General features: G+C 36.3%; 12 protein-coding genes and 1 pseudogene across 15 annotated transcripts in view; 7 read left to right on the top strand and 6 right to left on the bottom strand.

The window, feature by feature from the left end:
• Nucleotides 1-319, top strand: part of LOC105156660 (vignain) — a 1,812-nt gene extending 1,493 nt beyond the window's left edge. The window contains exon 4 of the mRNA XM_011072862.3: nt 1-319. This exon is cut by the window's left edge and continues 125 nt beyond it. Coding sequence (XP_011071164.1) covers nt 1-130 — 130 coding nt within the window. The 3' untranslated portion in view covers nt 131-319.
• A 298-nt stretch (nt 320-617) lies between these two features.
• On the bottom strand, nt 618-6,248 carry LOC105156662 (oxysterol-binding protein-related protein 1D). The gene is made up of 8 exons (XM_088877070.1): nt 5,312-6,248; nt 4,784-5,140; nt 4,433-4,520; nt 3,826-4,304; nt 2,744-2,899; nt 2,259-2,567; nt 1,287-1,631; nt 618-1,092 (listed from the first exon to the last, which is right to left on the bottom strand). The coding sequence occupies exons 1-8, from the start codon at nt 5,828-5,830 to the stop codon at nt 919-921; spliced, it is 2,427 nt and encodes an 808-aa protein (XP_088733196.1). The 5' UTR covers nt 5,831-6,248; the 3' UTR covers nt 618-918.
• A 3,225-nt stretch (nt 6,249-9,473) lies between these two features.
• On the top strand, nt 9,474-14,130 carry DIS1 (Actin-like ATPase superfamily protein). Its single transcript, XM_011072864.3, has 9 exons — nt 9,474-9,997; nt 10,169-10,634; nt 11,381-11,527; nt 12,113-12,205; nt 12,456-12,575; nt 12,961-13,071; nt 13,185-13,310; nt 13,378-13,476; nt 13,660-14,130. Exons 1-9 carry the CDS (start codon nt 9,948-9,950, stop codon nt 13,738-13,740), a joined length of 1,293 nt encoding a protein of 430 aa, XP_011071166.1. The 5' UTR covers nt 9,474-9,947; the 3' UTR covers nt 13,741-14,130.
• An 894-nt stretch (nt 14,131-15,024) lies between these two features.
• LOC105156664 (RNA-binding (RRM/RBD/RNP motifs) family protein) lies at nt 15,025-19,323 on the top strand. Of its 3 annotated transcripts, XR_847368.2 has the most exons (3): nt 15,026-15,219; nt 15,877-17,979; nt 18,893-19,323. XR_847368.2 is itself a non-coding variant. In XM_088877436.1 (2 exons), exon 2 carries the CDS (start codon nt 15,910-15,912, stop codon nt 17,839-17,841), a length of 1,932 nt encoding a protein of 643 aa, XP_088733562.1. In that variant the 5' UTR covers nt 15,025-15,254; nt 15,877-15,909; the 3' UTR covers nt 17,842-18,197. The 3 variants fall into 3 exon arrangements, 2 of the variants coding, with proteins under 2 accessions (XP_088733562.1, XP_011071167.1); XM_088877436.1 differs by lacking the exon at nt 18,893-19,323 and having other exon boundaries at nt 15,025-15,254; nt 15,877-18,197; XM_011072865.2 differs by lacking the exon at nt 18,893-19,323 and having other exon boundaries at nt 15,877-18,197.
• A 1,235-nt stretch (nt 19,324-20,558) lies between these two features.
• On the top strand, nt 20,559-25,415 carry LOC105156665 (T-complex protein 1 subunit epsilon). Its single transcript, XM_011072868.3, has 9 exons — nt 20,559-20,946; nt 21,703-22,021; nt 22,786-23,134; nt 23,540-23,672; nt 23,752-23,804; nt 23,974-24,076; nt 24,526-24,692; nt 24,770-24,883; nt 25,032-25,415. The coding sequence occupies exons 1-9, from the start codon at nt 20,748-20,750 to the stop codon at nt 25,200-25,202; spliced, it is 1,608 nt and encodes a 535-aa protein (XP_011071170.1). The 5' UTR covers nt 20,559-20,747; the 3' UTR covers nt 25,203-25,415.
• An 853-nt stretch (nt 25,416-26,268) lies between these two features.
• LOC105156666 (Regulator of chromosome condensation (RCC1) family protein) lies at nt 26,269-30,100 on the bottom strand. Its single transcript, XM_011072870.3, has 7 exons — nt 29,779-30,100; nt 28,859-28,896; nt 28,457-28,734; nt 28,012-28,361; nt 27,503-27,904; nt 26,884-27,271; nt 26,269-26,768 (listed from the first exon to the last, which is right to left on the bottom strand). The coding sequence occupies exons 3-7, from the start codon at nt 28,676-28,678 to the stop codon at nt 26,526-26,528; spliced, it is 1,605 nt and encodes a 534-aa protein (XP_011071172.1). The 5' UTR covers nt 28,679-28,734; nt 28,859-28,896; nt 29,779-30,100; the 3' UTR covers nt 26,269-26,525.
• A 4,224-nt stretch (nt 30,101-34,324) lies between these two features.
• Nucleotides 34,325-35,150, top strand: LOC105156667 (photosystem II reaction center proteins PsbY, chloroplastic). The gene has a single exon (XM_011072871.3). It carries the CDS (start codon nt 34,473-34,475, stop codon nt 35,064-35,066), a length of 594 nt encoding a protein of 197 aa, XP_011071173.1. The 5' UTR covers nt 34,325-34,472; the 3' UTR covers nt 35,067-35,150.
• LOC105156668 (uncharacterized) lies at nt 34,428-40,765 on the bottom strand. The gene is made up of 6 exons (XM_011072872.3): nt 40,563-40,765; nt 40,030-40,097; nt 39,111-39,957; nt 36,837-38,990; nt 36,196-36,250; nt 34,428-35,877 (listed from the first exon to the last, which is right to left on the bottom strand). Exons 1-6 carry the CDS (start codon nt 40,702-40,704, stop codon nt 35,742-35,744), a joined length of 3,402 nt encoding a protein of 1,133 aa, XP_011071174.2. The 5' UTR covers nt 40,705-40,765; the 3' UTR covers nt 34,428-35,741.
• A 581-nt stretch (nt 40,766-41,346) lies between these two features.
• On the bottom strand, nt 41,347-46,092 carry RGS1 (REGULATOR OF G-PROTEIN SIGNALING 1). 2 transcript variants are annotated; one of them, XM_011072873.3, is made up of 11 exons: nt 45,895-46,092; nt 45,142-45,262; nt 44,993-45,056; nt 44,793-44,877; nt 44,201-44,274; nt 43,841-44,032; nt 42,939-43,027; nt 42,539-42,777; nt 42,299-42,423; nt 42,063-42,184; nt 41,347-41,936 (listed from the first exon to the last, which is right to left on the bottom strand). In XM_011072873.3, the coding sequence occupies exons 1-11, from the start codon at nt 45,969-45,971 to the stop codon at nt 41,730-41,732; spliced, it is 1,395 nt and encodes a 464-aa protein (XP_011071175.1). In that variant the 5' UTR covers nt 45,972-46,092; the 3' UTR covers nt 41,347-41,729. The 2 variants fall into 2 exon arrangements, with proteins under 2 accessions (XP_011071175.1, XP_088732108.1); XM_088875982.1 differs by having other exon boundaries at nt 45,142-45,249; nt 45,895-46,085.
• Nucleotides 46,093-49,815: 3,723 nt separating this feature from the next.
• On the top strand, nt 49,816-54,535 carry LOC105156670 (two-component response regulator ORR26). Its single transcript, XM_011072876.3, has 5 exons — nt 49,816-50,219; nt 52,067-52,219; nt 52,337-52,720; nt 52,824-52,900; nt 53,283-54,535. Exons 1-5 carry the CDS (start codon nt 50,090-50,092, stop codon nt 54,300-54,302), a joined length of 1,764 nt encoding a protein of 587 aa, XP_011071178.1. The 5' UTR covers nt 49,816-50,089; the 3' UTR covers nt 54,303-54,535.
• A 934-nt stretch (nt 54,536-55,469) lies between these two features.
• LOC105156671 (small heat shock protein, chloroplastic) lies at nt 55,470-56,529 on the bottom strand. Its single transcript, XM_011072877.3, has 2 exons — nt 56,104-56,529; nt 55,470-56,016 (listed from the first exon to the last, which is right to left on the bottom strand). Exons 1-2 carry the CDS (start codon nt 56,348-56,350, stop codon nt 55,544-55,546), a joined length of 720 nt encoding a protein of 239 aa, XP_011071179.1. The 5' UTR covers nt 56,351-56,529; the 3' UTR covers nt 55,470-55,543.
• Nucleotides 56,530-56,863: 334 nt separating this feature from the next.
• Nucleotides 56,864-58,406, bottom strand: LOC105156672 (transcription factor MYB20). Its single transcript, XM_011072878.3, has 3 exons — nt 57,712-58,406; nt 57,467-57,596; nt 56,864-57,366 (listed from the first exon to the last, which is right to left on the bottom strand). Exons 1-3 carry the CDS (start codon nt 57,842-57,844, stop codon nt 56,946-56,948), a joined length of 684 nt encoding a protein of 227 aa, XP_011071180.1. The 5' UTR covers nt 57,845-58,406; the 3' UTR covers nt 56,864-56,945.
• A 3,633-nt stretch (nt 58,407-62,039) lies between these two features.
• Nucleotides 62,040-63,563, top strand: LOC105156673 (stemmadenine O-acetyltransferase pseudogene; annotated as a pseudogene).
• Nucleotides 63,564-67,646: the final 4,083 nt, after the last annotated feature.

Consider the following 67,646-nt stretch of genomic DNA (forward strand, 5'->3'; position numbering starts at 1 on the left):
ACAGGGCTACATTAGGCTGCAGCGTGGTATCGATGCAGTAGAGGGGCTGTGTGGCATAGCCATGCAGGCTTCATATCCGGTAAAGCTATCATCAGACAATCCTAAGCCACCACCAAAAGACGAGCTCTGAGTTGGGCAAAGTATTTGGTCTGCACCGAAGTCTAGCTAGATGCATGATATATGCCAAGAGCTATGTAGTATTAAGTATTTGCTCCTTTTATTCCCAGGTTAGTTAGAAGAATAAACTGTTATGAGTATTGTGGATGAGATGGAAGTCTCTGTAATCCATAGTTTTTCTTATTCATTGGTTTTTACTTTCCTCCTTTGGTTACTCAACTCGTTGGTATCAAACATCAAACCATGTAAGGCAAAGAAAAATAAATAAACAAATAAGTTGGAATGTCCATAAAAGTGACTGAAAATGATGAAGATAAAAACATGAATTAGGAGAGAAATGTTGGCTTATCTTCACACGACTGTAACCAATGGGAGGATGAGATGAATGTACTCCCCACTGAGGCAAATTACAACCTAAACTAAAGTCTCAAATAAACGAACGGCAGCAACCGCAACAAGACATATAATTTGCCTTGAAAGTAAAACAAAGACCCAACATATGATGTTGCTATGCATCTTTCTCAAAAGTATCAACGTCTCAGACATTAGCTGCTCATCAGCATGGTTTAACTAACTTTGCAATGGGAAAAACATCACCTTAAGTGATTGTCACAAAACTTTTTAGGGATAATAACATATTAATAGGATAACCAAGGGTATATTCTTAATCAATAGGACATACAAGATCTGGAATCTTCTCCCGGTTTTCTGTGGTCTTCCCTTGGAAAAATTGCACTTTTTAGCCTTCGTAAAAACAGTAGAATTGACTGAACTATGGAAGCTGCTCAGCGGAGAAGCAGCTCACTCTTCTGCTGCACAAACAGGGAAGTCGCAGGGCTGTCTGAATATATCAGGGATTTCATCCCAGTTTTGTTTCTCTCTTGCCTCCCAGTATCCACCCATGTAACGATAACAACCGTCCTCGTCCTTCTGGAACCATCTTGGTTTCCAGCCTCTGTCTTGCAGCTTCCTTGCCTGCAATATTTAACTCTTAGATTAAAAAAAAAAAAAAGAAGCTGGATATTTCAATGACAAAGCAAAGGCCAAAATTACTTGACCAGAAAAAAGAAGGATTTGCTACATACACCAAACAACTATTCAAAGAGAAAGGATAAGGCACTTGTCCAATCATGTTAGTACAGAACAGTCTGATGTTTACAAATATGCACCTGTCTCTGCAATTGTTCAAGTCTTAGCTTCTCTGCATTTGCAAGCTCATATTCTCCATTCTCCAAATGCCTTTGATCCGGTCTCAACCTCGAGTCTGTTGGTGGAAGCTTCTTTTGTAACTCTGGAGTCAGTTCATTTAGAGATATAGCAAATGGCGTGAGATTATATCTTGTCTTGGCAACAGATTTATCTCTTTCCCACAGCAAAACAGCTTCTGTCATTGGATCATATCCATTTGGTTTTGTAGTTGGATCTCCCATCACATAATACATAGCTTCATCCCACTTCCCAAGCAAAACTGCCATCTTCTTTCCAGTTCTATTGTCTTGCACAAATCCATGAACCTATGTTTGACACAATAACATAGAGATCAACTTAATGTAAACAAGGAGAGACAAAATTTAACTAGCAACATCTTATAGGTAACCCTTTGTAGCCAAAAATGATTGCAAATCCACAGGCTAGAGGAATGCTGTTAAACATCAACAATGTTAGGTTGGAGAGAAATGGGGGATTGGGAACTCATTTCCCTCCTGGTCTAATGGACTTCTGCAGAAAAGACACAAGACAAGTCAAGGGAAAATGACTTTAGTGGGGCTTGGTTGACCTTGAGGCATGGACTTGTGGCCTTTTAATTTGGTTTTGGGCATACAATGTATAGCTATTACACTCAGGGCACGTGTTTAATGCCACGGATGAGCTTTTGTCCATGTAGCCCGGGCCATTTGCTGGTTGCTCAAGTACCACTTTGATTCCATAAGAACTAATATGCAATGCTCCCACAAATATGGTTTAAGGGTTTAGCCCACAAATACAACTCAACATAAAAATAATTTATCTTTCTTCATAGAAAACATATGTTGCATTACTTTTCCCCCCTAGTCGCAAAAGTGCAGTGCGAAGGGGTGGGGTTAAACTGGAAAATTGGCTTAAAAAAATTTACATTTTTATTTGGAGAATATAAAATTCACCTGATGCGGGTTTCTGTCTATGATAGACTGCTCTTTGAACTTGATCTTGCAAGAGTAAGTACCACTACCTTTGATACGCATGGTGCCATAATGGTCACAATAGATTTTACCAATTATGATGTTGTATATAGAAGTAGTGACCTTGCTCCACTGAAATGTCTCACCATCTTCAAACTGCAGTGTAAGAACCCCCACGGGATCAAGCTGGATGGATCGACCCCAGAACTTGCCTTTGAGGTTAGAATCTGCCCAAAATTTCCATCCCCTGCCCTCACAATGACAGGCAACGATCATTGGATGATGACTAACCTGAAACACAAAAAGAAGCTGATATTCACCCAACACTTACTAAAAGTTAAGACTGCATTTGTATCTAAGTAACAAAACAGAAAACAAGCTTCCCCTATTTATTACCACAACTTGACTATAGAACAGCAGAAAATGGGCATGCAAATCACTAGAAAGATCATAAGATGGAAAAGAACCTTCTCTGAGAAGAATCTTAAACCCTTATCTGGATAGTCAGCCTCATATGTTTCCCCGAGTAGAGGATTGAAGGGTTTGCATTGCCGGCCTTCTGTTGATGCATAACCAGAGACTGCAAAAGCTGCTACATTTAGAATTCTCATCAAATCATTTCCCTACAAAAGGCAAATTAGAATTTTCAATTGTAACTCAACTAACTACAATTCTAATTCACCAATCCAAGGTGAATAAACTATCAACTGCAATAACTATCTCATGCCAGGACCAAGTAATATATGATTGTCGATAGAAACTGATAATAGAGAAAGGGAACAGGCTGCAGATATGAGAGAAGGGGTCTTCACCTCAAAGCTGGATTGTGAAATATTTGAACTATAACTTTAGTTCTCAAAAGAAATCAATATAAAAGGCTATAGCTTAAGATAGTTGACAGACTTTATTAAGGAGCCTTCAGGTAACCTGGTATTGCTTTAGTGTATTTACTCTTCTCTCAAATGTCTTCCAGCTGATCAAAATAATTCAATAGTTTCTGGATAAGTGAGAACTCAATAGTCCAGAAAATTTAGAAACCAGAACAGACCTCATCATATTTAGTGTAATTATTGATTACGTCCCTCTCCTTTAGAATTATCTCTCCTCCAAGCTTGTAATGTTTTCATGCTATCTCTTCCAAGTTTAAAATTTGTAAGTTTCCACCCAGTCCGAAACCCTAGAGGAATGGGGTGTCGAGTAAACATTGCAAACTAGGAGATGAGGTTTTTATAATTTCGAAAGAGAGGGATATAATATATAATCACATTAACTCTCAGCGAAGATACTTTAAACCCTTTTGACTTAGAAACTAGCATGCTCCATAGCCAACTTATTTGTCCTGCCCAATCACCTAGTTGCCAATGAGCTGGATCTCATACTAATGACAACAAAATCATTTCAGTGTAAAAAAAAAGTGCAGTTCCACTCAAACAGCACCTCACAATCAAATTTCTAGCCCAATAAGTCAACCACCTGAATTATATGTAGTCAGTAAATCAACATTTAAGAAACTCTTTACCGCAAATGTAATAGCAGATGAGAAGCTGACCTGTTTTCCCCATTCCAATGCTCGGTCGACAAGATAAGAGTACTCCAAGTCTTCAAAGCATTTCTGTAGCGAGGACAGAGGCTCATTGAAGTAAACAGGAAGGCAAACACCTGACAAGTCCTTTCCAATGTTATCCTTAATAATTGACCATAACCCAACAGGCTTGTCTTTCTCCTTTGGTTCTGGTAAATTATCCCTTCTTTTGATATATGGAAATTCAATTGCCTTTATTTCCATCCCAACATCTGCCAAATGACCAGAGAAAGAAGATCTTTTTTCACTTGTCCAGGGGCTACAAGTGTATACAGGATTGTCTCTACTTCGGTAGGAAGCACTTCTTAGAGTCTCCGCAGACAAAAAGTCATTTGTGTCGAAAAATATCCCATCATCTTCATCTGTTTCAACATCTACTCCATACCTACTTTCATTATCTGCATCTGAATCGCTTGCACTGCCCTCTGACATGACAGAATAGAAATCTGCAACAGCATAAATAACAAAATTTAGCCAATTAATAATTGTATGTAAAAACATTACTAAATGGGTATGAAAATCTAATAGTTCTTATGAACTCAACAAAACAATGTAAGAAGAACACTGAACTAACCACTGAACCTTCTATTTGCTTGTCCACAGCATGAATCTCGTGCCTTTGTTTCATCAACTACAGTTGTTTCCAGCTCAATTTTCTCTGTCTGCAGTAGAAATTAGTTTCACAATCCTTAAATGGTCTAGGAGCCATCGTTGAGGGAAAGAGTGCATGCAGATACGTGGGATGTGAACTACAAAGCGCTACTGAGTGCATGTTCAGACAAATTAAAATTGATCATCAAAGTCTAGGAGGTGCATCAATCACATGCAGATCATAGTAATCTCTTAAGCTTAGTAACAAATACTTGAAGGATAATCCCTTCTATCTGAACAAAATGCCTTCAGAAGCAAAGGGTGAAGTATGAACCTCCAGTCTTCTTAATGTGTCCAGGAGCAAGATGTGTTTGAGCTGAAGAGTCTTCAAGTGATTCTGCATCAAAGCAACTTCACCTAGCATTATAGACTCACAATCTTTAACTACAATTTCACTAATGCCTTCCTGCATTAACCGTGATCGCAGCTTCTCCGTTGAAACAACAAATTCTTCAGAAGGTGCCAACTCATTGCTTGTCAATAATCTAGGGAATTTATCTTTAGCAACCAGGAGGGCCTCAATCCATGAAGCTCTGTCCTCTTTGGATTGGCAATGCAAGTGGAGAGTTTTCGTTCCTGTGAATATGGATAGCCTTTTGTCATCCGACTTGCTGGCGCGGAGAGAAGAGACCTGTGAAATATATTGTTTGGTGTTCAATGCCTATTCCCCCTTCATAATAGGACCCCCCCCCCCCCCATGTATGAATTAATCAAAGCTAAATCTTGAATAAGGCATACTAAGTAACAAAATGATTAACTATATAAATCCAATTTTTAATCCAACCAAAGGAACTCAACTAACCTTCAAGTGTATCTCCCCAAACGGCTTCCACTGCTTCCCCGACCCGAACCCATTTCCCCTAAAACCATTTCTACTCCCATTACCAGTACTGCCTTTCCTCATATACTTCCAACTATCCTCCCCAATCACCCTCACACCCTTCTCCCTGCAAGAGAAGACAATTTTATCCGGTCCATGCACCTTGTAATACGAGAGAACCCCATCTTCCAACACAAACCACCTCTCCCTCCAGCCCTTCCCATAATTCACCCATTTGTACAAAATCCCAACCACACTCTTTACTTCATCACTCTCCACGCATTTCTCCGCTTGCAAATCACCTCCTCCACCACCGCCCTTGGTCGACAAACTACTCCTAGAGTTAAAACTCACCGGCCTGAGAATCACATTTTTATCATTACTCTCAGCAACATTACCACAATCCTTGTCGAACTCAAGCTCTTGACTTAGTGTTTGTGGCTTCACCACAGCTCGATCTTTCTCCGCTGACACCGGAGCAATGCAGCAGAGCGGATTCATTCTTTGTTCAGCGACAGCGCAAGAATCAGCTCAGCGATCTCGAAATACACGGAGATCCTACCCGATCGGAGATCGACTGGGCGAGAATTCTCAAAATATCACATATACGATTTACAGTAGAGTGAGAAAAAGAGAACATATACAGAGGCACAAAGTGAAAAAATGCTAGCATATATGATGCATAACTATATACAAAGATCAGGTATAGATACAGAACAATGTGCGTATAAGTAAATGAAGAGTTGCAGATCCATTAATGGAGTGGTGTCAGTAGGGGGTGGGGGTGGGGGGGCGTAGGTTAAGCAGAGAGAGAAGCACATAAATGCATGGGTTTGGGGTTCAGTAAGGCATAATGATTGCGGGGACAGCTAACTTGCGCGGTGGTGGTGCGATTGCAAAGGTAGTGCTTGGAATTTTGCTGTGGGGGGTGGGGGTGGAGAGGTGTCCGTTGGGTGGGAAGGGGGAAAATGGTGTCTGGTAATTATGAAATGGGGAGATGAAAATACATAATTGGGCTTGCTGGTCGGTGAGCATTTTCGATTTTGTGAAAGTTGAGTGGTGAATGGGAGGGGTGTTTTGGGAAGCTCAAAAATTGATTTGGTCTCAATTATTGATAATTATTGATTTAGCATTGGATACTCTTACTCCAAGTTTAACAACCAAATTGAATATGATCATTAGGATTTCCACTAAATTAATTTCTCTACCTCAATTTCTTCCCACCAAGTGTCAATCCCCATCTCATTACTTCTTCTTTTACCCAAAGTTTGTTAATTTCAGTAAATTATTAGGGATCTAGGTACTATTCCAATTTCAGATTTTCAATCATATTATGTAATTGCTATCCTTAGAAGTTTAGATTTTTATAATCCTAAATTTAAAACCTAAGGAAATAGCTTCACTCCTTCATTTGTAAATGGTCTATAAATTGGATCCACAATCTGACCCCTTTGCCACCATCCCTAGGAGCCCCAATGTTATAATCTAAATAAATATTTATTAAAAAATTATATAATATTTTGAATAATATATGTATATATTTTTATTTCAAACAAAAAAACCAACCCCCTACCCACCACCCACCTGCAAAACCCCCCACCCCTAAACCAACCACTGCCCATCCCCTTCCCCCCTCGCCCCCTCCACACCACCGCCATCCTCCCACTCCCTCTTCCCTTCCCATTGGCACCACCACCGCCTTCCCTCTCCCCTTCCCCCTCACCAACGCCTCCCTAAGCCCTCCCCTCCCCCATCGCCGCATCCTCCTCCCTTTCTCCCTCCGAACCCCTCCCCCTCCTCATCTTCCGCGTCCCGCTTCTTTCTCCGCACTGCCTCCACTGTCGGTCCCTCCCCCATCCCCGCTGCCCTACCCCTCTTCTACCCACACGTCGATGTTCTCTCTCTCTATATATGTATAATATAATTATATTTTATATATATATTAATTTATATTGTTTAAATTTATATATTTATTTAATATTAACCGTGCATTGAAATAAATCAAAATTTAAGCCATAGACTTACTAGTTCAATTTGGATCTTAAATTCAATTAGATCAAATGATTATTAAAAAAGGCTAAAAATATAATTTTCATAATTAAAAATTAAAGAAAAGATGCGTGAATTCTATGAACTCGCTTGAAGGGTGTAATTGCTCTATTTTTTCTTTTTATAAGAAGATAATTTACTATTTTTTATAAAAAATTAATTTACCCGTTTCATATAATATAACGGGTAATTTGCATTTACCCAAAAGTTTTTGTAATCTGTTGAAGTCTCCAGACATAACAGGTGCCAATGAAGGCCAACTGTGAATAATTAGAATTATCCAATGGGCCGACTTCTTGGAGTTGGATTCAGGGGAATGAGGTATAATTTGAAGTAGATAGATTCAGCAATAATATATTTAAAAACCAAAATCGCAATTATCCCGACAGAACAAAGTCTATTGATAGGGAGGTAGATAAAAAGGGAAGAGGCGCAAAAGAAAGTCTTCAGTACTTGCATTCAGAAGTTTAGTTTAAAATGGTAAATATTATTAAGTCCGTAAACGTAGAAGGATAATTGAGTATTAAACATTAGTGGAATGGAGTTGGCTGCGCATTTAATTCAAACTGGTGAAGCAATGCAATTATGGAACAAAAGCAGTCATAGGAAAGGACATAGCTATCTATAGACATGTTGGTCGTAGTTTCTGATTCAAAACTAAGGTGGCTCAATAAATTATTCGTGCTGCTACTTTAATTTGTGAAACCAATATATTGTCAGGAGATTTTAGTATGGCTTACATTCTGATAGGGATATAATGATGGACCATAAATCAGGTAGGATTGATTATGATTTAAATTAAAAATATTTTATTGTCGCGATGAAAGTTTATAAACTACTAATATATGATGAATGATTCAAAGTCGGTCTGGTATATTTGTGGAGTTGTGACTACTCTGTTGATGAATTAATATACCGAGCAATAGTGATGATTTATAAGATGTTTGATTTTATTTTAAAAATAAAAATCTAAAGTATTTGGGTGAAATGACATTATTGATGAAAATAAGGCCCTGTCAGTAGGCTTACTCATGGGACACTGGGGAGGATGTCTTAAAAATCTCCAACTGACTTTTCTTATATCATCGAGACCAACCAAATTAATAAGTTACTAACTGCATCATCTACTTTTCAGATTAACTGGGCAATGACTTTTCAAATCTTAATAACCCTTCAAAGTTAAGTCCAAATCAAGTTTGGATAATTCCGTCAGCTAGCTGACATCCGGAGGTTTCTATTGATATGCAACTTGCCCCAACCAGCTCCCAAAGTTTGCTCTAAGTTCTTCTATAAATATAGGTCATATTACAAAAAACAGATAAGTTATTCACACTCACTACACTTTAACTTTTGGCAAATATCTAGGATATCCGTTTATTTCTCATTTTATGCACTCCACAAACTCAACTCAACTTCTATTTTTATGTTCACACACTCCATCTTAATCATTTCACCATTATTAGTATGTTATCTCAAGTATTTTTTTTTACTTCAAGATTTCAGTTACTGATTTAAGTATCGAATTGCTAAACTCATTTTACAGATTAGTCCTTATGTGATATTAAAAATCTTTCGATATTGCAGTGCTACTTGACTCAAGTACGTATCAATTTTACAACATTTCAAACATATATTAAAAAATTTATCATACCAAAAAATCCTCTTAATCCATAAATTTAACAATTATGGTATCACATGCAAAGTACATATTAATCAATTATAGTACCATAATTTAGTTTGATATGCATCGTGACGGGTCAAGACTCGTTTAGTTCAATCATTTATAATTAGACGATTATGAATTCGATTATTTTTATCTTTATTAGGAAGAAAAAATATATCAGAATGAGATTTTATTATGGAATGATACTCTAATTAATAATTATAATTCAATCTAAATATATATTTTCTTAAAAAATTGCTGTCTGATCTAATCTATCTATATCTCCGCTGTAATTTCTTTCTTTTATTTTTTTCAAAGTAAATGTGGGGCGAGATATGTGTGTGTGTGTGTGTGCATGAGAAAGTTTGACTCATACAAGAAATAAAAATGAGAAGACCACATTTATTATCAAGGGCAGAAGATCTGCTTTCTCCCGTTCGCTTTATGTCACCTCACATCAGATCCAATTCCAAACTCCCAAGTCGTCCGTAGAGGTAGAGCCGACCAACCACTGTATTTTATTCCCCTTCCCCACTCCGCCCAACACACACACAAAAGAACAATTCAACCCCAACACAACACAAACCGTTGCCTTGTTTCATTGCTTAGTTTAGACTTTAGAAAAAGAAAAGAAGCCCCTGAGCTGAAATCGTCGCAATCAATTCATACACACTGCGAGGGACTTGCTGATGATTTCATGACTTAAACGATGAGATGGACGGGTTAAGAAGCTTACCCATCTACGCTTCTTTCTTCTCTACTTTTGTTTGCAAGTACACCAACCCGGCGTTGATAAGTCAGACTCAGTCTCACCAAACGCCGTCGTTTGTTTTTCACCGACCATGATCACCGTTTTCCTTGGAACCTTTAAAAAATCTCAGCTCCAGATTGTCTTCTTTCTAGCTAATGGACCCTGCCACCGCTCGTCCTGCTGTAGTCATTGATAATGGCACTGGGTACTTGGTTGAAATTTCCGATTCTTATTTGTATCGCTTTCTATTTGATGAAATGCTTCAATGAATAAGCTTTGTTGATTTCTCTAAGCTTTCCTCATGGGCTTGCTTACTTTCAGATGGGTTTTGCCGAAGTTGATTCTTTTTTCTCGTCCTTGGTTTGTTTAATTTCAGGTACACGAAAATGGGTTTTGCCGGAAATGTAGAGCCCTGTTTTATAGTTCCAACAGTAGTTGCAGTAAATGAGTCATTTGTTAACCAGCCTCGACCAAGGTCTACGAAGGGTAGCAATTGGCTGGCGCAGCATAGCGCAGGAGTCATGGCGGATCTAGATTTCTGTATAGGAGAAGAGGCCTTGGCTAGATCTAAATCTAGCAGCACTTACAATTTGAGCTATCCCATTAAGCATGGCCAGGTGGAGAATTGGGATGCAATGGAGAGGTTCTGGCAGCAATGTATATTTAATTATTTACGTTGTGATCCAGAGGATCACTACTTTCTGTTGACAGAGAGCCCATTGACTGCTCCAGAGAGCAGGGAGTATACTGGCGAGATCATGTTTGAGACATTTAATGTTCCAGGGCTCTATATTGCGGTGCAGCCTGTGCTCGCTTTGGCTGCTGGATATACGACATCGAAGGTTGGTCTTCTGCTAGGCAGTTTTAGAGTATGAACTTTTTTTGTTGTCTCTTTCCTGACATCTTGAAATGGTCATAAGGAATTCTTAGTATCTAATGTTTCAAGAATTGAGTCATCGTGCTGAAACTTATAATTTGCATTCAAATGGTTATAGATACGAATGAGTCTTGAAATTCTATTACTTGGCATGAATTTGCACGAATATTTGGTTCATTTGGTGTATTGAATGATTGCTAATTGAATAATTCTTTGAATTGTGTGAACCTGTAGCAACACACTTGTGGCATATCAACTGAATATCTTGATTTCAGTTATTGAAAAGTCCCTGATCAATTTACTGGCTGAACCTTTGGTCTGGGAGCCGAGGTCTTTTCTCTCGTACAATCATGGCATGGCAAAATGCTTAGATTGAATAATTTATGAATTATCTACACGGAACCATTGCTTTAGGTTTCATATCAATGGATGATAACTAGAGATGATTTTTGGTACGTTGGTTGTTAACTGATCAAGTATGACCAAAAGTAATCATTAAATTAGGAAGATTGGTATTCTTATTTCATACTGAATTGACATATTGAACCGACCATCTATTCTGGAGCTTGAGATGTACTACTGATTAAGGGCATTGCTGACTGCACTGATAGAAGAAGATTAACATCAGAGATAATAATCTAATTTATACCACAGATAGCAGAAATGCTTGATCAATTATTGTTTTCCTTACACGTCAACACTTTTTCTTAGTGTGAGATGACAGGAGTTGTAGTGGACGTGGGTGATGGGGCTACTCATGTTGTGCCTGTTGCAGATGGTTATGTTATTGGGAGCAGCATTAAGTCAATTCCAATTTCAGGGAAAGATGTCACTCGGTTCATCCAGCAGCTCATGAGAGTACGATCCTTTAATATTCTGTATTTGGTAGTAGAATTGGTCTATCCTGGAGAAGAGGAAATAGATATTCATTCTTAGCCCCTGCTTGATGCAGATATTGTATCTTACTGTATCAACTCACATTTTCCAGAATTCTAATTGTTACTTCGTTTCGGTTCTATCTTACCTCTATATGAATGATGATGAAGTGGTTTCATCAGTGTTAATGAGTTTCTCTGGCTCTAAGATGGCAGAAACACATCCTAATAATAAATCACACAAATGTATTCAGAATTTTCTTTTAACCTTTTAGCTACCTATATTTTATGTCTTATAGTAGCTTTCTTGAAATCATATAAATGCCCCATATTTCCTTGTTGACTTGGAGAGTTTATGTTTTCCAAATTAAATTATTGAAGATTGTCTTGTGGAACATAGAGGAATGTATCGTTTAGTTGATTAAAATAGAATAGTCATTGTTTTTGTGGTGAAAGTGTTGCTTACAGAAATTAGTATAAGATGAAGTGCTGGTCACTGAATGAAATCTTAATTATTTGGCAATGTCCTACTTTTATTTTTTTTATTATTCCTATTTTGTTCATGTAGGAAAGAGGAGAGCATGTTCCACCTGAGGATTCCTTTGAAGTAGCCCGGAAAGTAAAGGAAATGTATTGCTATACTTGTTCCGACATTGTCAAGGTATGGCCTTAAGATGCTGGTTTCAGAACCGGGAATCTATCCCCTCAAGGTTAAGTTAGGTGCTTGGTCTCGGGTATTTGCAATTTCTTTGAACACACAAAAGAAAGCAGATACATGCACTTAAATGTGGTTCAGTATATTTATTAGAAAAGAAAAGAACATATTTTTCCTCTTTCCTAATATTTTGCTGTTTACATCTCAAGAATATGATAAGTTTGTTTCTGACTAGTCCATGTTTTGACAAGTTCAGGAGTTCAACAAGCATGACAAAGAGCCAGCAAAATACATTAAGCAGTGGAGAGGTACTAAGCCAAAGACGGGGGCCCCATATTCTTGCGATGTAGGCTATGAACGGTTCCTTGGCCCTGAGGTTTGCTTTTAATCACTGTTTTTTAGCTTTCTTCACCGAGCAGCATAGGCTACATTTTCTCATTTCTCGAAAATTTGCCGAAAAATATCCTTATCATTTCTCCGAAAATTCTATTTGAAACCATTGGTTGATCTTTTGTCATTGTTTTTACATTTGCTCATCATTAGTTCAATGCAGTTTGGCCGAGTCAAAATTTTAGCTTGGTTCTGCATGTTTTAGTAGTCTAAAAGAAGGAAACAGACCTATTGAAGTTTGTCGTAGCATGTTTACTCTTCCATATTTCTAATCAATAGCGTGCCAAATTAGCAAATAAATATAAGAATTCTATATGATCTGATGAGATGATTAAATAATTTGGATGGTGCACTATGCTTTTCCCTTGCAGGTCTTCTTCAACCCTGAAATTTACAGTAGCGATTTTTCAACCCCTTTGCCCGATGTCATTGATAAATGTATTCAGTCTGCACCAATAGATACAAGAAGAGCCTTGTATAAGGTGAGGTGAATTAGATGATTAACAGAGACCTGTTTTTTTTTTTACTGGTGCGTCCCTGTTTTGAATTTCGGTGCCGAGAATTTTAAGCATAAAACTCATTTGATCTAATACAGAATGTCGTATTATCTGGAGGATCAACCATGTTCAAAGACTTCCACAGAAGGTTGCAGAGGGATCTAAAAAAGATTGTTGATGCTCGAGTGCTAGCATCTGATGCTAGGCTTGGGGGACAACAAAAGGTTGACCTATTAGTCTATTTTGTTACTTCCATTGTCATGATAAGTTACAAATTAATTTTTTCTCCAGGCACAGCCTGTGGAAGTAAATGTTGTCAGCCATCCTATCCAAAGATATGCGGTTTGGTTTGGAGGTTCAGTACTTGCATCCACTCCTGAGTTTTTCACGGTAAGCTCTATATTGTATCTCAAAGTTTAGCGGCACTTTTATTAGAATTGCCGCATATGGCTGGCATCCTCTGCATATGCTGTCACCCGTTTCAATACTTGACATGCGCTGTATCTTGTTTATTATAGAATTCATTGAAGATACTGTGAAAGTCTGACCGTATCTATGTTTCACCCCACGCAGGCTTGCCATACAAAAGCAGAATATGAGGAATGTGGAGCGAGCATATGCCGCACAAACCCAGTGTTTAAGGGAATGTACTGAGACAAAAACCAGCAAAATTGGTGGTTACAAAGGCAATTTTCAGCCCAGTCAGAATGGGAACTTAACGATACAGACAACATCCCCTTGTGTTTTTCATGTATGTCACCGGTTAGATTGCAGTAGGCAATGTACAATAGGTTCTTGTATTCTTTCAAAGGGAAAATTTATTTGGAGCAGGTGCCACCCACCGTTTTTCCATCGGACTAGTCGAGATTGGATATGACATGGATATTCCTTTTATTGGACAATAATTCTTGTATAATCGGGTAGGGTTACAGCAAGATCACCATACCCCGCCAGAAAGATCAATTGTATAAGTTGAATACATGTATCGGTACATACACTTGTACATCTCAACCACCTCGTCAATGATCGTATATTTTGGATGAACGGTTTTGTATTGCCATGAATTGATTTGTTTTCTGTAGTCAATGTAATGTCATTTTAGTAGCAGAACTGATGCTGAAGATTTATATTGCCTTTCATTTTGTTGTATGTATTTTAGCAAAAGAGAAGCCATAGGAGATGGAACAATGAATAGGCAGAGTCACTCCTCTTCTCATCTCATACAGTAAAAGTTCGACTGTGCTGGCTTACTACCAGCCCAAAATAGGTGGGCCGGCCCATAATATAAATACATCAAATTAGAAATTGGAAAAATGTACAACGGCAACTTACTTTTTCTGGGATATAATAATAATAATTAAATAAATAATTGTGGGTAGCGAAAAAGAGAGAACGGACAAAAGATGAATTTTAAATCATTTTGAAGTCATTAATTATGAGGACATGTTGCGTTATTAAAATGTACTAATAATAACAGTTAGACTCCTCTAAAAATATTAAATATATTTTTTTTAAGGAAGTCTCAAAATTATATTTATATTTTATTAAAAAATTTAATATTTATACTTGATCATCTTTCATTAGAATTTAAACAAAAAATACTGATGTTAGTAAAAAAAATTATATAAATTAATGTTACCCCTCATTTAATATTCTCATATAATAATTTTATACTTATGAGAGAAAAAATAAAATTATATTAAGTTTACTCTCTCTTATATTACATTATCCCTTTCAAAGTACAAAAATATATTTAGAAATATTAATTGAGTGATATATTTAAAAATGTTTGTAATTTTTTTAGTGAAAAAATAAAATTTCATATCTTTAGAAGGATGTAAGTGTAATTAATTCTAAAATTTATATTTTGTAATTCCAACTAAATTATTGTAGGAAAATGCCGAAGTGGAAGTACAAATAAATGAAGAGTGAAAAAATCGATTAGATTCACAGAAAAAAGAGTAAAAATCTGAAAACCGGAAAAAACAAGCTAAGAAAAGCTAGGGCAAATAAAGTAACAAAGAGCTGCTGGATAGAGAAGACCGGGGAGGAATTCAGCTCTCGCCTGTCCTGACTTTTGACTTCAGCTACGGGGACGCCGCCTCCGATCGTCATACATTCGTCCACAATCAGGCATTTTATCGTTTCCTCTGACATCGTTTCATGAAGTAATCGAATTTCAGTAGGAAAATTGAAAAAAGTTGTTGTTATCGCATGGATGTGTCAGTAATTTTAATTTGCGGAGTTGGGTCTTTGATTTTATGCGTAGTTTATTTTTGGAGTTGCTTATAGTTTAATTTCGTAGTTGGTTGCTTTGTGTTGAATGTTGCGGTTTGGAACTTGGTAGTAGCTATTTTTTACTGTTAGTCCCTTTTTCTGTGTTTCTTTTGTAGCATGCTCTGTATTCTTGATGTTCTGCTTGCTTTCTCTATTTAAATTTATGTTGATGAGTTTGCAATCTCGGTGTTATGGTTGAATATTTCCGTGCTTTTAGAATTGTATTTAGTTGTTGGATATTTTCCTATTTGTGTGATATTTATGTCATGGGCATATATTATGGCTCGTTTGGACTTTATTTTTGCATGAGCTTTGATGTTTAGATAACAATGTTAGTTTGATTCAGAAATAGAGCTTACTCTGAATGGAGATCTTTAGAACATCTAAATTTTGCTTTCCTTTTTCCTCATGAGAAATATATGATCCTGTTTAAAGATATGAAGATAAATGCTTTTTCCATGTACATTTACTACTAAAATCTACTTTTCATTGTTAATTTTCATGCTATATCAGGCGGACAATCATACATTTCTTCAGCTTGCTTGAATGGATCCGGTGACTGGTGAGCAATTAGATTATGGAGATGAGGAATATGCAGGAAGTCAAAAGATGCAATATCATCAAGGTGGAGCTATTCCCGCACTTGCGGAGGAGGAAATGATTGGTGAAGAGGATGAATATGATGACCTCTATAATGATGTTAATGTTGGAGAGGGTTTCCTGCAGATGCAGCGGTCTGAAGCACAAATGCCTTCAGGTGTGGGGAATGGTGGATTCCAAGGTTCGAAAAGTAATGTTCCTGGCATTAGAGCAGAAGCAATAGCCCCACAAGAGGTCACCAATGCGAGAGTTACTAGTGAAGGGAATTATCTTCCTACTGGAGTCCAATTTCCTGAGCAGAAGACTGCTTTCCCAGCTGCAGGAGGTCCTGCACAAACTGTGGATGCTTCTCAAAGGGGAAGGCTCCCTGAAATGGTACATAATTCTCAGCCAGGGCATTTGGGATATCAAGGATCAGTGTCCATGCCCCAAAAGACTGCTGCAGACCGGATGAACAAGCCAGAAAAAATTGTTGGTGAGCCTGCACCATCACCTAACCCTAACATGGGCAGCTCAAAAGGTGGTCCCCAGATTCCTACCACTATGATGAATTCAAGTGCAAATGTCAATATAAATCGTCCAGTAGATGATGAATACCTGATAAGGCCAGCTGTAGAAAATGGAAATACTATGCTCTTTGTAGGAGAGTTGCATTGGTGGACAACCGATGCTGAGCTTGAGAGTGTGCTCATTCAATATGGGAAAGTTAAGGAGATCAAATTTTTTGATGAAAGGGCTAGTGGTAAATCCAAAGGCTATTGCCAAGTTGAATTTTATGATCCCGCTGCTGCAGCTGCATGCAAGGAAGGTATGCATGGTCATCTATTTAATGGGCGAGCTTGTGTGGTGGCATTTGCCACTCCACAAACCATAAAACAGATGGGTTCTTCTTACATGAACAAGACCCAAACCCAGGGTCAATCCCAGCAGCAGGGGAGGAACCTCATTAATGATGGAGCAGGAAGAGGCAATGGGACGAATTATCCTAGTGGAGATACAGGAAGGAATTTTGGACGAGGTGGGTGGGGAAGAGGAGGGAACCAAGTTCCTAACAAGGGTCCAGGTCCTGGACCTGTAAGAGGTAGAGGAGGAATGGGGAACAAGAATATGATTGGAAATGCACCTGGTGCTGGTGGAGGAGCCTATGGACAAGCTGGCCTTGCTGGCCCTGGTTTTGGCGGACCTCCTGGGATGATGCATCCTCAGGGCATGATGGGTCCTGGTTTTGACCTAGCATTTATGGGTCGAGGGGGTGGTTATGCTGGTTTCTCTGGTCCTGCTTTCCCAGGGATGCTTCCTCCATATCCAGCTGTTAATTCAATGGGCCTTCCTGGAGTGGCTCCTCATGTCAACCCTGCTTTCTTTAGTCGAGGAATGGCTCCAAATGGAATGGGTATGATGGGGACGACAGGGATGGATGGTCCTCATTCTGGTATGTGGCCTGACATGAACCTGGGTGGATGGGGAGGGGAAGAACATGGCAGGGGAACCAGAGAGTCTAGTTATGGTGGTGAAGATAATGCTTCTGAATACGGCTATGGAGAGGCAAGTCATGAAAAAGGCGTAAGGTCCAGTGCTGCTTCTCGGGAAAAGGAGAGGAACTCTGAGCGTGATTGGTCCAGTAACCCTGAGAAGAGGCATCGGGAAGAGAGAGATCATGATGGGGACAGGTATGATAGGGACCACAAATACAGGGAAGAGAAGGATCGCCACCGGGACTATCGCCATAAAGATCGTGACTTGGGTTATGATGATGATTGGGATAGAGGACAATCTTCAAGATCCCGTAGCAGATCACGTGCAGTGCCTGGAGATGATCACAGGTCTCGATCTAGGGATGCTGATTATGGGAAAAGGAAACGCATGCCATCTGAGTGATGTGATCAGAACGAGTCTTGTACGGATCCAAAAGTCCCCTTCACTGATTTGCATTATCGATCTTAATCATCTGAAGGATCGCCAACTCTGTCTTGTATATGTTGGCTCACATGCTATGTGGCCTCTGACTTCGAAGAAGTAAGTATTGTTTACTAGATGTTACCAGGAAGAACAGTCTTTGGCTTTCCCTCAAGTTTGCATATCAAACATTATTTGATGCAAGACTATATATTTCTGTGATAAACTTCAGTACCTTATGTAGTATATATTGTGGATTTGCTTAGCAGTGAAGCTTTCTCTTATTGCAGCTGCTAACTATCTTTGATCTGAGATATGAAGTTATGTGCTGTGCGTAATATTGTGTTATAGCTTTATGGTTCTTGTTTCTAACCTTTTAAACAGCTATGATATGTAAAATTTGTGCAAGTTGCTTTTGTCCTGGCTCATTCTGGAGCTTCCCCCCAAACTCTTGAAATAAGCAAGTAAATAAAAAAAGATGGAACTGAATCCTCCCTGCAATCTGTGTTGGCGCTTTGTCCAGTCGTGTTGGTGTGGCCCTTGTTTTGTAACTGTTTCTCACTCTTCTTGATTTCATGTATTTATATTCAGAAGACTCGTCTATTTTGTTGCTATAAGTGATAGGGAAAGCTGTCCTGGAAGTATTACTTTCATCACATGCCAAGTGCTAACTTAGGATACTTGCAACTCACTGAAGGTCTTTTGAGTTTAGATATTATTGAATGAAACTTTGATGTGCCTGAAGTTATGTCATGCTGTATGTTACAGTAAAATATATTGTTCTTTCTTGAATTCATGGATAGGGGTTGAAAAGTCCATTAAATAGGACTGTTTATGGGTTGTTCAGTAGGTTAGCTGTCCTAATTAATCATTGCAAAGGTTTAGTGCTAGAGTTGTTATGGTGAAATGCTCTTTTGGGTACCATGGCCTCTCTTTTGTCATTGTATGTGCTAATTATAATTTCATATGGCTTCTCTGGATGATCTGCTTAATATTGACGTGGGGATTTTTTTTCTTTAATTATCATACTCAGGAGCAGAGAACCATTAATTGGTGCTTTCTTGGATATCCTGAAATGCATAAAACAATGTAGCGAGCAAAGAAGCCTTAGTCATATTTTCAATTGCTTTGTGTTCCTCATGCATGTACCAGTCTTTGAACGATGCTCCTGGAAGGAATTATATGAAAAGTAACCTTAATTCTCAAAGAATACTTTTGAGTGGAATATCCACTACACAGTAGTATATATTAGCTGTTTGTTGTATTTTCCATGTAATAGGTTCCTCACTTGTAACAATTTCACATGTTAATGTTATCTCTGATCTTGTAATTATTGTACAAGTCTTCCGACCAAGTGTTGGTCGTGCATGATGGTGATGTAATTAGGGTTGCAGAACTTATAAGCTGTAATCTTGGAGACATTGTGCATGTTTGTAATGAAGGGTTTGCAGTTTCCTGATGCTACATATTTAATTGTAAGCTAAAATTCTTCTGAGTATGTTCTCTCTCTCTCTCATGTAAATCATCGCGCACCCAATTAGAAATTAGGCTCTGATTCTGTTTTCGGTTAACTGTAATTTAATCCAGGTATATGGTGTAAAATTGTCAATTTTTCCGTGTATCTCAGCTATGTTTTGTAAATCGACATTTTCATTGGTAGAGTGTAACACATGCAATGTTCTGGTTGTAAGTTGTATTCATGAATTGTACTATATCAAGATGTTAGTATTTAGCTGTGGTTGTTAATGTATTCTTCTTCACTTGATTGATGTTCAACTTTTCATTAATCATCCTTTTCTTTCAGATGCCTATAGTGTGGCCCCATAATGTAGTGTTCATCTGTGAGTCAGAATCTGATGATAACTGTGAATATGAGTTGACAGCTTAGTTTTATTTCTTGTTAAGATCCATTCCTTGTGTGCTCTATTCTATTAGGATTTCAGTTTTGGGCAGCGATACAGAAGTTCTGCATTCATAATGAATTGTTTAGTTGATGTTTGGTCCTAAGTCCAGACATGAATCAGTTGCATAGCTTTTGCTCTGTTATCTCTTATGGGACCTGATGTGTCTTTCTTCTCTTTGTTTGAATGTCGTGTGCTAGATGATATAGAAGCAATGAGAAGTGAATGGTTTTTGATATTATATGTAAAACATTGTCATTATCCTTTTAACTTTTAATTTTATGGTGAAAATCTGATGCTATCATTTAGTGAATGACTTCCGCAAAGGGGTGGAAGATTGATGTCTATGACAGTTTGAAGTCATGGGTTTGGAGTTCCTCGGGACGTGTGGTTATTTATCTTGTGAGTTTATTATAATTTGATGTTTCATAATTTTTAGTTATATTGATTGATTGAAACAATGGATTATCCAATTGCTCAATTAATTCAAAATTTTGATGTAATAATGTAAATAAAGCTTCTATCTCACAAAAAAAAAAGGAAAGAAAGAAAGGGTACAAGGTCTCGGCCCAATAAGAGTCCTAACAACACTGGCCACGCTCGGGTCCATTAACCAGAAGTCTAGGTTAAACTGGGCCCAGATGAAATGTTTGCTTTTACAATAAAACATACGATAGGTGAAGGTTACGCGATTTTAGTTCAAATTGTAGGATACTGCATTTGATGACACCGGGGGAGTGACAATACCTGAATGCTGAGAAAAAGAAAAAGAAGCGGGAGCATATAAATCGATTGCTCGAGTAAACGACGTCAAGACTGGTACATAATTACGAGACTGCCACTGCTAGGTTAAAATCTCTCTCTCTCTCTCTCCCCCCTCAAATCTTCCTGAAAGCTCCCATCACTCTCCCTTCCTCCACTCTTTATTTCCATTTTCCAGTCGGAGCCGTATAAAGATCCGATCTTGTTTTACCTCGACCAGAGAGAATGGCGTTGGCGTTCGATGAATTTGGTCGGCCGTTCATTATACTGAAGGAGCAGGAGCAGAAAACCAGACTGCGTGGACTCGATGCGCAGAAGGCGAATATTGCCTCCGGGAAAGCGGTGGCTCGCATCCTTCGAACCTCTTTAGGACCCAAAGGCATGGATAAGATGCTTCAGAGCCCCGACGGCGATGTCACCATAAGTAAGCTTTGCACTTTACCAATTTTTGTGCTTTCATGGTTGTGCTCTGGTTGAATCCCTTGAGGCTTTGCTTTAGTTGTGGGCTTTTGAGTTGGTTAATGTTTAATGGATTGAAGGGTTTGGTTTAGTTCTGAAATTATTATGCTTCTCGTAGTGTTCTGGGAGCAAAATGCAGAATGAGGATCAATAGGGGGAGAATTATAATCTCCTTGCTGGAAATTCTGTGTTTAGTTGTTCCGGGCTGCCACTTACTTCTATTAGCTGAAATATATAAAGAGAAGACTAATCTTGGTTTCATGTAGAAGTAGTAAGTAGCTGATAGTAGTGAAGCCTAATGCCAAGTTGAAGGCTTACTGTTGAGAGGTATTCCGCAGCTTTTACATTCCATACAGTCCATAGAAATAGATCTCTGTAGCACTGGAAATGCAAAAGTCATGGGAGTTTGTTTTGGGGGAGAAAAGGAAAACATCTGTGCTTATATGTTTACTAGATTCCTTTGAAATACTTGTTCATACTTGGGTCAGCGAGGCAAGGTTACTGTCCTGCCAATAAGCTTAAAGGTTGTTTTCGTCTTTTGTTATCTTCTCTTTGGTGCATAATTTGAGAGCAAGGGATGTTTTCCGCTTCTGTATAACATGGATGAGGCACACAAATGCTTAATATGAGTCACATTGAATTTTTTGAGAGAACTTTATCTTCAAAGGGTGCCATGTTATATATGAATAGTACTTTATTTCTTACTTTTTTGGTTTTTCAGCGAATGATGGTGCAACAATCTTGGAGCAGATGGATGTTGACAATCAGATTGCTAAGCTCATGGTTGAATTGTCACGGAGTCAAGACTATGAAATTGGTGATGGAACAACTGGAGTTGTTGTCATGGCAGGTGCACTTCTAGAACAAGCTGAGAAACTATTGGAACGTGGAATTCATCCTATCCGGATTGCAGAAGGATATGAAGTGGCTTCAAGAATTGCTTTTGAACATTTGGAGCGTATATCCCATAAATTCGAATTCAGTGCTACAAATATTGAGCCATTGGTCCAGACTTGTATGACTACTTTATCCTCCAAGATGTGAGTGTTCTTTCTTATTTTGGACCATGCGTCTTTGAGCTCCTTGTGATTTTATGGTTGGATTCTTCTAAAATATTATGTGAGAGTTTGAAATGTGGACGTCTTGGTTTTATTCCACATTCTAATACAACATGTTTTCTACATTTGATTTGGTTGCGTAGTCTAACAAAGGACTATCTATGTCTCTAGAATTTAAACCAGCCTAGATCCTACTTTTGAAAAACAAAATCTATATATCTGGAATTTAGAACGTCTTTACATCTGTTGAATGCAAGTCCATTTGTGGATCATAACAGTAATCTGAAGCTGTTAACTTATTTTCTGGGTTTCGGGGGCTCCTAGAGTGCATCGTATTTTGGCTTCATTCTTAGCTGTAAAGAACTTGATAGTTTATTTTCATAAATGATTGTTTTTTCTCATTATCTGCTGAATTGGGAAGTGATTCATTTCACGTTTGTATTTTCTGAATTCTTATGCCATTCTTGTGATTTGATCTGTAAAAATGTATATAACATAATTTGAGTTTCACTATGAACTCTCCAGATCCAGAGGCAATTTTGTTATGTACCTTCCTTTTCTGTTGAAAGCTCAGTATGGGAAATATCTTTGACTATAACATTTCTTATGGTTTTGCTTCATTTGGCTTAATATCCTCATTTTTCTGAGGAGGGGTTGAGTAGATTGAGTCGGAATTCATTTGGGCTTGCAATTATCTTGTGCTTCTGTTTCCTAATTGTTTTAATATCATCAACTTCGCTTTGCAGTGTGAACAGATGCAAACGCAGTTTGGCAGAGATTGCGGTTAAAGCAGTGCTTGCTGTTGCAGATTTAGAGAGGAAGGATGTTAATCTAGACTTAATAAAAGTAGAGGGAAAAGTAGGGGGAAAGCTGGAGGATACCGAACTAATTTTTGGGATTGTTGTTGACAAAGATATGAGTCATCCACAGATGCCAAAACAAATCGAGGATGCAAAAATTGCCATTTTGACTTGCCCCTTTGAGCCTCCAAAGCCCAAGACTAAACATAAGGTTGATATTGATACTGTGGAAAAATTCCAGACATTGCGTCAACAGGAGCAGAAGTACTTCGATGATATGGTTCAAAAATGCAAGGTAATCTTTTTGAATAAGCTGATGCTTTTGGTGAAATGTGTTAAAATTGAGCCAAGAGGGGGAGCTCATGTTCGACAACTTTTTGTCTAACAAGGGTTTGGTGCTCCTGTTAGGTCTGGGGAATGGAGATTGATCTGAATCTTCTCCCTTCCAATGTTATGCTTGATATATCTGGAAAATATATAAGGTGGTTATCAGCTTTGACAGACTTATATATTCTCTCTCTCTCTCTCTTCTATTTTAATCATCTTGTGAAGGGGTTTATAATTTAATTTTGGAGCATATTCTTCTGAAAATTTATATGCTAGACCACTGTTATTGTGATTGTGCTTATGTTTAGCTTTATGCTTGACATTTTCTGAGATTAATGCCCTTGGTGTACTCACATGCCTCACTGGATTGCAGGATGTTGGGGCTACATTGGTTATCTGTCAATGGGGTTTTGATGATGAGGCAAACCACTTATTAATGAATAGAAATTTGCCTGCTGTCCGGTGGGTCGGTGGTGTGGAACTAGAGCTGATAGCCATAGCCACAGGTTTGTGTCAATCCTGATGGTTTATGATTATACATTGATTCGTCTATTCTTACTGGTGTATTGTTTACTTGGGTTTTAGGTGGGAGAATTGTTCCAAGATTTCAGGAGTTGACACCAGAGAAACTCGGCAGGGTAAGTTGCATAACCTATTATCTAGCTATTACCTATCTTCCTTTGTGTAAATTTATGCAATCGGGTGCTTCTCATTTTCCTTTTTTGGGGGCTAGCCACTGCATATCATATCATTGTGACTGTTGTATAACTCATATGCACCACCATAAAATTTTCTTATACATGGCAGGCTGGTTTGGTTCGAGAAAAAGCTTTTGGCACCACTAAAGATCGAATGATATATATTGAGCACTGTGCAAACTCAAGGGCTGTAACCATATTCATACGTGGTGGTAGGTCAACGTTCTGTTCCACTTCTTGTTCTGCTTTTATTATCTCATTGATTTTTGGCGCAATCATTACTACTTGACCGACATTACATTTGTTAATAATTCAATGTTAATCCTTACATCAGAAGTTTAATGGCTTCACATTTGTCCCCATGCATCCTCAATCCCTTCCTCGTTTCATTTCCAAAAAGTTTTGGGTAGATTGAATGTGACAGTTTCTGCTGTGCTTGCTATTGCTGTGGTTTAACGCATGTGGCATCGGTGTCTCATGTGCAGTTTTCAATTTCCCAGCAACTCTTTCTGTCAGTACAATTTTATCTGCCAATGTTCAAGCAAGCATGGGGATATGACTCATTTTCTTCACAGTTTCATTATCTTGTTCAATTCAAACCTTAGGAATAAATTGAGTCAAAAAGTTTGACATGGGGTCTTCCTTTTTGCCTATGCTTTAGGTAACAAGATGATGATAGAGGAAACAAAACGCAGCATCCATGATGCTTTATGTGTTGCTCGGAATCTCATTCGCAACAATTCCATTGTATATGGCGGTGGATCAGCTGAAATTTCTTGCTCAATTGCTGTGGAAGCAGCTGCTGATAAGTACCCTGGAGTTGAGCAGGTGAGAAACCGACATTTCCTCTTGTACCTATTGCTTTCAACACTTTGAGCTAAACCTGTGCACTTTTCTGTTGGTAGTATGCAATTAGAGGATTTGCAGATGCGTTAGATGCAATCCCCATGGCACTGGCGGAAAATAGCGGCCTCCAGCCTATAGAAACTTTATCTGCTGTCAAATCCCAGCAAATTAAGGTATTCTTACCCTGTTGCTCCTGCTCTTCCGTTTTTCTTTCCTCTTTCATTTTATTGTTGAAAAGGCTTGAATCCAGTCTTCGCCTAATCTCACTTTCTACTTCCCATTCATTTCATTCAGAAGTGATAGTATGATTTTTCTCTACAGGAGAACAACAGCTGCTGTGGTATTGACTGCAATGACGTTGGCACAAATGACATGCGTGAGCAGAACGTTTTCGAGACCTTGATCGGGAAGCAGCAGCAGATTCTGCTTGCAACTCAAGTTGTTAAGATGATTCTAAAAATTGACGATGTCATCTCACCATCTGATTATTGATCATTTTCATCAGGTACTTGATGAACAGGTTTTGCTGTCTAATTTTGTGCAAACAATATGTAGTTTGCTGAATTGGTTTACTCTGGAAAATTGAGTCCATCCTATATTTGGGTGATCGCTTTTGTAATTCCTTTATTTGTGTTCTATGGTCGATGGATTGATGGTCTCTTGCTCCCCATTTGTTATTTGGAAATGGATTATGCATTCTAATGACTCTTGAGCTTGGCCTTTGTTGTTAATTTAATTTTTTTAAAAGTTTGTTGATGTTGAGGCCCATTGGACTATTTGGGGTCGACCTCTAAGGGGGGGGTGGGCCCCGTTTCTACATGCTGCTCCTACACTGGGTTCTCTTAATTATTACACCCGTTGGCAATGCAGTATGTAATAGGTGTCGCTTTAAGGACCCATCTGGGGACCCTGTTTGTACTACTTGGGTGGTTGGGGGTATTTGCAAATTGCGTTTTAACTCATTCATAAAGGTGCAGGCGGTCACAAGTTTTAGCTTTTTATCTGCTCAACCTATAGAATCAAAGTAGGTACAAGACAAATTGGTAAAATTTGTTTACTTTAAGCAAATATTAGTTAAAAAGCATTTCTCTTTTTTTAGTCTTTCTGACCTTAACAATATTATTTGTAGCATGGTTACATGATGTATATATGAAAATATATATGCCAAGATTCTCTTCGGATGAGGCTTAGCCAGAGTTCAATGATAAACAATCCACATATATGTAAGGTCGTACCACTCATCATAACCAAAATGGCATATCCCAATTCTTAGCGCATGATTATGTTTCTTTTTTATTTATGTTTTGCACTAAAACTTTATTGGCCTTAAACATAAGCGCTTGTAAGATAAACTTATAGTTAGATATAGTAATAGGTTCATATGTTAGAAGGTAGGTATAATTGATGGGTTTAACTTGAAAATAATGAATAATTATCGGGATCTAATTAAAAGGCAAAAATATCAAGAACAGTATGATAAAGTCCAAGCCACAAACTTCAAATAAGACGGGGTCTAGAATGATGATCAAACCATTAAAGTTGAAATGGTTAACAGCACTTCCACCAATGTAAATAAGTTAATAGAAACCAAGCTTGACAATGTCTTTTTCCAGCTATTTACTGGTTCAGGCAAAGAGCTAACGAATTTCTAAGAGGTTAATTCTGCAGCTCCTACATCCTACCCTTATTCACAACCACTGTTTCTATTTACACCAGAGCAATAAACATGGAAATATAAACATGGAACGCCAATGTATGATAATACTGTTAATAATAGATTAACCATGCATGTGCAGCAAAGGCATGAGCTTCATTTTAACTCAGATCGATATCGACCCGTTCAGGATTAGCCCTCTCGGTTTGGTTTGCGACGAGTTCAACACCGAGCTGCCCTTTGTCACCGGCGCCAAATGCATATAGTTTATCAGAATCGGTGAGTGCAAAAGTATGAGCATTCCAGTATATGGAGTTTGTCAGGCTTATCTGTACAACCCTTTCGTTCACTTGCTTTAGTGATGTTACAAGCTCTGGGCTTAGAACGTTAGTGTGCCTATTTCCCTGGAAAGGGATCACAAGTTAGATACTGAAAGCAAACTATACTGAGAGGATGTAATTATGGAATTCAAGAAAGTTTTTACTTGAAAAAAGATTAATCCAGAGTACGAAACGAGACCTGCTCATCAGCAGCGGCAGTGTTATGTCCAAGACTAGATGATTCTCCACACCCGAACGAATAAACATCGCCATCATCTGAAACGACGAAGGTCGTGTAGTCTCCTGTAGCAACATGAACAGCTTTAACGTTGCTCAGTGCTTCAACCACCTTAGGGACTGATTCACAATCTTCATTCCCATGACCCAAACATCCGTACCGTCCCCATCCCCATGTGCAAACTCTTCCGTCTTTACCAACCACTGCAGCATGCCAAGCACCAGCTGCAACTACTACGGGCTGAAGATTCAAAGTGCGGAACTGTTCGATTAATCTTGGCTGCTTCTCGTCAGTCCTAGTACCATGCCCAAGCTTTCCTCCCAGTCCACAACCGACAGAGTACACCGACCTGATATGTCAGTGGAAGAAAAATATCAGGAAAATAAATGAAGGCAAGAAATCAAGAAAGATTACTTGAACATTCATTCTATAAAAGAATCCCTAGAAAGCTTGCATTGTTGAGAGATGACGATTGTAAATAGCACACCAAGTCTGTGGTTTCATGCTTCGACCAAACTTGGATTACATGTACAATATTTAAATGATGCATTGATATAAAGAAGTGACGGGGGGAGCTTACATGCCGCCAGGTTGACAGGCCAAAGCAAGAAGATAGCAGTATCCAGCTGCAATTTGAATGACTGGTATATTTTCAAGAGCCCCCAACAATGGACGGGGCTCGAGATCAGTTGGCTCTGTTTGGTGGCCAAGTTTGCTTTCATTTCCCCAGGAAAATGTATAAATCATGCCTTCTCTTGATAATACAGCTGTAAAGAAATTTCCAATAGCAGCTTGCACGACAAAGATATCTTTCAAAGATTCAACTATCTGAGGGGTAGTAACTAATTTATTTCCTTGAGCCCCATATTCGGCTTCCCCAAAAGAATCCTTTCCAAATGCATAAACCAGTCCGGCATCACTAATTAGCATTGTGCGGCCAGCCCCAGCCGCTGCATGAATAATACGAATTCCTTGCAAAGCTCTGCACCAAAAAACAAGTCCAATTAATTCGCTATTGAGCCAACCATCTATAACAGTTTCTCCTTTTGCAATATTAGGTCTACTGGACTAATAACAAATTCAGCAGACCTAATTACGCGAGGGCGAGACTCCTCATCTGTAGTTCCATGTCCGAGCTGTCCAGAACTGTTAGAACCAAATGAATACACAGCTCCTTTAGAAGTCACAGCAATACTGTGACCAGGACCAGCTATTGCCTGCGACTTCTCCCTCCTAGAACATGCTTCTCCAGCCAACAAGAACCTCAAAACTAGTTTCCAAGATCCCCCACACCTTTGCTTCAAATCTTCTCGTTGTTCTATTGTCATTGGTTTAAATATGGCTCTCTTCTGGCACATATCAAGAGCAGCAAGCTCTGCCAGAGAGAGCTCATAGTCGGGGGCGAAGTGCGCAGGCTGCCTAAAGAAGGAACAAGTTGCCTGCAAAAGAACATAATGATTCAATCAGCAGCATCATCAATTCTAATATCAATTAAGAGCTCAGCTGTGAAAATGGAAAGATAAAGCACACTTGCCTCAAGTTTTGCAAGATCTTGAGGGTCCAGATTGCAACCAGTAAGGAAATGGAGAACAATGGATGGGTTGGCAGACAATGGGAACTCCCCTGGAGTTGCATTTCCAAAGCAATGACGCTGTTGCCTCTGATGTGTTACAGGAGGGGGGACAAGTGAAGCAATTGTCTGCTCGGCAATGTTGTGGTATTGAACACTCGACGCTCCACTAGTTGTGGCATCCATGGGCACCGCTTCAACTCTGCAGTGCCCTGACTTTGCAGAAGTGAAGATTTGATTTACTGAAAAACCACAAGAACACGTGAATATTACGTTCCCCTGTCTCTCATCACAATGCAATGTCATTGTTTATTCAACCTCAATTTGACTAGAAACCATGTTAAAAGATGGCATGCCATTCAGTACCTTTAAATTAGTCGTTGATCAGAAATATGTTATCAAGCCTGCAAGTATATAGGGGACAATTATCAATACACATTTTGGGAATAAAACACGAAGCATCAAACACAGAACGGCATTGTGCAGAGAATTGCACTTCTTCAGAAGTCAGAGATGCTATGCCATCAGCATTGGCTATTTAATCTCTGAAGTTAAGTAATTCTGGAGATCCAAAACATGGTTTAGCAACTATAACTCCTTTAGAAGTCATAAGCAAAAACCACTAAAAAATACTGCAAAATCACAGTAAACAGAGTGGATGATCAAACGATGAGATTAGAAAAAAGGTAAATTTTGATCTAACCATATCAAGTTTGAGAAAGACAAGCACAACCCAAATGAAAGCATAAGATCAAATTGTATCAAACAAGCAAACACATTCAGCAACTATACCTCCACCAGCAAGGAGCACGCGTAGATTATACGTATGCGGTAAAATAAAGAATACTGTTTAATGAAGCATACCGAACCTTGCACCAAGGATATTCCCCATCAGAAGAAACCCACAAAAATGAATTTTTCTCATCTAAAAGGAAAATTTCATAAACACGCATCATCAAGAAATCCCAGAAGTCTGTTATGCCGAAACAAGCCTAGTGAATTGGAACTGATGGTTGATAAAACTCCACAACAGTGATCACCAGAATCAAACAATTTTACACGGAAATTGACCAGAAAAAAATCCAATCTTTAGCATCCCACATGTTTAAGGATCTTTAGTTATCAATAAGTCAAGTACAATTCTTCAATCCACACTGAAGATCAAGTGAAATTTTACAACCACTGTTAAAAAAACAGAGCATAAGAACACAAGGGACAGTCTTGATTCTGCACATTCCGATACAAAAACAGATCAAGTAACAAAAATTTCAGAAACAAAAGTTTACATGCAAAACTGGGCCAAGATTCCTCAAAACCCATGCGACATCTGCTATGAGAAATTCGCCAAAAACAGTCGTGATTCTGATAAAAAAAGGGAGATTCTTGAACTGGGTTTTCAATCTGATCAGGGGATTTTTCAGATGATTACTTTTGGTTTGATTTTTAGACGATGATGATTATTATAGGGGTTAGAAAAACTGGTTCTCTTGATGGGATGTTTGTACAGGAAAAAAAAAAAAAAATTCTTTTGTGTAGAGAGGTAGAGAAAGAGAGAGAGAGAGAGGAGAGGAAAAAGAGTTTTGCTCTGAATGAGATAGTATGTGTGTGAATATGTGAGATGTTATATAGAAGCCTTTATTTTCTCTATCGGATGGAATGTAATTTGAAGGGAACAGAAAGAGATGAGGTGTCGGCTTATTTTGCTGTGTGGCTTCTGCTTACACTCACACACTCACACGTTCTACTGTGTGAAAAAATCTTTGCCAAAATTTCACATTATTCAATAATGCTGAATCATTAAATAATACAAATCATATCAAGTCAGTGTAATATAAATATTATTTTTAACTAATACAATTTTAAAAAATAAATAATGCAAATAAAATATATACTTTTTTTTTTCTACATTGAGAGTAATAGTATTTCTTTTTTAACCTTGAAATTGCAGCCAGATCACATGGTGAATTTGATGTGGGGTGGTATAGTAGATAAGGGAAGGGAGTGAATCTAATCCAAGATTATGGGGAAGTGGAACCACCAAATTCAAGGAATTTACCTCTTCATTTTTGTTGCATCAAATTTACCATTTGGGTAAAATCTTGGGGAAGTTTCATAGTCCAAGCCTCAAATGCTCATTTCATCAAATGTAATTCCTAATCAATACATAAAAAGCATTTTCTTTTATTTACTTTTCATAAAAGATGAATGAAAATGGAGACAGTGGGAATCCTAGACATGTATTTTATACATAAAACCAATAACATTTCCCTTAATAAAGAACAAAATTAATTATGATAAATAAATATATCTTCGATGATGATATAATATAATCTCTCTATTTTTCTTTTTACTTTTTATTTAAATGACTTCTATCTAATTCTGTAGGGATAATATATATTTAGATCTGTTATACGATATATTATTGGATTTGATTTCATGAATCTTACAATTTCATTTTGAGTAAGAAGTCTTGTACGAAAAGAAGTCTTTCAATTTACAAACACTGCAATTTCATCAATATTAACTAATAGTTTATTGTAAAGCTCATATATAAATAATTTTAAATATCTCTATCATAAATCTTTTATATATGAAATAAGTTAATAGAATTTTAAAAATAAAAGAGAGGGCTTATGGAGTAATAATGAGAAAAGAAAAAGTAAGTAATATATATTATGTGACTGTCAAATTTCATGCTTGCGTGTAATCCATCTCCATATTGATAATAGTGAAAGCTTAAATATATTTAATAATTAGTAGCAAAGTATATATTTAAAACTTTGGTAAATAGAAAAAAGAAAGAGGTCTCAAAGCTGTGCCCAATAAGATGTGACTATTAAATTTAAATCAATTTCTTGGTTCTAAAAAACCATAATACTCAATTCCTAAGATACTTTTAATCCAAAAAGGAACTCCCTTTCTCCTTAATTACCACAAAAAAAACTAGGATTTTACTTATAATTATTCAATTTATTAGATTATTTGATATAATAATTAGAAAATATGATAAAAATATATTAATATCATCTGAAATAAGAATTACAACAAATACATAAGTATGGTTTTTCAAGATTGGAACAACTTATTCAAATTTTATATAATGTTAACGTTTTGAGATTAATCAATTTTTATTTAATTCGGAATTTAGAGTATGCAGTAGAGAGTGTCATAATTTAATTTTTTGTTAACATAATGAAGAGAATAATGGTGTCAGCAGTAGAACAAACAAAGTTGGTGCATCCCTAAGAGGGAGCTTAATTAAATCAACTAAATTGATTAATGTATTTTTAATCTTGGCACAATATTAATCTATTAATTAAGAGGAAAATAAACAATGAAGGTAGTGCCTATCCATAGCCCTAATCTCCCCACTTTTGTACTCCTCCTCCTTATTTTATTAATTTATGTGACAAGGGACAAGTGGATTGAGTCAATTTCACCATCCATTATTGAGAGCTTTTCCCCCAATTTAATATGTAATTGTAACAATGTCCATCAAACACAAATACAAACAATTTGGGCACCTCAACCTTCATCCAAAAATGGGCCATCTTCTAATTCATAAAGCCAAAATAATATATATGCTGCTGGTAAATTTGTGAACTACTACTTGTTCAATTCAAGTTACTATATCAGCAATTACATATATATATATATATATGTGTGTGTTTATTTCATTTTAATTTAATTTGTGGCTGTAAAACTTTTTTGTTGCTCTTTATCATATACGGTCTATGAGGGTGTTTGCAAATACTTAAATAAACCCTTATCAGTTTGTTATTAAAATTGTGTTTTTTGATTTACAATTAATATCTTTAAACTGTTTAAATTAAGTTGATTTAAGTCAAGGGTTATAAGCAACTTATTTTACAACTTTGCAATTTATTGTTAAAATTGTAATCAATAAGTTGTTTACCCAAACTCCAAACTTTTTTCACTTTTTATTTTTGTTTCAACACTCCCAACTTTTAGTGTTAATGCTTATCTTGCAATTTTTTTCCGACGTGTTTCCACCGTACGAACAAAAGTTATCGCAAAAACCTCTTATATATAATCTTGCAGGTGTAAAACAAGAAATAATTAGGAATTCTGTCAAGTCCTGAGCTCTCATCAGGTTATTGAATGCAAGAATTATCTCTAAATCTGTCGAATGCAAAGCTCACTATAAACAATTAGTCTAAAATAAATATTTATTGATACATTTATTAAATTTTGTAACCAAAATTTCAAACATGTTTATGTTATTTAGCGCTTATTGCATGTAGAACACAACATCACACAATATGCCTTTCTCACATTCTTATATATGATGATGATATTGCCATATATACATGGCGTGACATTTGCCGAGAAAAGGAAAATATCAATGTTCTAACAATTTAAGCAATTAATGTGTCACAAGGTTGTAAAAAGCAACGTGACGTGATAATATAATACTAGAGATGAATGCTTAGTTGTTATTTTCAGTTTGTCTGGTGGTGGTCCACCTCATCACCAAGTAAACCTTACCCTTTAATTTATAACGAGTTTTCTTAATATTTATCATAATTATAAATATTTTTTTTATTATTTAAAAAATTATAAATATTTCATTAAAAATTAGCGGTCGTTTAACAAATACTTTTTGTGACAACCCATTGTAGAAAGTATTTATTAAATGACCGTTATTCCAAATGAAATATTTTTGTAATTTTTTAAACAACGAGCAAGTATTTATAATTATAACAAATTTCAAGAGAGTCTGTTGTAATTATCCCTTAGTGTATTCTCTTTTATTTCGTAATAATTTTATCAAAAAAAAGAAAAGAAAAAATATTGAATTTGGAGCAGAATTCTTGCAAGTCACGGCAGGAATGAAAGTCCTATGCTCTGGTTAATATCATTTGCACTCAATTTGCATGTTCTGATGCCGGACATAGGGTGGGGTGGGGTGGGCTTCAAATTGGTCAGACTTAATTAAAATCCCCAAGCTTGTTACCTTGGAATTTGGATGTTGTTTTGTCAAGCAATTAAACTGAGTAGAAGCAATCATAACTATTCAAGAAACCCAATAATATTTGGTCTTCATAAACTTACTTATTTCTGAATTAATTTCAAATATTGTATCTATTTAACTATGGACTTGAATAAATATGTAGCAACAAATTGAATTATTATGTACGCATACATACTCTAAGTTAAGGTATTTAATTTTAGTAGAAGTGAAAATCGAAAAATCTAAATTTTCATCAGTAATACACTTCTTAAAATGAGAATTTAAAAATGTGTTAATTAGAACCTTATATCAATTGTATGTTATACTTGTGATGTTCAATGTGAGAAAAGAGGCATGTTTAACATATGAATGGTTTCAAAGTACTTAATTTCCATGCTTACTTTTTGCTTTTCTTTGTATTGAGAATAGAATACATGGGTGTGAAACGGTGATACTGGCATACATATGGTGCTAACGAGAAGTATATGCATATTTTAATTGTTAGACGTTGAAAACATTAAAGATTCCCCTCTGAATTAACATGCTTCACTTGTACGACAAGCTATCTATCCCACCAAGTAAATCTTAATATTTGCGTTTTTTGTTTACATGGGCCAAGGAAAGATCCCTACACAGTCCCAAATTTCTCAATATGGGCCAGAAGGCCTGCAAGAAATCTCGGAATGGGACTGCATTTCTGGGCTCAGGATTAAAGAAATAGCCATCATTCATCACCAAGAAGAAAACATGAGCTCCGAACAAAGATGAGAAATACTTTGTGATAAGAAAAGCAAGGTGGGGTATGTAATATGAGGTCTATATCCCACCAATCACACCCTCTGGATAAGAGAACAATCCGGAATCCGCTCTCCCATTGGATCTCATGTTTCCCCCCTATTTCCTATATTCCATTTCCAAACTCCACAATACTGCAAAACTTTCTCAGCACTGAGCACTTGGTCTTGATCATCATCAAGAAAAAACGCAAGAGAAACAAGCACACAAATGGCAGCTGCTATGGCTACATCAATGGCTATTCTCAACGCCAAATGCTTCAGTGCGAACACCAAAAACATCAACACTTCCAAGCCCACAAGACAGACTTCTCTCCTCTCCATGCACAACTTACCAAAGGGCCTCTCCACCAACTCAAACCCTCCACACAACGCTGTCGCTATCACCGGGACTGCTATTGCCGGTGCCATCTTCTCCACTCTCTCCACCGCCAACCCTGCCCTCGCCGCCCAGCAACTAGCAGAAATAGCTGATGGAGACAACCGTGGCATAGCCCTTCTCATTCCTTTAGTCCCTGCTGTTCTTTGGGTGCTTTACAATATACTGCAGCCAGCCCTTAATCAGATCAACAGAATGAGGAGCTCTAAAGGTGTGATCATCGGGCTCGGGCTAAGCGGACTCGCAGCGTCGGGCTTCTTCCATCCGCCAGAGGCTTCTGCTGGAGAAATCGCCAACTTGGCTGAGGCTGCAGCTGATAACAGGGGGCAGCTTTTGCTGTTTGTAGTAGCACCAGCAATTCTCTGGGTGCTGTACAATATTTTGCAGCCTGCTTTGAACCAGATAAACAGGATGAGATCAGAGTGAGAAGAAAAGGGTATATAAGGTCATTTGTGTGCATATATTTGCATGTAATTGTACCAATCTGTTAATCAAACTTTTTCTTGCACAGTTTTTGACTGATGGCTGCTGCTCATTTTTCATAATCGGCATTTTCTGTTCAAGTACATATCAAAAGGATTAATTAATTCTTGGTATGATAATTGTAGTATTTATCTGAATTGTTTTAGATACGCAATATACTCATTAGATCCATATATAACCTCCTGATTGGAATATATACAATTGGGTATATTTTTGGGATTAATCCATACTTTGTCTAGGGATCTGAGTGATCATCCCAGAGATCTATGTATTGCTTGGACTAAGGTTCTGGAGATGAAAGTTTCATATTTGTCCTTAATGAGCACTCAGGTATGAATAAAGCTTAAGCTCATAAGAAGTCACAATGAACTTTTAGAAGTAAAACAGAAAACACGAGTGAGATAAATTTTCTTCTTAGAACAATAAAACTGTCGTAATCATTCAACAAAACTGATAAGTTAACCATCCGATGCTTTGAATCAGTTGCTCAGAAACTCAGGAGGAGAAAATGCTAATAGAAAATTATAATGTACATTGATGTACAGAGAGGACTACCACTTAAAATCAGTTCCCTGTGGAGAAAGAGAAGACGTCCTTGAGCAAGAGAAGAAGCAATGCTCACTGGGTCAGCTGACCATCAGGAACAAATTCCATCTGCTCTTGTTCATACTGAGATGCTATAAGCTTTGCCTTCTTGAACCTCTTAGAGCTTCTCAGAATCATATCCATCGTCATATCCTTTGAGGCAGATAGGCTAGAGCAATAGCCATTTTCTAGTTATAATCACGAAGGAGCTTAACAGTACAACACATGATCAATGCTAGAGACAACTGATGCATGCAATCTCTCATCAGTATAATTCATAATGGAGTCCAGCACTTATTATGCAAAACATGGATGTAGAAATAGAAAACGATGTAATTATATTTCACAACTATTACCATAGCACCTTAAAGTTCCTCTAACATGATGAATTCGTCATGTGAAAGGCGAAGGATGAGTAACTGGGTAGGCAAAGGGATCAGTTGTGCCAATAGGTTGGACTCTTAAAGGTTTGGGTTAGATGACTTACTCCAATTTTGACAAGCTTTCTCCACCCATGTGTCTTTCTTTTGCATTATTGGATCCTGCGACAGGGAAGATAAAACTATTACTTGCAGAATAATAAACTAGGACAAATAATCATCTAAACAAGTTTCGACCTCACATCACCTACGTCCAAGGAAGACAAGTGTTTCTCATGAGATATTCAAGTAGAACAAATGTAGCAGATGAACATGCTATGGCGATAAAATAGGACATGGAAATATTATTCAACTAAAATTTCTTTTCCCCAGCAAATCATTAAAAACTTAGCATTCGTGAAAAAAGGAAGTCAGTCTCGATATTGGTTAATTCTGAAAGCTGTGGGAGGAGACCATTTCTACCCAAGTCATAACTTCTCCCCTCCTGTCCCACCGGCCACCCCCTGCCCGAACTGCTGTGCATAATTTTCCCTTATATACTTTTTATTAAACATGCCGAGAATATTTATATTCTTATGAGGTGTGATGGACTTCTTGAGGCCGAAAAGGGGGCTTTATGCCCTACTACCTTCATATATTAGGTTTACCAGAAAGGAAAAGGTTTAGTTCATTAAAACCAGAGTGAAAACGCCGATCAAAAGGTTTAACACATCAAAAGCAGTAAATTTGAACTTGGATTATTGCATACCATAAGTATCAGAGTACTGGCTCAAGTCACTTTCCCCTGTTGAGTAGCCTGACAGAGATGAACTATCTGATGAGCTGTGGGTAGCAGCATCTGAATCATCAGCAGAATTTTCGACACTGTTATCCTGAAAAATGGCCCCTGATTTTGTGAACAAGCTCTCCTTTTGTGGAGTCCTCACTGCAATTCTATTGATAACATTCTGATCTTGTTGCCACCTTTTACTTCCTTTATTTTCTGGAAATGTCTCAGACCTTTTCGCTACTGATTGAGCCAAAGATACATTCTTCTCTTTTTGGCAACAAGATGCAGCAGGAACTCCATCGTGTTTTTCAGGAGCCTTCATTCCCCTCATCGCACTAGGGCTTGAATCTTTCACCTCGTTATCCGAGACTTCAAAAGATCTAGGTTCATTTTGATTAGAATTCACGGCTGATCTTCCATCTTTCCTGCCACTATCACACCTAACACAGGATTCATTTTCATTATCCTGGTTTTCATATGGCTTCAGTGAGTTTCGTAATTCTGTTGAGTTTCTTACAGAAGGTACCCCATTCTTTTTGGTTTCCTTCTCACTTTTCATCTCTTCATTTGCCTTGGTTGCTTTCTTTACATTGTTATTTTCATTTTTATCAGCAGTCTCGTGCATTTCGTCTAGCTTTTCTCCTTCTCTGTGTGATGGAACTTGGGATAAAACAACATGTCTGTCTTGCTGCTCAGAAGTTATAAAATTATTTGACTTTTCCTCAGTAGCTAATTCATCACCACCAACTTTTTTGTCCTTGGTTGGCAAATTTTCTTGGACATCTGATCCTGCTGGCTGCCTCTTCTTTCTTTTCTTTTTAACTTCTATCCCTATATTCTTAATACTTTGCTCCGCCTGATGGGGCTTCAAACTTTCTATCGGATTTTCTTTTTCTCCAGCCAGAAGATCTGTGTGGCAATTACCAGCAGAACTTTGGTTCTCTGTCTCCATCTTCCCCTTTCTGGAATCCATATCTTTCAGAGTTTGCAGTGACCCACCAGTTTGAGTCGATTCCAGAATGTCTGCATGATTTCCACTGGCATCCTGAATACTTTTACCATAGGCTACAGTAGACCCATCCAACAGTATCATCTGGTTGTCTTTTCCTTCGTGAAATATGTTCTCTCCCTGGTGAGTTTTATGTGAGAAATTATTAGTTGATGGACAAAGCAAAATAGAAGGGCTACTCATGCTATTACTTGTTTCCTCCTTGTCTGATCTGTGCAGATTTTTATCAGCAGACTTCTTGATCCCCCTCTTCTTCCTCCTACTTCCATTAAAGATTTTGGGTTCCGGATCAGCGTTTGGGTCCAACATCACTTCAGTATCATGGTTCGGATACAACTCTCTTTCTTCTTCGATTCCTTTAGCCTTCCCAGTTATTTTATAGGGCCCAATGCTCTCTCTCATTTTTGTTTCATGCTCCTTATCTGACATATCCTGAATCTTTGCCGCAGTCTTCTGGGTCCCTTTTTTCTTTCTCTTATTGCTATTCGATTTCGCATCCCCCATTATATCATTGGCATCCATCAATACAGCTGATGAATTTGGTTCCTTGATGGTATTATTGACCTCATACAGTTTCATGTCAGACTGATGATTCAAAGACAAGTCTCTATCCTCTTTACTTCTCACATTCAGGTCAGTTTCTGCAGTAGAGAAGATGCTATCAACTCGTTCAGTCTCATGGTCTTTTCGAGTATTCCTTTCGAAATTTAGCACAGCTGTAGGATTCAACTGCATAGCGTTGTTAGCATGTTCTTCATCATTCCCATTACAAAATTTACCTCCAGATTTGTTGGCCTTTGTTTTTCTTCTATTGCTATGTTCCACCTCCCCTTTCGTCACTAGAAAATCATTTAGTTGAACGGACTCCCTGATATTTATATCAGCTTCTCTCTGATCTGAAGTTCTCAAATTTTCAGACAGTTTCCGTACTGGGTCATGGTTCAGAGATGATTCCCTTGGTTCTTCCTCTATGTCTGGCATATTGGTTTCCTTTTCTGTGCCACTAATAACAGGTAACTTATTCTTCAAGGAAGATGCTTCGCCTTTGACTTTGGACTGAGAAAATTGAGTGAGAATATCAACTTTCATATTCATATCATTGTCAAGTTCATGAATATCTGTACCTGTTGAAATTGCAATATAGTCAGCAGAAAAGATAAACGCTCCCTAATCTTTACCAGAATCAAAACAACAGAAGGTAATTAGAAGGAAAAGCAGTGCTTCCACATGTTTAGATTGCTAACCTTTTAAAGGAAAGGCTGTTGTCCCAATCGTTCCTTCTAAAGGTAGAGATATGCATTGTTTTCTCTGAGGCACTTGAGAAGGTTCAGATGGGACATCTGCATGAAAATCTGTTGTTTTGGACAAGAAGCTTCTATTTCTCTCATCATATTCTGGAGGAGAAAGCCCAGGGTCGGCAGCTCTGTTCTGAGGCATTTCCTCCTTTCTTGCCTTTCTTTTCCTCTTCTTTCCTTGTGCACTTGTGTCCAAAGTAACACCCTTCAAATTTTTTGTTAGAACATTCTGGGCAAGTGTATTTTTGGGTTTGACAGCAATGACGTTTTCTGGCAGTTCGCTCTTTAATGGGAGAATTTCAGACTTCTCTGTGCTTTCTGACGTATTCCTTTTTGCTTCACCACCCAAAGAAGTTCCCTCTACCAACGTAGTTCCCAACTTATCTTGATTGTGCCTCGTTTTACTCTTCTTCTTGGTAGGAGGCTTGGTTTCTCCATAATTTTCCATTGATTTATTTGGAAAATCTGTATTCTTCTCGGAACATTTCTCAAGCTTTAGGCCAGAATTCAGTTCTGAAGTTGCGTTCTGTCCAGTACCACCATCCGGCGAGGGCATTTGGAAGGTTGATATTACATTTGCATCCGAAACCAAATCTCTGCAGTGGTCCTCAGCTATACTCCTTGTTTCCATCATCACATCATTACTTGTTCCAGGCTTGTAAGATTTTTGTTCTAAATAATGCTGTGGAACCCCAGAAGCATCAATTGACAAGAACCAATTTCCTTTTACTCCGTGAAACACATTCCAAACAAGCATGAGATCTGGCAGACGATAAAAGTTCCCCCTGCGTTTTACCTACCCAAGTTTCAAATATCATCAGAATGAGATGTTCACCCAACAAATATACCTCCAGAAAGCCACATATACCTTTAAAGAATGGATCTCAATCTCCCCCATTTTTGGAAAGCAACAAACGTGCTCCCGCATTATCTTCTCTGTGCAACAAACCGTATACAAGAAAATTAGTTTGAAAGAAGAAGACAAAGGATGGTCTCCTAAGCATGTTTAGAACATTTCTTACATACATACATAATAAATAACTCGAAAAACACTATTTTTCTCAGTTTTTTCCCTTCTTAACAGATCCTACTCTGATCGGCTTTTAAGCTTAAAGAGTCTAACTTTGTTCAAATTTAAGGAATTCATTCCCACATTCCATCCTTAAACGAGTACTTTTTTAACACAAGCTTCCAATCTCCAATCAGATTAAAACCAAAACCATGCACAAATTTTTGACATCTGAATTATAATAATCACTCCAAAGTAACTATGTGCAAGCATTCATAAGCACGTACACTACGTGCATCAGAAAAAATGCACCAACAAAATCCGTTTAACCAAACAGAGACAATGCAAAAATTCACATAATTACGTGTAAACAGAATGCAACAAAAAAATACTTTTGAAATCCGAAACCGTATCAGAGTTAGATAAGATCACAGCGAGATGGGAGTCGAGGCTGGTGTCCACGAACACCGGTCTGCACTCCGCCGCTGCTGGTGCTGTATCATCGGAATCCCGATCACCGTGACGTTCCGCCATCAATGATATCACAGTCGTCGTGATCGCGTGGTTGAGCTCCCGTTCATGAGGATTTTGAGGTCGGTTTTTGGGTTTTAATACATAAAAGTAATATTCGAGTACTAAAAGGTAAAATTTGATAAATGTGGATCCGGATCGATTTATTGGGCCAATCTTATTTGGTTTCATTAGAAATGGACTCTCGGGTAGAGTTTAAGTGGACTAGACCCAACATATTTGAAACTTTTTTTTTTTTCCAGGATAAATTACAACGAATTTTCATAAAATTTGTTAAATTAGTAATTACAAATACCTCATTGATACAACATAAAAATAACTTTGGTATATTTCTAAATATATATGAAATGTTGAATGTGGAGTAAAATTGATAAATTTACATAAACTTTTTAGTATAATAATATCAGCATTTTCTATTCAAATTTTAAAGGAAAATAAAGAACTCTTGAAAGGAGTATGTATGTGAAATTTTAAATTTTTTTCAAAGAAAATGTTATTTTAATTTTTAGATAGGATCCAAATATAATTAACCCAAAATAATATGATTTTTCAAGAGCTTCCCCCCCCCCCCCGGGGGGGGGGGGGTTCCTCAATAGCACGTTCTATAGTGGTTGATTTAGTTGTTTTCTAATAACACGTAAGAGATCATATGTTTTAATGTAAACATAACTAGAGGTAGCTGCTGTGATTGCTATTAATTGTCTGTACATACGGTTACCTACAAAACTTTGAAGTATAGTGGTTTTTCATTGACACGATGCCCGTCAAGAGTAAACACAAGCTACAAACGTTAATTTGCAACGGGTAGTTGCGGTCCGAATAGCATATTATACACAAGGGACTGGCAGATCACACGTCACTTACGCCTCAGTGTGTGTGGATCTCCGACCACTTTCATGTCCTCTAAGCAACTATTGACAGGAAGAAGTCGATTCTTGTATCAGACCGAGAAACTCTTCATGCTTGTATGAGGACTAGTTAGATGTTGTATCCCAGAAGCATAATTATTATCCGTGCTCGTCATTGCATCATTGCAGCTCAAAATCACGACTACTGGAACTCGACTTTCTAGGACTATGTTCTTGGTGAAAAGGGTCGTCAGCACAATGAACAGAACTCAGCCTGTGTGAGAAATTCCACCCACTCTGTTCTAGCTCAGAGTCAACTGTTTTAATTCTGGCCTCTTCTTTCAGCTTCAAGAAGAATGTTGATAACCAATAATCGTTTGCCAAATTCTTCAAAAATAAGTGATCGATTTCAGGAAGGGAGAAAGCATACAGTAAGGAGGTAAGAGAGGTGAAAAACTAATTGGCCTAGATCAATTCAGCGTGTGTGGATATGAAAGTTGAGGACAAACGAACCATTTTCATCAACTGCATCAACTCATTTAGCGCATTTTTAAAGAGGTTGGGGTGTGCCAAATCGAGCGTAGATAGAATTTCTTGTCGACAACGATGAGAAATGTTCACCTCCATTGTTGCACCTGCATTTGTAAATTTATGAAAAACCAAACCTAAATAAACAAGGATAGATTAAATAGAATGCAATGATGATACGAAGACAAAAAGATCTGTTGTAGAAAGGAATAACATTGTACCCGGAGTGATATATGTGTCAATAATATGCCGTGCCATGTAAACTCTTCTCACATGATCACTTACTGGAATTTTGTCAAGCTGTTGCACCTCCTCATAGAAATGGACACTCTCCCCAGCCATACAGCTGTATTTGTGAAACATAGGCATTACTTTAATATCATAATGCAAGAAACAAATGAAAATTTAAAAAAAAAAAAAAAAAAAAGAAAAAGTATATCTAACACTCAATAACTGAATACCTATCTGCAAATTCCATAAATGAGTGACGAAATCTTCTGTTCAAAAGAAGCTTCTCCAAAGGTTCATTAGAATCTACCAACTGCATCAATTCCCTTTGTGCTAAAAGCCCGCTATCAGGTATACCTAGCGCCCTGCCCATCATACTGTACTCCTGTTGGTCCTTTTTCCTCAAGCTCTTAAGTGAGATAAGAGGTTGTGATATGGATATAGAGAAGAATGCCACCACAAGGACACTTGTCTGGGAAATAATTATTAAGAATGAATCACAAAAGAGAAATGCATGATTTGCAAAATGAGAACCTAAAATGAAGTTGATGATCAGATACCAAATCTTACTCATCCAAAGATATAGACGAAAGGAGTATAACTACATAGTAAGAAAAACCAGGCTAAGCATACCATAAGTAGTACCAAAAATCTTGAAATGATTTGAACCAATGAAATATCTTCGTGAATCTCATTCAGAATGTAAGAGACCACCCATATGCCTGTTAAGAAAATAATGAAGGCCATCAGTGAACCATTGAGGTATGTACACATGCAGCAGAATAGAAAATCACAAAGAAGCAACTCCGGGTGTTGTTCAATGTGTGCATTAAATACTTTCCTATCCTTACTTTCAGTTTGATATTCTTATGTTAAATGCCCTTTTCAAATGAGTAAGGCAATTTATTTCCTCTTATAAATTATTAAGATGTGCTATCATTTTCAATCAGTCATCTGCAACAGAGAAATATAGAAGTTGATACATTTCTAATCCAAAGATCGTTTTAATAGCAAGCTGTTACTAAACAGAATTCACTCTTTTAGGTGGCTGTGCCCCAAAGCAACAATTGTAAACTCTATACTGTTGGGATTTGGGAAAGCAAAAAGGCAATTCCTTTTACATTTTGCTGTTACCTTTTCCCTGATGTTGAGTCATAACAGGTCGCATGCTCAGCAGAGGAACTCATGACAGTTCAAAGTGAGAGCATGTAATTCAGAGAATTGAGACAGCCAATAAGTTTATGCATTAGAGATTTACAATTTGTTGTTTCACCACTCTCAATAATGCGTCTTTCCTCTGAATATCCGCAACAACAATAATTACAGAAGACATTAACAATCCATGAGATCAACTGCGTTATAGGGAAAGCTTTCCTCAGTGTTTGCTTGGCTAAAAAATATGCTTCTCTTTAATTGTCAAATGAATTCATATGGCACGCAAAAAACTAGTTGATGCACGCTGTTTGACCAGGAAGATAGATATTGCAAATCATGCCATAAGTGCTGAACAGAATGTACGGGTAGACATGATGTACCAATGGAACACATGGAGACCAAAATTCCTCGCCAGAGCTCCTTCAGCTCTTGGAATCTAAACTCTATATGTCGAACAGCTCCTGTAAAACCAACCAAAGCAGCAACATACAACGCATGAAGGCAGATAACTGGGATGATCCAACGAGTCCCCATGTGACAACGGCTGTTTAGAGGCTTGTTGACATGAATAACTACATCACCAATTTTTTAATATTAATTAGCAAACAATGATATAAGAATAGAGTAGGATAGGTTCCAAGAAATATTTATAAAGATCGAAAGATATCCTAGTGAAAACATATTCTCCATGTAACCAAAAAAAAATAACTAGAAAAGCACTTTTACTTAGTGGTCCTTACATGTTGCACACACAATCCAGGGTAGGAGGACCAGTGGAAGAAGTACAAATGATCGAATGGGTGGCAAACGCCTCCTGAAAGTCACAATTATCAAGAGGATTGAATCAGTAAGATCGTAAACAAAAATGTTTTTATATCTTACAGTTAGGTCATTAACAATAAAGACAACATAGATTACAAAATCGTATGACAAGTTTATGATAGGACTATGATGGTTAGAAACGGGTATTCCTGATTGCACTGAACAAACAAATAAGAGCAAAGCAGAATGAAACTTCTCCTTTTACTACTTTCATATTTTTCTAGATCGAGAATTTCAAACAAGTATATTTTGGCAGAAGTCTTTGGAATATAAAACTAAACCAGAATTGAAATAATTTTGTTTATCAAAAGTAATGATTATTTGCTTATAACTCTTGTTATACGTACAGCATTTATCAGAGCAAACATGAGATTGACTAAGGGCACCCTCCTCATGGGCTGAGCACATGTATTAACCTCTTAACCAAGTGTTCAAACAATAGTTGTTTTGTAATTCACTAATATTCAAATGCATCATGACTTTCCCATTATTCAGAAAGATTTCACTTACTTAACAAATATGTTATATAGTTGAAAAGCCTGTACAATACGAGAGCTCAACAGCAAGCCAAATCCTAGAGGACCTTCGATCCAAACTGGCAGCAAATGAAAATTTGGATTATCAACTAATGTGTGAATGATATTAACAAGACATCCTAGACAAAAGACATAAACGAAGATGCTTTTGTATTCATTCTAAAGTGAAATTACCAGCCCATATATAGCAAGAGCGCCACCAATACCTTCTTCTGAACCTCAGAAAACCGAGGGCCATCTGTATAGGGAATATCCAAATTCCAACACGAATAAAGATACAGCTGAAGTTATCTAGGAGAAGAAAGAAAAGGACAATATTTTACCACAATTGACAGTAAAAGGTTGATGCTGGCAAAAACTTGAATTGCTACAAGCCAAAAGCTACTGCCTTTAGGTCGTGGAATCTTGTGAATGAGATATGGTGCTGTAGCCTTAGCAAGAAGCCTGTACCAGATCAGCAATATATTCAAGCAAGCCAACAAACTTCGTATATGTATCGCCAGCAATGATCATGAGATATATACATGTGGTTCTAACAAATAGGGTCTAAAATCTTCCTAAAAATCATTGGGACATGCTCGGAAAATGAGGCTACAGTTAGAAACTAGAAGAGATGAAAGAGACAGATCAACAGTCTGTGTAAGCATAAAGCTATTAGAAACAAAAATCCAACCTTGCAGTGCCTTTCTAACTTTGTCCACCATCTATGTAAAAATTTTGAAAATTCCAGTAAGTAGAGTAGCTCAATTTTATTGGTTCTCTTTTTTCCTTCAAACCAATCTCCATAAAAATCCTTAGAGGGGTTAGTTCCAGGCTTATAATTAATTCTTTAATCTCATAACAAATCACCAACCACAGTTTTTAATTCGCCATACCCTCCTACACACAACACATAATATATTACAAGAAACTCAAGATACAAATCCAATTTCCGTGGCAACGAAACCTATAAAATTGTTGAGCCCACTTGGAATCAACTGAAAAAAGTAAAGCGCCCAGAGCCCCTATTGATCATAATGCACAACACAAACAGCTATTTACAGAGAAAAAACGTGATGAAGAGATGGACGAATTACATGATGATAGAAAGAAGAGAGATGGAGAGGGCCACATAGTCGCTGGGGCAGCCTCCTTTTACTGCACAAGTCGCCATTATCAGATATGAGCTGCTTTGCTCTGTACTTGTCACCAACTATTTGAAGAAATGTCGCATAATTACGTAGAAAGCAAGTCAACACTCCACATGATCCTTGTTTGACTCCAAGATTTGGGTCCTGCAAATACTAATAAACAATTACTTAAAGAGTTTTAATATTTTATAATTCATTCAAAAAATAACCAAGATTTGGGCCTACGCTTTTCTAACCTTGTTGATTGGGGTGTCCCATGTCAAGGCCCATTGGGCCCAATAGATCCAATTTCTCTTTGGGCTTGGGCCTGCTAATGGATCGACCCCCACGATGCAAAATTAAGAAATAAAAAAAAAAAAAGAAGAAATAGGTGGATTGCCTAATTCATCTTTACAAGGCATATACCATATGAATTATTAAAAATAGCATCTTGGAAGGCAGTTAAAAAAAGAGGGTTAGAGATAAAAAAGAATAAAAGTGTAGCAATCAAGAAACACATGAGCATCAATAAGAAGATTTTGAAGGGTGAAAAATTCTGAGTTTGAATTAATAGAATAAAAAAAAAAAGAAAAGAGTGCACTCAAAGAGAAGTTGCATGGAGTTCATCCTCCCAATATGTTAAGAGCCAATCATTCTCCAATTCTCCCTTTAGCCAAAAGGAACTTGTTAGTGGGCATTTTCCTTTTTTGAGCCCATTCAGGCTTTCTTTTTTTCTAAAACCTACCCCACTCCCAAAAGCCATCCCTTTATTAAACCCCTACCCTACTCTTTCTATACCAATAAATATTAAATACTCTCTCTCTCTCTCTCTCCCCCCTCTTCTCTCTCTCTCTCTCTCTCTCTATATATATATATATATATACACACACACACAAGTATCAATTTGTTGTTGTCTTTTTTGCAAGAAATCATCACCATTAATCTTCCAACAAAAGTGAAATGCCAACGTGTATGGTTCAGACTCCAAAACTCTTGATTAGGTCTGAGTTTTAGTTGTATGTTGCTGTTTGTCTATTTTTGTAACATTTTTCTTTTCATTTTTTATCCTTTTACATATGTCGTGCTGTAAAATTAGTGATGTATATGAGGGAAAAATTGTAAATTTTGAACTCCCAAATTATTTACAATTAATTATATTTTATTTTGGGAAAGAGGAAGTTTGAATTTATGGTTGGCATTTTCCTTTTGGTAGTGGCTGAATTCTTGACATGACTTTTGGCAATAAAAACAGAAATAAACAAGTAATAAAAATGGAAATGGTTGATCCACTTGTGAACCTCAAACCAACACTTGTATATATATATATATAGTGTTGAATTGAGTTGCTGATGATGCTGCAATTGCAATTGCACTTGCACTTGCACTTGCACTTGCAATGTGTGTGGAGAAAATCAGCAAATGCTTCACTACTCAATAGTGCAGACCTTTTCATTTCTATTTTTAAATATATATATATATATATGGATTAAATTAAAAAAAAAAGGAGAGAAGATAGTGTTTTTGCAGCTGCCACCTTATCAGCTGCTTCAAGATAAAGATGGATCATCATTAACTTCAAAAATTAAATTCTAACATATCAAATAATTATAGTAAAGTTATTTACTATTTACATTCAAAATGATTTATGAATGAAGTAAAAGTAGGCAGTGTTTAATTGAAAAAGAATTGATGAAAAAGAGAGAATTGAATAGTCCTCATCCACATTCTTAAAACAAGAAAAATAGTTTTAAGTAAATGAGAATGTGCGTGAAATTCACGCCCCAACAACATGGAGACACACCTTAGCTACTCTGCATGCCCCTTTCCATTAACACATTCATATATATATTTATTTTAAAAAGAAAAGCATGCTAATTTATGTATGGTATTGGAATTCAGCTAATGCAATTGCAGAATTATTCAGTAGCTAAGCCCTATCCTACCAAAGTACACTAGTACAAGCTGCTTTTGATAGTAGGGTGAATGATTGGGCATCTTGCTAATTCATTAATCTTGCAATTAGGGTTTTTTTTTTTGGTGATTATGTATTGGTGGAATTGTCTTTCTTTTTTGGGTTGGGAACATTTTGAGGTTTAGTAGTTGTTGAGTAAGTATTGGTTCAAGTAAAGAAAGTTGCACCAAAAAAAAAAAAAAAAAGGTTCTTTGTCAACCAATTAAACCTTCATTTCTTGCACTAATTAATAATAATACATAGTCGATAGTTTGCATTCTCATTGAGTTCTCAAATAGTTAATTTCTCTCTCTCTCTCTCTCTCTCTCTCTCTATATATATATATATATATATATATGCAAAAGTTGGGGGTTAAAGCTGAAAAGACATTTTTATGGGGATGGTATATAGATTTTTAGTTTAAAGATTGCAATATTATTATTATTATTATTATTAACAAACAAAAATACAGAGAGAGTTTTTTTTTAATTAATTTTTATATATGGATCAAAATATTGTTAAAAAAGACAGACAATTATAAAAGCTGATCAAGTTATTATCAGTGCGGTCTAACTCAATTAGCAATATTGAGACCCTATGACTAAAAGGTTATTGTTTTGTAGTAGTTGTTGGCCTATTGTAATAGTAGTTATTGATTCGTTATACATATTTGATATTGATAATTCTAAAAAATTAATATATATTTAAGATGTAACTATAATCGATTTACTTTTATAAAAAAATGAAGAATTTATTTTATTTGTATAATTTAATATTAAAATCAATATCGAATTCCTGAGTTTCATTTGGAACTATAATATTTTGGTCATTATGATGAATTTTTTATATAAATTGGACCCCATATTTTATCAGTAAATCTAAATCCTTTCATCTGAATTTAATAAATTTGTCATTATAAATATGCAAGTTTTAATTAAAATTCATCGATTCAAATATAATTTTATTTTATTTTTTATAAAATCTAATGACGGGCTCGAACTTTAGAGTAAATAAATATACTAATTTTGCTTAAAGTCTTGAAAAGATTTCATAAACCCACATAATGAATCTCTGAATCACTTTATTTTTGCATCTATCTTGCAAAGTATTGGAACAACCATATTATGACAATGTCATTAACAATAAAGTATCTAAAGGAGAATTTAGTAAATACATTTAAATAATACAAACTTAGGTTCTATGTCAATGTTTTATTGGATGGAACCAAAACTTTTTTGGGTACATAAAATAAGGAAAGAATTTGCAAAGAGGTTAACATATATTCCCTAAGTTTCAAATTTCATTGGTCTCTTGATGCTGTTTGTTGATTAAACTAACTATTTCTTCAAATAATTAAATAATAAAATTCATTTTTTTTAAATTATAAAAATAATATAATACTCTCTAAATTAAGTTTAAACAATAATTTATATTTTAGGAAAAGAAATTTAATTTTGATATGTAGTAATACCCAAACAAATATATATATATATATATGGTTCTTGAAAATTTTATAATGCATATTAAAAACTGAAAATAAAAATATAAACAAACTGGCTAAATTTCAATAAATAGTACTATTAAAACCCTACAACTTATATTTATTTTTCAAAAATCCTATTTTAAATAAAATACTTTTATTTTCTGTTCCAAAATAAATAAACAACTTCAATACATTTGTTTAATTCATAAAAGTTTCAAATACCTTAAACTAGCGGAAAAAACATGTTTTTCGTTGTCATTTTTCTCTTTTATTCCGTTACCAAAATCCTAAGTCGAAGGACTATGTAAGATGTTTAGTTGTATGTCCAAATATTGATTAAAGCATAAACAACAAAGACAGTTATTGAATATTAATTTAGATGTTGGGATAACTGATTAAATTTAAAGGATGTATATACATAAAATGTTTGCATCGCTGGTATCTGTAAATGATTAAGTCCATAATTGGAAAACAGAGTACGGAGGATAGTGTGCAGTCTCCAAATAGGCCGTTAACTACAAGCTATATAGCCGGCGCCAAATATTCTATGTTCTCTTCCTGCTTCACTTAAAAATCCATAGACACTCTCTCTCTCACACCTTCTCGCACATACTATAATTATCTATATAGTATAATATATATACACACCCAACACGTATATGTTTGTGTAGCTCAAGTACTGATCACTCTTTTTGTCTTTTTTGACCTCAAAAATCTGAATTTTCTTGATGGATTCAAGTGGGTTTTCTTCACCAAGGACCGATTGTTTTCCGGCGGGTCTTCGGGTTCTCGTGGTGGACGATGATCCTACATGGTTGAAGATTCTTGAAAAGATGCTTAAGAAGTGCAACTACGAAGGTTTCTTTTTTTCTCTTTTTCATCCGCGCTTTCTAGAAATGCAATTGCCCCTTTTGTTTCTATTCGCTGTTCGTTGACTGTTTTTTGTTTTTATGGGTTCTCTTTTTTCTTTTTTTGTTTCTTTGTGGTGTGCTGCTTGATATGTTGATTATGTGTTTAGGAGTGTGTTAATGGGCTACTTAAATTTTCTCTCGAAAAACATATTCTTCTTTCCCTGGGGGAGGGGTTGGAGAGTTGTTTTGTTGGATTTGTTGCTCTGTTTTTGAGATGGTGGTAGTAATTACCTTATTATTGGTAGCTGAATGATTACTGTTTAGGGCTCAGAGTGTAGCCAAGAAGAAGAAATACATAAATTTAGAACCTAATGACTGTAGCAAATTTCACTTGTTATATGTGTTAACAGTATGGTTATTCCCAGTAAGCTTTATGAGATCAACAAGACAAACAGTTAGAAAAGAGGTGGGGTTACCTGTTTCCTTTAGTCAATTCCAACAATTATATCTGGACAGTGATCATCTTCCTACTGATGAACCCTTGTCAAATGCTCCATGGAATCACCACAAGTTTATCTTCCAACTTACATTTCCATCCAGTAATCACTGAACACCATAATGGAGTCTGAAGTTTATAATGATGGAAGAACACTGTTTGAGATAGCTGAAGATAAATGAGCAAATGCTTTTGGTGATTTTTCTGTAAGTTTTTTGCATTATTGCTCCATCTGCTACAAAAACAGGAGTCCTATACAAATGCCTGGAAACATGATAAAAAGCTTTACTCACCGAAGCTTGACTTACATGTAGAGCTTCCTGTGGCGAACCAAATTTTGTTGGACTAATTTACTAAAATGACTAACATGTTCTTCTAATAACAAATATCAGACAACACAAAGAGACTCCAGAGTAGTCTAATGTACCACCATCAATTGTTTGTTTAGTTGATAACAATTGGATAGTAGTCTTCTAGAGCAATTCTTGGATATATGCTTGATTGCTCTTTTACGGCGGTGGTGATGAATTTTCGGACTTTTTCCATTTGTTGATTACCTATCAAAGAGAATTTTTATCTAAAATTAGAAAAGTGATGATCATGCAATTCTACTTCATGACTGCACAAAACAACTGTGAAGAAGTTGCAGCAAGTTGCGTGTTACCACCGCAATAATTGAAGTTTGCCTCTTTGTGAGAAGTGCTCTGAGTTGGACTCCACTTGAAGTGGGTCTTCCATGGATATATACTTGGTTTACCTTGCTTTAATTGAAATCTATTTATTTATTTTTTCAAAATTTCAGCATCTCATGCGATTTTCCCCTGCATCTGTTATTGAACTTGATGAGGAGTAGCCTGCATGATGATGATCTACTCTAGGAAAACAGTTTTACCATTAGCAACCAATATTCATTTTTTTTCATAAAACCATGGTCTTGTCTTGTTAATGCGTGTTCAGGGAATTATTTTATTGATACATATTGCAATAACTAAAAATATCTTGTGAAAGAGTACTCCAAAGTCCAAACTATTAATGCATTTGGATGCCCAAAACCTAGCAAAGTTTCAGTATGGGGATTTTTCAAGCTATTACATGTTCCTGCATGATGTTCGAAACTCAAAACAGAAAATCTTTCACTGTGGAAATGTTTAACTAATATTTCTGCATCAACATAATTCAGTTGTTTTCCCAGTCATGTTCTCCATAAATAGGATGCTTGTGAGCTGTGGCAGTGTAGCGTTTTCCTGTGTGGCGGGTTCTTTGCATATTTATATTTATCTTCCTGATTTCCTTCTTGAAGTTGAAAATTACTACCAGTTTCCCAATACTTCTCCAACTGTTATTTACATGAATTTCAGTGACAACGTGTAATTTGGCAAGGGAGGCCCTGGACTTGCTCCGAGAAAGAAAGGATGGCTTTGATATTGTAATCAGTGATGTGAACATGCCCGACATGGATGGCTTCAAGCTTCTAGAGCATGTTGGTTTGGAGATGGATCTACCTGTCATAAGTGAGTTTTGCTGTCCCCTGTATCTGTTGGTGCTATATGAAGCAGTTATCTTCTTTATAGTTTCAGTTTCCAAGTCTTCGTATTGAACTTTAAGCTGTAAACAATGAACCTATGCAGTGATGTCTGTGGACGGGGAAACAAGCAGGGTGATGAAAGGGGTTCAGCATGGTGCTTGTGATTATCTTCTTAAGCCGATAAGAATGAAGGAACTCCGAAACATATGGCAACATGTCTTCAGGAAAAGGATACATGAGGTAAGGGATATTGAAGGTCATGAAAGCCTCGAAGAACTTCAGATGATGAGAAGTGGAATAGAGCAATCGGATGATGGGTACTTCTTTAGTGGAGATCTGGTTTCAGGTAAGAAAAGAAAGGATGCTGATAACAAGCATGATGATAGAGTATGCGGTGATCCATCCTCTGTGAAGAAAGCGCGGGTGGTTTGGACAGTAGATCTTCATCAGAAGTTTGTGAAAGCTGTGAATCAGATTGGATTTGAAAGTCAGTTTACCATCTTCATTATTACTTATGAATCAGCTTAATCTTTTCCGAATCCTTTCACCGATAATATTTGTTTACTTGTGACATTATTTGCAAAACGCAGAAGTTGGCCCCAAGAAGATACTGGATTTGATGGGAGTGCCATGGTTAACAAGAGAAAATGTTGCCAGTCACTTACAGGTAAATGCAATCCTCTTTCTTTTGCTAAAGCGATAGTATTTATCACAAAGGATTGATGTTACCCGTTGTCAGCCACCTCTTAGTCTAAAGATTTGCCAGCATGGACTTATCTGTCCAGGACCAGGATCAATATTCTAACATCTCATTCCGCTGGAAAGAGATATTAAAGAACTGTTGGTCTTAGTCTAGGACAGGACAATCCTTGCTAGACCTGGAAAGCTGAGATCTTTGTATATTTAGTCATGAACTCAAAGTAGCCCATGTTTGCAGAAGCTTCTAATGTAACCTTTTCATAATCATTATCTGTGTTAATTTAAGAGGAGAAAGATCATGAGAAGTTACAATTTCAGAATCCCGACGAATTCTTTTTGAATGCTTTCAGAAGTATCGACTCTACTTGAGTAGGTTGCAGAAAGAGAATGAGTTAAAAGCCACATTTGGTGGGACAAAGAACTCAGATATCTCTTCAAAAGACCCCACTGGAAATGTTTGCCTGCAAAATTCAATCGCTCAGAATGCGACCACTGTGCAACAAAACATTCTAGCAAAAGAAAGTTATGCTGTTTCTGGGCAAAACATTCTGATCCATAACGATGAGCCAAAAATCTGCGAGGGAAACGGAAAAGTGATTCCTTCTATGCCGACGACAGTGTCCAAGAAAGCTTTATTCGGGGACACGGCTGATCTTGCAAAAAGCAGTACCTCAAGAATCAGTTTCAATCACTCTTTCGGACCACTGGATTCAGATGTAAAATCTGAACCTAAGATCCAAGCTGAATACTCCTGGAGCGCCGAAGTTCCATCGTTTCAGTTCAAACAAGAGCATACAGCACATTTCCATTCAGACCATGGGTTTGATCACCTTCCACTGCCCATGCATCACAACCAAGTTGATTCTTTGGAACGTAGTCTCGCACATAATCCTGGAACTTCAAGCAAAGAATCTGACACACGAGCACAAGCAGGACTCAACAATAGAAGAAACCAAGGCATCAAAAATGTAACTCAAGCCGAAAATACTGCTGCTTTGTTTTCTGTTCAACCTGAAAGCCACTTGACAGATTGTCATGCAATTGATCCAATCCAATGCTCCATCTGGAACTCAAAGAACCACTGCTTGCAGCAGAATCTATTCGATGATCTCCAATCTTCCCAGAGAAACTTGCTTGCTGGAACTGGATCGGCTCTTAGGTTGTGGGGTGAAGAATTCAATGATTATTCTTCTCAAGGTGATTTCTATCCACCGAATACTTTCCTTGGGAATATTGATCCATTTGGTTACAGTAATCACGAGCTCATTGCTGATGTGCCACCAAACTTGTATGAATCATTGAAGTTCGACTCTGAGTATCCGACTGATCCTGTGGAATATCCTATAGACCAAGGTCTATACATTGCATGATACTTTTACTTATTACTAGGATATGTAGTTTACTGGTTGGGTATCTTCCATTGAAGAAAGGTAACTTTCTAATTTACAAGTTACCTGGAGTGTAACAGAAACTATCTTCCGCTTTTGATGTAGTGGAACCCCTCGATGTTGCAGCATGTATCATAAGAAGACCGCGATACTAAGCATAATGAACAAGCATCTGTGAGCACTTGCACAAGAAGAAGGTGCCATGGTTAAATTCATACGTGAACACAAAAATTATGCGAAGTCTAACTATTCCTGTATATCTAATCCTAATCTGTGGTCCTTTTGTTTTTTTGGTTCAAGCCGCCTATGGCTACGGGATTACGTCTACTTAGGGAGAGGGGAATTCAGGGCTTCATTTCCATCAGATTAAAAAGAGACTTAAAAAAACCTTATTTCCACTTGTGGGTTGGTATTAGATAATCACCATCACAAGCCCACAAGATGAGAGACAAATTCCTCGTTTCCATTGAATTCTATACTTACCATCATAAGCCCCCATGATTGTAGCACATACTCACAATTAAGACGAGGAAACTTTGGGATGTTGCTCAAATCCTCAATTTTATCCAATATGGGGTGTACACATCATCTAACTGAGAAAAAATTAGGCTTATATGTTATCCATCATATCTGTTCAGAAAAAAAATTCTAACTAATGTATTTTCTTGATCAATCAACTGACGTGAACCTTTCAAATGATATCCTTGTTGTTAGGACGGTTGCAAAGGATTTTCCCTACAATGACATCTGTAACATTAATCCCAACAAAGGTATCAGCTCTGTGATTCAGACATTAAACTTTAATATCGAGTTGCCAACATATTGGACCGGATTAACTACTCAAATTCACAAAGATGGTCTTTTCAGGACTCAACCATCTGGAAACCCCATTGAAATGAAAATTGGCATCTGACGTGCCCTGTTGCTGAACCAAATTTCCACTCCTTACAGTAAACAACATTTCAATAAGATTAGCATACTTGATTTCTGGCTAGAAGACACTAAGTGACAATTCGACCTGTGTATTTATCCCATGAGCTGTCAACTAAAGACAGGTGCAATGATGTATTAATTGTAATAATAGACATGCCATAGAGATTTCATAGTTATACAGAAACCTTTCCCCTTGAAATGTAATGAACTCAAACATACAAGAAAATCACATTCTAAAATTGAAAAACTTTATATATATGATACATCATTTACATTCTCTTTATAACTTCTCATTCAACATTGATATCAAAAATCTTGGCACTGCTACTTGCCTTTGGTATGGTTATGTACAAGACACCATCCTTAACCTCAGCCTTAATTTTCTCAAACTGGACATTCTCAGGCAAAGCAATTCTACTACTGTACCTCCCATAGCTCTTAGGAGACCAATCCTCACCATTTTCTTCCTCATTTTCACTCCCTTTCTGGGGCGATTTCTCAGCCTTAACCACTAACATTTTCTCCTCAACCCAAACCTTCACGTCTTCTTTAGTCATTCCAGGCATATCGAACCTCATCTTGTATTCTGTTTCAGCTTCCTTGATCTCCCAGGGTGTTCTTCCCCTGCTGTAACCTACACTATCTGCTGGAGGCAACGGCGACGGCCATCCGCCGCTATAGGCAAAAGGGTCCTCCATCATTCTTTCCATTGTTTCCATCATTTGCTGCACTGTCCTAGCTGTTGGAAACCTGTCCCATAAACCTGGATAAAGCTAAAAGTAAGCTATTTTAAACAAAGAGAAAGAAAATGGAAATTTACATAAAGAAACTGTTGATCGAATATTCATACCTGTCGGGGCAACTGGCGCTGATCTTTTCCTCGGCTGCTGCTTGGTTGGTCTTTGAAGATGATCGAGGTTATCCCTGCCTTCGGCTGCCATAGCTCTGACTACATTCTGGGCCCAATTCCTGTCAGAAATTGGAGTCCTCAAGAAGTGGGAAGATCTTGATTGGAAAGGACTGGGATTGTGAGGAAAAAGGGCAGTTTGGGATGAGATGGGGTAGGAAATTGACAAGTTTGATAAACAGTGTGACATCTTTCTTCTTCTCCTCAGAGCTTCAACAATAAGCTTTTTGTTACAGGGTGAATTTCAGATTGCTGTCCTTGACTGTATGAGATACAGAGAGTTGGCTTCAGCATTTAAAGGGAAATTTGGACAGTTCTGGAAGGGATGGAGTAGCGTTGATTCACTTTCTGGACTTCTCCAGAAGTTCTTGGTATATACCTGTGGATGAGGATTGTGAACATGCTGGGAATTATTTCAAAGGAGGACTTTATACGACATCGTTTTCGTTGTTTTTTATTACATTATTGAAATTCGTTATGAGTTTATACTTTATGCATGTATATTTATCTAAATTTTCATAATACTAATCTGCATAAAAAAAAATATTTTCAATTTTTGCTTTTATTTTGTGATGGAATTTCATTTCCAGTAATAAATGTTGTTTTTAATTGACGTGAGACATTAGTCTCTAGCATTGCTTCCCGGCCAGGACATTGAGGAAAAAGAACCTATGATAAATTTTAAATTGTCTCACTCAAAATAGGAGGCATGTGAACTCAAAAAGTTGACAATATGGATAACATTGTTTGAACTTTACACCCAAGAACCATTTTCCTTGAATTTCTCATGGAAAGCTGCCCTCCAAGCAGCTGAAACCATCCCAGACAAAGGGGCTATCCATCCAATTCTGGTACAGATCCATGGGAAAATTCCCCACAGGCTCTTTGTTTTGGAACAGAACTGAAGACTCCATATCAAAAATCTTGGTACAAGAATTACTTCTGTCTTGATTTGAGCCACAAATCGGTGCCGACCCTTCTGTGTTTTCTTGCATTTGTGAGAATGAGACAGGTTCTTGATGAAATTCCACCTTCTGATGGATTTCTTCACTTTCTGCGGCAGAATATTGAGTGTTCTGCTCAATCGGCTTGTGGGTCGTCGGGTCTAACCCCATGAGTTTCATCTTCTTCTTGATCCTTGTATTCCAATGGTTCTTTATTTCGTTGTCAGTCCGTCCTGGAAAATGTGCAGCTATCTTAGACCACCTGATACATACCAGGATACAACATTGTCAAGAAATTATATCCGGAAATGAGTTAGAACCAAGAAAACGAAGAATTATAGGTATGATCGATGCTGGTTTACCTGTTGCCCAGTCGAGAATGAAGTTCAATGATCATATCTTCCTCTGCTTCTGTCAATGCGCCTCTCTTAAGGTCTGGCCTTAGGTAATTTATCCACCTCAGTCGACAACTCTTTCCACATCTCATCAAGCCTACAAAATTACATGCCTTAAATTGTCATACATCACACCTTTCATATGTAAATTTGCACAAACATGAAGTAGAATTTTCATCTGTTAGGACATAGAAGATATATATATAGCACACCTGCAAGTTTTGGGACGAGCCGCCAGCATTGTATTCCATTGTTGAGGATGAAGTTCATGAGCTTAGAATCTTCTTCCATCGTCCATGGACCGCGTCTTAGTCCAACCTTCTCGCAACAAGGTTGCCTTCCCATGACCAAAATCCCGTTCAGTAGTTGAGAATACTTGCAAATTTTATTACAATGTTATAACCAAGAATGCAGAAAAGAATTATCTTTTAGCATGCAAAAGTTAGGGTCTATATATTCATTCATGAAGAGTATTGTTTGCCGCAGCAAAGAAACCAAAAGAAAAGGGGCTGCTTTATATTGGAACCAAGATTCTTCCAGCTAATGCACAGATCAAACTACTGATTTCTTTATCAGCAGAAGCCATAATTGAGTCTTTTTTATGAAAAAAAGACAAAACATCATGCTTTATAACAAAAGGAATAATTGTGTAGTTCTATGTTACTACATTAATATTCAACTAATCAGTGCAGGATCGTTACATAGTTTGCACTAATGATTGAAAGTAGCCACTGTTAAGGTACATCGACTGCTGCTGCTAGAAACAGACGTGTGTCGTTGTCGTTGACATGTTTTTAAATTATCCCACAAAGTCTGCTCCCACTGAATTTTTGCAGAAAGTGCAAAGAACAAAAGATTTACAACAAGGCAGCTTCATTCATGGGGGGCAACTCTTCACTCATTAATGTTTGTTTCTCTATTTTAATTGTTTTTCTTGCAACTTTTGATTCTGCTAATGGGAATAATTACTCACCTTTTTTTATAATGAAACTTGTTTGTGTTTACGTTCTGTGTATCAAATCTTTATGTGATTCTTTTGAGTTTTTTTTTAGTTTAATTATGATTAGCTGCGTATGTGTCTTAATATATATTTTATATGCTTATGAGCATAATTAGTACGTGGAGTTTGAACAAACTTGTACAGCTTCCAGTTCCATGTACTTTAGTTCACTGTCTTGCTGATGATTAATCGTAGTACTTGATCAGAATTAACAACAAATATTCCTTCTTAAGATAATTATCGCACGATTAATGACATAATTATCTTGACTTTGATCTTGTTAAATCATAATACCTCAAAAGTCTTATATATACGGAGTTGACCTGCACTTTTAACATTATAAAAAAAATTATTTTATTCAAACACTTGAAAAATCTGAATAATTTGATTTGGGGAGGTTCATTTGGGCCATCGCCCCCTGTCCCCCCTTGCCAATTACTCGGATCTATTTATTTTTAATCATATTACATTGATTAATATAAATATATCTAATTTTCTCCGGGCCAATTAATAGCCACTAAAGGAATTATTAAATCTAAGGTTATTGTCCTTTATAATTATAATTTTACGATTCACTCCAAACTTTTTTCTTTTAAAATAATTCCCTTGATTGCGGCTATTTTTTCTTTCTTTTTTTTCTTTTTGTGGGTTTAGAAGAAATGGTATGAAGTGGAATATTAAGAGAGGTAATTAATGATTGCATTAAAGGATATTAATTGAGTTGATGCAGACAAATAGCAGATACTTCCGCCAGTAGTCTCTATTCTATTAATTAACTAGCTAAGATATTGATAAGGACCATCACTCTCCATTAATATTAAATAACAGCATAAAAACAATTAATATAATTAACACTAAAAAGAAATTTATATAAAATTGTAATTATAAACAATTAATAACACATATTTGGTAACATTAATCTAATGATAAAATATATATACATATATTTATCACTATATTTGTATTGTTTTTAAATCATTTCAGATGTATCACTAATATATATATATATATAATCATTAGTGAGATTTTAAACCAATTTGTCATCAATAAATTCATCACTCAAATATAATTTTATAGTGATAATTTTGAAATGTTCATTTAATATTTGACCACTAATTTAATAATATTTTCTTCCTTGAGTTTGTATGTGATTTACCAAACATGAAGTTGAGGAAGTGTCGGCAGGCAAACATATTGCACGCATATGTATATAAGAAAACAAAAACAAATGAAAAACAACTTCAAATCTTATTTAATTCGTATTATTTTGCTCTATTTTAGAGTATGAATCGTGGACATAAAATTCATCACATCAAAAATTCAATTTAATTACGTGGGGCACCTACGTTTCCTCAACTTCGAACCTTAATTGGACATGAAGCAATTTTGTTGAAAAACTTCAAGAAAAATAGAAATTAATTGAAATAAAATAATATATATATTTAACTTACAATAGTTCTTGAAATTAATTTCACCCTCTATCTCTTTATTCCAAATTAAATAATCCTATCAATATACTAAATTATCCGTATATGAGAAATTAGTTTTATTTTTTGACTTTGGATTATTCAATTATATACCCGTACAAGCCTTTCAGACGATAGTTTAATGATTTGAGCTCAAAATTTTTTAAGAAATATTCGAATTAGGATTTAGACGTGCATTGGTGTATTCATTTTAAAAATAAAATAATATGATGGATACGCGTAAAAGAAAATAGAATAAAAGCGTGTTTTACTTGAAAAGAACCCAACTAAGTAAGATCAAAATTTTCTTGGCAAAAGGGGGTCTTCCCCTTCAGATCATGATTGCACTCCCACAAAAGGAAAGAAAAAAAAATAAAAATAAAAGCAATTTCAACTGTTAAAAGTTTGAAAATCATCAATTTATGTTAGTTGGAAAGCCGCCAAACGCACTAGGCGATTTTGATCATCATCTATATCAGGAAAAAAAAATCATAATTATACAATTATTCAGCGCATCATTCCTCAATAATTTTCCAATTCACGCGTTGAGTAGTAACTTAGTATACATAATTATTAACTTTCAGATCAAATAATGACCGATTTAGAAAATGTAACACGACCAAATATTAGGTGCACCCAATTGAGAACAATTTTATTTCATCATTTATTATTATGAAGTATAATGTCACTTTCATTCTTATTTTGTCCTCCTTAGCCATGATTAGCTACGGGGCTTTCATTGTAAATTCCCGCCTTCGGGTGTTCATTGACGCATGTAACTATTACATTCACCGAGTATTTTGTATTCTACATTATACCATGTTGATTGAGATGATAATGATCAACAAAATTATTGATTGATGCATTTTAGTTAGGGTAAGTTCGGTCCTATAAAAATAAGCAATGATTTTGGATATTTTCCAGTGGGTTGATGTATGATTGTGATATGAGTGGTGTCGCAATTTTGTGGTAATTACAAAATGAATATTTCATGGTTAATGTCATTGCATGAAATTGGTTTGGCTGGATATGCTTATGTATATATTTAAGCTAATTAGCTATATTTATTGAGTAGACAATTCATTACTTGAATTGGAAATTTTAGCTGTATAATTATAGAGATACTAGTGCTTCATTGAATTTGTATTTTGAGTTATAGAGATACTATAGTCTTTCAGTTTTCCTCCTGTAACTTAGGGTTTTTCACTTTTGATTCTATTGGTTACAAAATTCTCACTTTTGGTCCCGTAATTTTTAAAAAGTAGTTCTTTTGGTTCCATGACACATTTTCATTATATATTTTAATAGAACATGACACATGGTTGTTAGAGCATTTACACTTTTAGTCCCATATATTACATGATTCTTAACTTTCAAAAAGTAGCACTAACGAGAAGGTGTAATGGGACTAAAAGTGCTATTTTTTTTAAAAAAAATTACAGGACAAAAGTTAAAATTTCGTAACCAATGGAATTAAAAAATTAAAAGACCTTGAGTTATGGGATGAAAAATGTCTTTGAATCTAAACTATATGCTATATTTTATTTTTGAAAACTAATTACGCTATATAATTATTTATGAAAAATAGAATTTGATAGATCACATTTATATTCCTGATCACACGAAATAGTGTTGATGCTTAGCTAAATTAATTCATTAACTGCATGCATACCAACTTATATATAACTAAAATAATGAGGGAAAAAAAGGCGATGGTTCAAAAATCAAAGTCTTCCATCATCTCTCCCACTTAATTAATATTGATGTAAACATTATTAGTTTGACATTTTAGCAAAAGTTTGAATTATATTTTCAATACATAAATTAATGCAAGACGGAGAGCCAAAGGATAAGGATCCCAATCAGACATTATAGTTTATGACTTCACACAGGAGTTGTCACTTTGCAACTAGACTATATATAACATTGGACTTCCCATACAATTTCAATTGCCTGCATTCACATTTTCACAGTAATTTTACTGAAAACATAGCTATCCACAACCCCTTCTCACTAATTATCTCATGCAGCTCCAGTCTATATATACCCACTTTCCACATACTGGGATTATCATCATTTCCAGAAACGAAAAAAAAAAATAATAAATCAAAGTTTCTGTAGCATCCCTTTTTCAGACAATGGAGATTGAAATTGAAGTGGTCTCCAACGAAACCATCAAGCCCTCCTCTCCAACCCCGGAATCACTGCGAAAATACCAGCTTTCGTTTCTTGATCAGATTGCCCCTCCTATTTTCATGCCCCTGGTTTATTTCTATCCAGCCGATGCCAAATTCTCCAGCCCTGAAAAATCAAACCATCTAAAGAAGTCTTTATCTCAAGTATTGTCAAGATTCTATCCCCTGGCAGGCCAACTCATTGATGATCTATATGTCGACTGCAACGATGAGGGGGCGCCCTACGTCGAGGCTGTAGCTAATTGCAGTCTTTCACAAGTCGTCACGAATCCAATCCCTAAGAACATGGACAAATTTCTCCCGTACAAGGTGGATGAAGTGCAAAATCTTGGCATGGCTGTTCAAGTTACTTATTTCCAGTGCGGTGGGACTGCAGTTGGGGTACTCATATCGCACAAGATTGCTGATGCATTATCGTTATTCCTGGTGGCCAACACGTGGGCTGCTGTTGCACGAAATGGGAACTATGACGACGTGCCCAGCCCCAAGTTCGAGGGGGCCAAGATTTTCCCGCCGCGGGATGCTGCCGGGTTCAAGCCAAGTACAGGAATTGTGAAAGAACAACTTGTCACCAAAATCTTTACGTTCCCCGCCTCCAAAATCTCCGCCCTCCAGGAAAGATACTCTGGCGGGACCGCGGAATTACCACAACGGCGGCCAAGCCGGGTGGAGGCCTTGTCAGCTTTTATATGGACCCGATTCATATCCGCCACACAAATGAAAGCAGACCCGAACAAGATCTACACTGTGCACCATGCAGTAAACCTTAGAACTCGCCTGGATCCGCCGTTGTCTGAGTACCATTTCGGCAACATAAGCCGGCTGGCAATAGCCATGCCATCTGTGGGAGTCGACGGCGGCTCTGAGCTATTGCAGAAAGTAAGGGAAGCCATAAGGGCCGTGGACGGTGAATACGTGGCTCAGCTGCGGCAGGGGGATAAGCATTTGAATTTTCTTAAGGAGAGAATGGCTCAGGCTAATAAAGGCGAACTGGTCACGTTTAACTTCACCAGCTTGTGTAGGTTTCCGTTGTACGAAGCGGATTTCGGGTGGGGAAAGCCAGTTTGGGTGGGGTCAGCCGGGCTGGTGTACAAGAATCTGGTAACTTTCATTGATACAGCGGCGGGGAATGGAATAGAGGCATGGATTAATTTGAAGAAAGAGGATATGGAGAAGTTTGAAGCTGATTTAGAGCTGCAAGAGTTTCTTTAAAAGCCAAGAGCCTTGGAATTCACAACTCGCAGATTGTAGCTTGATTTCATGCGTGTTGATGAATATTATGGAAGTAGTTGCAATAGTTGTACGTACTTCTGGAACAACGATAGTCTGTATAAAAAATTGTAGTTTGATATAAATAATTAATTATTTAATATGTATAATATATTTGTCAAGTAATTAATATACATCACATTTGTTATGTGATTAATTATTTTGGATCATATCTGATATAAATAAAAAAAAATTCAAGTGTACCATAAAAATAAAATTTGATATATAATGTTTTGCGAAAGAATAGCAACTTTTTTATAAGGTTATTGTCTTTATTTTTCCTCTTTCTCTAATTTCGAATTAAATAATTTTTTTCTTAAAAAAATATTTTTCATATATAAGTACTTATTGTTAATATTGTATTAATAAATTATATCACCTATTTTTTTTTATAATAATTTATGTTTTTTATGTTATATTTTATATATACACATCAACTACATATTTTAAATATATATATATGATGTACTTACAAACTTTCATGCTTAACAAATATACTAAATTACTAGGGATAATTACACTCTCCTCTTTTAAGAATAGTGTAATTACAAGTAGAGTATTTATGGTTTGAAAAAATATACCTACCTAGCCACAAAAATATTAATATTCTCTGCCTCCAAAATCTCCGCCCTCCAGGAAAAGTACTCGGGTGGGGCCACCGAGTTCCTGCAAAGGCAGCCAAGCTGGGTGGAGGCCCTGTCGGCTTTTATATGGACCCGGTTCATATCCGCCATGGAAATGACGAAAGCAGACCCGAATAAGATCTACACCGTGCACTATACAGTAAACCTTAGACCACGTCTGGATCCATCGCTATCTGAGTACCATTTTGGCAACACAAGCTGGCTGGCAATAGCCATGCAAACCATTGAAGCGGACGGCAGGTCTGAGCTATTGCGGAAAGTAAGGGAAGCCATAAGAGCCATGAATGGAGAATACGTGGCTCAGCTGAGGCAGGGGGATAAGCATCTGATTTCATTACAGAGAGAATGGCTCAGGCTAATAAAGGCGAGCTGGTCGCGTTTACCTTCACAAGCTTGTGTTGGTATCCGTTGTACGAAGCGGATTTCGGCTGGGGCAAGCCGGTTTGGGTGGAGATGTTGTACAAGAATCGGTATTTTTTACGGATACAGCGACGGGGGATAGAATAGAGGCACGGATTAATTTGAGGAAAGAGGATATGGGGAAGTTTGAAGCTGACTCACAGCTACAAGAGTTTCTTTCCAATACCTAAAACTTTGGAATTTGGCAACTCAGAGATTGTAACTTGATCTTGATTTTATGCGTGTTAATGAATATTAGGGGAGCGTTTGCCATAGTTGTACGTACTTGTGCAACAATGATAATTTCAATAATTTAAATAGTTTTGTAGACCAAAAGAGTAATATATTTGTTATATAAGTAATGTATATATTAATTGCGTTCAGTCAAACTTAATATATATTAATAAAAAAAATTCAAATGAAAAGTAAAAATAAAAGTTTATACATAATGTTTGGCGAAAAGTTAAATAGCCTCGTCATCAACAATTTTAGGTAATTCTCTTTATTTGGCTTCTTGTGCAGGACCACAATATTTACAAATTTTCGACACATTTAATTGATATCAAAACTGTAGAACGATATCGGTCTTGTTTCCATAAAATATAATTGAAATTCAAATTTCATCATAATTTCTCTACCTACACTATAAAAAATTATGTCAATAGTTACAAAAATTACAATTGGTGATCACCAATAAATTTAGCAATAAGAATTTCAAGTTTTTGTAATTTCACAATTAACATTAAAAAGGGAATATTTCATTGTTACAATTAGAAATAAAATTTCATGTTGCAAAATTCCTAGTTGGCTTTAGTAAAAAAAATTGAAAAAGACTTGCTAAATTCTCATAGCTGAAAATTTTGGAAAAAATAATATAAAACATACCAAAAGAATTCATTGCAAAATATATTGTGACATTAAATTGAAAAACCTTTATTGTGACATTACAACCTATATTTGTATATAAATACAAGTTTTAAATAATTAAATTTCAATTAACTGGATCCAAACGAAAAAAAAAGTTTGTAGTAAGAATATTCATTTTATAATAAAAAATTCAATTTAAAATGTATAATAAGTTAGAATTTTCCTTTTGATAATTTAAGTTAGAATTGAATTTATTCTCCAAAAATTAACTAAGTGGGCTGCTCTACTTGTTCCGTTTCCTTTTTTACTCAAGAAAACTCCATTACAAACAACTCCACAAAGCCCACAAAACCAACAAATCAAATTGGAAATCTGCATAAGTGGACCAAACATGTTCTGTTAGGTCATGAACTAAGAAATTGGGAATCACTTAAATTTCCTCATAGCCAAGAGAATTCTCTCATTATATATTTAATTGAATTAAAAGTATTATGTATCATTGACGCTCCTTTACTTTTTCTCCTCGTACTAAGTGAATGATAAGATTATTCTTTACTAAATAAATACAAAACTTTTTCCCCTGGCAAATAGAGAAATAGCAGAAATCTAGATATAATCATAGTTCAAAGTATCAGGGATATCGGATAATATTAGCCGATACATGCAGGTGTCCATCCGATAATGAACAACGTGAATGCTTGAAGAAACAGCTGGAGAAAACAAGAAATTAGTAAGGTTGTCCCAAGGAATTTTGGTGACAGAGAATTACGTGGATTCGTAATGTTTCAGAATATGTATCCCATGCATGTATATTAACCCTTGCCAGAAATTATGACAATCGGTTCTCTAAGTTGGTACATTTAACTTTTTTTTCTTGGTTTGATTCACCAACTTCATCGTTCAAAACTCAAGACTAAATCCTTTTAAAAAAAAATAAAAGACTCAAGAGTAAATGTTTGTCAAGTGTGATAATGTTTTATCTTCTCTTTCCTCTCTACTGTATTCTTATAAAGTACATGTGATATTTGGAATTCATCTGTATTACTTTTGTTAAATTATGCTACAAGGTAATATTTTTTTAATTGAGTCAAATATTAGTCTAAACTATGATTCTTGAAGTTCCCATACAAATGCTTAAAAAGATCATATACTTGACAGTAATATTTTTATGTTTAAATTTTTTAAACGCTTTTATGATTAATTTTATCAATGTTTAATATGATTAAAAAAAAACTTAGTTTGTAATACTATGTAGTAATTTTGTGATGGTTAAATTCTTTTATTATTTTAACTATTTTTAAACATTGTAATATATTTTTATCGTATCGTCCGATAATATTCCAATATGTCATGATCCATGTAAAATAATACCTGTTATTATTATCATCGATATCGCGACTTTAAAAGTGTGACGTGAGAACCCTTAGGTAATGGTATTTAGCTACTCTGTAAAATTCCTTTTATTTATTTTTATTATATTATAAAAAGAAATGGGTACGATCCTGTAATTTAATTAAACAACTTACTTTATAACTCGCATATATATATATATATATATATTTATATATTTCTAATTGAAATATTATTATTATTATTAAAGAAATCAATGCAAGTATATTGCAAACTTTGAGTTATAACCAATATTTCTATTTCAACATGTAGGAACACATTTTCGTTATATATTTTAATGGAACATGCCACGCGTGTGGCACGTGGCTATTAGAGCTTTTACACTTTTGGTCCCGTATATATAGGAATTTTACATTTGGTCTCATAACTTTAAAAAAGTAGCACTTGCAGTCCCATGCACTTAATAATTACATAGTTCCGTTAAACATCTAACCAAAAATGCTTTTTTTTTTTTTAAAGTTATAGGACAAAAAGTAAAAATTCCGTAACCAATGGAATCAAAATCATAAGTTATGAGACGAAAAATATCTTTGAATCTGAACTATCTGCTATATTCCATTTTTGAAAACTAATTACGCTATATATTTATTTATGAAAAATAGAATTTGATATATCACATTTATATTCCTGATCACACCAAATAGTGTTGATGCGTAGCTAAATTAATTTATTAGCTGCAGGCATACCAACTACTTCCGTGAACTTACATGTAACTAAAATAATGAGGGAAAAAAAGGCGATGGTTCAAAAATCAAAGTCTTCCATCATCTCTCCCACTTAATTAATATTGATGTAAACCCTTTATTTGTTTAACATTTTAGCAAAAGTTTGAATTATGTTTTCAATACATAAGACGGAGAGCCGAAGGATAAGGATCCAATCAGATATTATAGTTCA

This window comes from Sesamum indicum, linkage group LG2 (genome assembly GCF_026168435.1).
Source record: "Sesamum indicum cultivar Baizhima isolate 11 linkage group LG2, ASM2616843v1, whole genome shotgun sequence".
Taxonomy (NCBI): Eukaryota; Viridiplantae; Streptophyta; class Magnoliopsida; order Lamiales; family Pedaliaceae; genus Sesamum; species Sesamum indicum.

What these genes read in the sequence shown, in the direction of transcription:
- LOC105156662 (XM_088877070.1), bottom strand. Translation starts at nt 5,830, where the DNA reads ATGAATCCGCTCTGCTGCATTGCTCCGGTGTCAGCGGAGAAAGATCGA. An exon ending in TTGGGGAGATACACTTGAAG is followed by an intron (nt 5,141 to 5,311) that starts GTTAGTTGAGTT and finishes TATATTTCACAG; the next exon opens with GTCTCTTCTCTCCGCGCCAG. An exon ending in TAGACAGAAACCCGCATCAG is followed by an intron (nt 1,632 to 2,258) that starts GTGAATTTTATA and finishes TGTCAAACATAG; the next exon opens with GTTCATGGATTTGTGCAAGA.
- DIS1 (XM_011072864.3), top strand. Translation starts at nt 9,948, where the DNA reads ATGGACCCTGCCACCGCTCGTCCTGCTGTAGTCATTGATAATGGCACT. An exon ending in AACGGTTCCTTGGCCCTGAG is followed by an intron (nt 12,576 to 12,960) that starts GTTTGCTTTTAA and finishes TTTCCCTTGCAG; the next exon opens with GTCTTCTTCAACCCTGAAAT. An exon ending in GGCTTGGGGGACAACAAAAG is followed by an intron (nt 13,311 to 13,377) that starts GTTGACCTATTA and finishes TTTTTTCTCCAG; the next exon opens with GCACAGCCTGTGGAAGTAAA.
- LOC105156664 (XM_088877436.1), top strand. Translation starts at nt 15,910, where the DNA reads ATGGATCCGGTGACTGGTGAGCAATTAGATTATGGAGATGAGGAATAT.
- LOC105156665 (XM_011072868.3), top strand. Translation starts at nt 20,748, where the DNA reads ATGGCGTTGGCGTTCGATGAATTTGGTCGGCCGTTCATTATACTGAAG. An exon ending in GCTGATAGCCATAGCCACAG is followed by an intron (nt 23,673 to 23,751) that starts GTTTGTGTCAAT and finishes CTTGGGTTTTAG; the next exon opens with GTGGGAGAATTGTTCCAAGA. An exon ending in AACCATATTCATACGTGGTG is followed by an intron (nt 24,077 to 24,525) that starts GTAGGTCAACGT and finishes CCTATGCTTTAG; the next exon opens with GTAACAAGATGATGATAGAG.
- LOC105156666 (XM_011072870.3), bottom strand. Translation starts at nt 28,678, where the DNA reads ATGGATGCCACAACTAGTGGAGCGTCGAGTGTTCAATACCACAACATT. An exon ending in AAGATCTTGCAAAACTTGAG is followed by an intron (nt 28,362 to 28,456) that starts GCAAGTGTGCTT and finishes GTTCTTTTGCAG; the next exon opens with GCAACTTGTTCCTTCTTTAG. An exon ending in CTGCCGCTGCTGATGAGCAG is followed by an intron (nt 26,769 to 26,883) that starts GTCTCGTTTCGT and finishes ATCCCTTTCCAG; the next exon opens with GGAAATAGGCACACTAACGT.
- LOC105156667 (XM_011072871.3), top strand. Translation starts at nt 34,473, where the DNA reads ATGGCAGCTGCTATGGCTACATCAATGGCTATTCTCAACGCCAAATGC.
- LOC105156668 (XM_011072872.3), bottom strand. Translation starts at nt 40,704, where the DNA reads ATGGCGGAACGTCACGGTGATCGGGATTCCGATGATACAGCACCAGCA. An exon ending in TACGGTTTCGGATTTCAAAA is followed by an intron (nt 40,098 to 40,562) that starts GTATTTTTTTGT and finishes TTTGTTGCACAG; the next exon opens with AGAAGATAATGCGGGAGCAC. An exon ending in TTGAGATCCATTCTTTAAAG is followed by an intron (nt 39,958 to 40,029) that starts GTATATGTGGCT and finishes AAACTTGGGTAG; the next exon opens with GTAAAACGCAGGGGGAACTT.
- RGS1 (XM_011072873.3), bottom strand. Translation starts at nt 45,971, where the DNA reads ATGGCGACTTGTGCAGTAAAAGGAGGCTGCCCCAGCGACTATGTGGCC. An exon ending in ACCTTTTACTGTCAATTGTG is followed by an intron (nt 45,057 to 45,141) that starts GTAAAATATTGT and finishes TTCCCTATACAG; the next exon opens with ATGGCCCTCGGTTTTCTGAG. An exon ending in TTTATGGAATTTGCAGATAG is followed by an intron (nt 42,424 to 42,538) that starts GTATTCAGTTAT and finishes TCACAAATACAG; the next exon opens with CTGTATGGCTGGGGAGAGTG.
- LOC105156670 (XM_011072876.3), top strand. Translation starts at nt 50,090, where the DNA reads ATGGATTCAAGTGGGTTTTCTTCACCAAGGACCGATTGTTTTCCGGCG. An exon ending in TAAGAAGTGCAACTACGAAG is followed by an intron (nt 50,220 to 52,066) that starts GTTTCTTTTTTT and finishes CATGAATTTCAG; the next exon opens with TGACAACGTGTAATTTGGCA. An exon ending in ATGTTGCCAGTCACTTACAG is followed by an intron (nt 52,901 to 53,282) that starts GTAAATGCAATC and finishes GAATGCTTTCAG; the next exon opens with AAGTATCGACTCTACTTGAG.
- LOC105156671 (XM_011072877.3), bottom strand. Translation starts at nt 56,350, where the DNA reads ATGTCACACTGTTTATCAAACTTGTCAATTTCCTACCCCATCTCATCC. An exon ending in AGCGCCAGTTGCCCCGACAG is followed by an intron (nt 56,017 to 56,103) that starts GTATGAATATTC and finishes AGCTTTATCCAG; the next exon opens with GTTTATGGGACAGGTTTCCA.
- LOC105156672 (XM_011072878.3), bottom strand. Translation starts at nt 57,844, where the DNA reads ATGGGAAGGCAACCTTGTTGCGAGAAGGTTGGACTAAGACGCGGTCCA. An exon ending in GCTCGTCCCAAAACTTGCAG is followed by an intron (nt 57,597 to 57,711) that starts GTGTGCTATATA and finishes GTAATTTTGTAG; the next exon opens with GCTTGATGAGATGTGGAAAG. An exon ending in CATTCTCGACTGGGCAACAG is followed by an intron (nt 57,367 to 57,466) that starts GTAAACCAGCAT and finishes GGTATGTATCAG; the next exon opens with GTGGTCTAAGATAGCTGCAC.